The sequence below is a fragment of the Anabrus simplex genome, chromosome 7, assembly GCF_040414725.1.
Source record: "Anabrus simplex isolate iqAnaSimp1 chromosome 7, ASM4041472v1, whole genome shotgun sequence".
Lineage (NCBI taxonomy): Eukaryota > Metazoa > Arthropoda > Insecta > Orthoptera > Tettigoniidae > Anabrus > Anabrus simplex.
Window position 1 is genome coordinate 282,021,165 of NC_090271.1, and position 72,089 is coordinate 282,093,253.

Consider the following 72,089-nt stretch of genomic DNA (forward strand, 5'->3'; position numbering starts at 1 on the left):
ACTGAGTCGCACAGTGACTGTAACACTGACTCCAACAATGAGTCACACAGTGACTGTAACACTGACTTCAACACTGAGTTACACAGTGACTGTAACACTGACTCCAACACTGAGTCACACAGTGACTGTAACACTGACTCCAACACTGAGTCACACAGTGACTGTAACACTGACTCCAACACTGAGTCGCACAGTGACTGTAATAGTGACTCCAACACAGAATCGCACAGTGACTGTAACACTGACTCCACCACGGAGTCCAACACTGACACTAACGCTGACTCCACCACGGAGTCCAACAATGATACTAATACTGACTCCACCACGGACCCAAAACTGACCGACTGCCCGCGGCTAGGTTTCTTTTCTCTTTAGCTTGGGTGATGTGTACCAGAATATTCGCGATGTGTCTAGAGACGGAACTTTCTCGTTGCCTCTCCCAGAAACTCACACACGTCAGTCAGCCGACGAGAACAATACACGGAACGGCCGGCCACGTCCTCCAGGCCCCCTGGGAGATGCCATGTCGGCTGAGTCACTAGCTCCTTCGAAGAAGTACAGAAAAGGGCTACCATGCGGCTGGCACGTAACGATATAACTATGTATGTACTAACTGGATCTTCCTGAATTAAATTATATCGGTAAAATAGGCGGTGTTCTAATCATAACAGTATTTATCGTTGAGCCGGCCCCGTGGTGTAGGGGTAGCGTACCTGCCTCTTACCCGGATGCCTCAGGTTCGATTCCCGGCCAGGTCAGGGATTTTTACCTGGATCTGAGGGCTGGTTCGAGGTCCACTCAGCCTACGTGATTAGAATTGAGGAGCTATCTGACGGTGAGATAGCGGCCCAAGCCTCGAAAACCAAGAATAACTTCCGAGAGGATTCGTCGTGCTGACCACACGACACCTCGTAATCTGCAGGCCTTCGGGCTGAGCAGCGGTCGCTTGGTAGGCCAAGGCCCTTCAAGGGCTGTTGTGCCAAGGGGTTTGGTTTGGTTTTTATTTATCGTTGAATATTGAGATTTGCAGGACTAGCGAAGCGCAAGGGTACCGAATGTCTTGTGAATGAAGCGGAAAGATGTAGAGTGAAAATAGAACCTTTGTGCATCACTTATGTGCTGAAAAAATTAGATAATGCTATCAGCTCAAGTGCAGGGCCTTCCTTTGACACAAAGCTCGTCTGATGCACATACGTGAGGTAAATAGAAGGGATGGCTTAGTTCATATCAACGTATCCGTTTGAATCTTCTAATCCATTCATTTGCCTCACTGAATATTCTTGAATGGGAGTAGAATATCTGGATCTCCAACTGCTGGGGATTAGAAAACTCTACCTCTTCATATCTGTGGACTTCTGCGGCGTCATTGTGGATATAAGGCTAGGGAATCACATCCATCTTCTTCTTAATAGTAAGCCTTGCACTGACGTACATTTGTTTAGGCTGGGGTGAAAACTGTTGGAGTTGTACCGGGAGGTACACCTGAACCCCGCTCATTCAAAAGAAGCACCTTAATGAACTCCTCTATCGATCAAAAGGTGAAACTGCTACTACATAAAGTTGGAACTTTAATCAGAAGATGTCACTACAGAAGTATTAAGTAACTATGTTATTGTGAAGTTTCCTAAACTGATTGGATTTCTTTTGATTTTGTTTTGATGTACATCAAGAAGTTTGGACATTTCTCCACAGATGTCACTACCAAAAAACTAAGGTCACGCACTCTGGTGCGAGGAAGAACTATTTGTTAGTGAAAGAAATTTTGTGTTTATAGCTTTTCCCAAGTAAATTAACTTTCATTTGTTTTTCGGATGTATTTCAAGGTTTCCGCCAGTTTTGAAGTTAGCCGATTGGAATTTTCTGTGATTATTTTTCAGCCTATCACAGGATTCTTTTTGGTTCTTTTGGTGTAACTTTGTGTCTTCCGATAAAATTGTAAGGGTGTGTCCGGATTAGTCCAGAATCCTCTCGAACCTTCCCTGCGCTTATATAAGCTGAGACTTTGCTGGCTACCTCGTCCATTGATCGTCCTCTTTCTGAGTGTGTGTGTTAAGGCTGGAGGCGGGGCGCCTCATTCTTCGGCAAGCAGAACATCAGCCAGGTCTGCTGTCTTGCTGTCTCTGCAAATTTATCCGAGGAGAAGTTCCGAATTTCTAACTATGTAACCGTTTCAATGTACACTTCTCCCTTTTCATGTAAAATTTCATAAAGTCTTTAACTGTAAATCGGGGATAGAGAGTGAGTTACCCTCTCTAGCTTCCCTTTATCTTGGTTTGAGGTGACTACGATTTCGTAACTGTTTTCTTTCCTGTAATGTATTAAATTTATTTTCATTCGAGTCACCTCAGTAGCTTGGGATTAGCCACTGTATCATCGGGCCGAGAGCCCTGTTAGATTTTTAACACGATCAAAGGGTAGGAAGGATCCACCTATTTAATACTTTAAGTTTGTTTTTAAGACAATATACAAACTAAAATTATTGAATAGGTGGACCCTTCCTACCCTTTGATAGTGGTCAATTGTCAATACGGACCATAATGAAATTTATAACTTACGATGTTTTTAACACTTCATTATATCTAGGAGCTCAAGTGTCTGCCTCTATTCAGTTTGTCTTCGGGCCAGTCATTTACCCCGTTCTTGTTTTCACGAAGACCCAGTAGGTTGGGTACTAGATACCCCTGTATAATAACTTCTGTCAACTGTAAATTGTGCCCGGAGAGGCCAGAAATCTTAAAATTTGGTCTAACGTTGCCTTCAGTAGGCTGTAAGAAATTGAGAGCATGTAAGCTCTTTTCTAAGTGTTTTGCTATTGTGAGGTGTGCCTCTGTAAGGCTAAATATTGTAAATTCTGGAGCAAGTACTCTTAAAATTGGGATATTTCCGTCCTTCTCTAAACATTGAGATTTCTCAAGTTTTGTAAACTGGATCCGGTATCTGTGAATTTGTAAACTGATGACTCGTAGCCCAAAATTGTTAAATTCTCTATTCTGGGGTGTTCCCCCTTATAATTGAATTGGCATTGTACATGAGATTTCATTGTTATTTCACCTAGTGAAAATTTGTTAAGCTTATTTTTCTTTTGAAAGAAATATAACCTGTATTTAAAGTTGTAATCCAAATTTTGATATCGTATTTAGACCCATTCAAGCCCGCATCTTCTTTCATCTCTCTGCGATCCACCAAAACACGGTAACAGGAGTAATAATAATTCCGTATAGCTATTTCAAACCTAGTGCAGCCATTGTAAGGCAGACCCTCCGACGAGGGTTAATTCGTCCGGCTCGGGGACTGGGTGTTTGTGTTTCTTCCAGCACTCTACTCTTCATATTCATACAACATACCACAGAAACACGCAATAGTGAATACATCTCTCCACAAAGAGTGGCTTCGAGAAGGGCATCCTGCCATAAAACAGGGCTAAATCCACTTGTTTGACTCAGTTCTCAACGTGACCCACGTGACCCTCTTCCCTCCACGCCCAGGAGTGATAAAAATGTGCCAGAACAGAAGAAGAAGTTACCTAATTAATATCATATTATTCACTTTTAGATGTATGAACATCAGCTCGGTGAAGGAAGCAGAAAAGTACGGAAGTTATCGTTATTAAAGGAATGAAAGTATCAAGAATTAACAATATCTTCGTTTCTTTCTGTCTTACTTTCTTAATCAATTTCCTGTCCAGCGTTGGTTTTCCCTCGGACTCAGCGAGGGATCTCACCTCTACAGCCTACAGGGCAGTATCCTGGAGCGTAATGCTTTGGTTCGGGGATACAAATTGGAGGAGGACCAGTACCTCCCAGGTGGCCTCATCTGCTATGCTGAACAGGGACCCTGTTGGGGGATGGGAAGATTAAAAGGGATAGGCAAAGAAGAGGAACGAAACTCCCACGGCCTTAAGTTAGGTTGGCTGGAGAAGAAATGGGAAAGCACGGAAAACAACTTCGAGGATGGCTGACGTGGGAATCGAATCCTCTCTCCTCAATTCATCTTCCGAGGCTAGTGTAGACCGCGTTCCAGCTCTCGTACCACCCTTCAAATTTCGTGGCAGACCAGGGAATCGAACCCGGGCCTCCGGGGGTGGCAGCTAATTACACTAACCACTACACCACAGAGGCGGAGGAAATGACAGTATACGAGTGAAAATGACGGCCTTTGGCTTGCAATTGATTGTCCGATTGAGATTACGGGAGAAATATCAGGCTTAACGTGTGTGTGTGTTTGTGTTTTTCCTTGTACAATGTGCATTACGTCGTACCGACATAGATAGGTGTTATGACGATGACGGGATAGGAAAGGGCTAGGAGTGGGGAGGAAGTGATTGGCCTAAATTAAGGTACAGCCCCAATATTTAACTCGTGTGAAATTGGAAAACATTCGCAAGGCTGCCGACAGTGGAGTTCGAACCCGCTATCTCCCGAATGCAAGATGATAGGTACGTAACAAGTGTGTGTGTGTGTGTGTGTGTGTGTGTGTGTGTGTACTCTTCTTCGGTCAAGTGAAGGGCGCGGCCGAACAACGGGACAAACGCCAACTTGAGCAAAGTAGAAATTTCAGTGGAACGTCGAGATTGAGGCCTCTTCTATCGTGATTCGTAGTCTGTTTAAGGGGAGATCCACTAGAAAGCCAGGCAGGCTTGATTTAGTTGAACGAGCCGTATTTTATGTGTCGTGGAACAACGGGACACGTGCCAATAAAAGCACACTCGTTATTTGCAGTCGGCGCTAACCAGTGTGGGTTTTCCTTCCTCCCGAGTCGAACACGTTTGTGTTTTCTCAAACTTTATTCAACTCATTAAAATAAATGAAAGGTTTCACAATCTAGCATGTTAGATCTTGCTTCTAGAAACTTGTTTTACCCCGCGATGTAGAATGGAACAACGAAGCACGTCCACAGTCAGTCCTCGGTGGGTGCAGCATGACCTGAAGTGTTTTCAGCTATTTACTTTTGCTCCTCCGGTAGAAAGTGCTCAGTGGCGCTTGCCTCGTTGTTCGGCCGCCCACTTCAACTGTTTATTTCAGGTGGCTGTAAGAATGTTGGAATATTTCCGCTGGTACAACTACAACGCTGTCTTCAAGAACTGGGTTCTGCGTTTTACTTGTAGCATGTTCCGTAAGCTTTCAAATTTTGGTTCACAAATATACGCGTAAAACCCGAAAAATTAAACGTCACAACAACGCCTTTCTTTTCTGTAGGTATGTAACCGAGAGAGACATAACCTCTGTTCTGCGTAAAGAATGTACGTCGGATTGATAAAATACCTGTCGCCGGATATCCAAGTTCGTTCTGGTCGCTAGAATGCGCTTATTTTGGCTTAACTTTAATGTTAGATGTTTACGCTATGAAGGACGTGACTTTATCTAATTGTGTGACATTTTTCTTACAGTTGGCTTTACGTCGCACGGACACAGGTAGGTACTATGGCGACGATAGGACAGGAAAGGGCTAGGAGTGGGAAGGAAGCGGCCGTGGCCTTAATTATGGTACATCCCCAGCATTTCCCTGGTTTGAAAATGAGACACTACAGAAAACCATCTTCAGGGCTGCCGACAGTGGGGTTCGAACCCATTATCTCCCGAATGGAACCTCACAGTTGTGCGTCCCTAAACACACGGCCAACTCGCTCGGTTGGCATGAAGTCTATTGACAAGTGGTGGTGATTATTATATTAAGAGGAAGTACAGCTATAATGGTCATTAGAGGAACAAATGGAAGGGTCTGACACTTCGGAAAATGAAGGTATCGGCCAAAGAAAGATAAAGCCGCAAAGGGCGTGAAAATAGGAGATTCCCTAGGCCTCTCAATCTAATACTGTCGGGGTCGGAAAAGAACAAGTGGGGTCGGATAGGATAGATGAAAGTGAGGAGGCTCGCACAAGAAAGTGGAAGCAATGCCAGGACTCAGGTAATGGTCCTGTGGTTACCAACCCACTCTCCCAAGTTAAAAGCCACTGAGGCTCATTTCAGTCGCCTCTTTTGACAGGCAGGAGAAACGGTGTGTTTTATTCTACCACCTCCACCCACAGAGGGACGTCTATTGACAGACTGTATATTAATAATGAATGGATTAGAAGCGCAGTTCTTATTCGATTTCTCTGTACCAGAGGGGTTTACACCCTCCAATGCCTTGTGCGTTAAAACGGAATGATTATGACTTTTAAAAATGTTACCATGTCATTGTGGTAGATCGTAAGGACGCAGCGTCCAGTGGTTGTCCATGACATCAAACGTGTCCAGGAATATCATTAATATAATGAATTAAACAAAGGGATGTGACACATAGTGGCTGACGCTGAGTGTGGAGGAAGGTACGATAACTTGCAATTCGAAAGACCACAAATAAATTGGTTATCAAACACTAATAAAAATTAAGTGACGCTCCTCACCTTCACCATACCCAAGAACACATCTATAGTTTCGGAACTCTACTTGGGCCGGTGAGCGTTATTGAATCCTGAGAGTTTTAATATCGAGTTATTACATGTGCAACATCAGTGTTCAATAACTCGTTTTAAAGAAAAAGAAAAAATTGCATGTAGAGAGAAGATTCCGATCTCTGTAAACCATGGGGTCATACAATGGTGCTCCCATCTTGATGTACTGAAATGACCGTTCCCTGCGCGGAACAACCATTGTAGCTGTCAATCAATCAATCAATCAATCAATCAATCAATCAATCAATCAATCAATCAATCAATCAATCAATCAATCAATCAATCAATCAATCAATCAATCAATCAATCAATCAATCAATTGATCTGTATTTAGGACTATTGCTCAGCTGCTAGATTCCTTATCATTTCTTTACTTAGATTTTCTTAGATTATTTCAAAGAACATGGAAATTTATCAAACATTTTTCATTGGTAAGTTATTCCATTTACTTATTCCTCTCCCTATGTTATGCAATTGTCTTCAATTATGATGAGAACGACGTGTTGAAATTGTTACGGAAAATACGGCGTCTGAAAGAGTCGAACCTAGAAAGTTATATACATAGAGATTCACACATATGTTTTGAAATAGGTTAGATAATATTTATTTAATCAGACTATAAACGATGCGTATTCCGTAAAGAAGAAGAATAAGTTTTAAAATGAAATTTGAGTCATGAGGTTATAATTCCTTCCTTAAGTTATCATATATTTATTTTTAATAAGTTTACGTCGCACCGACACAGACAGGTCTCACGGCGACGTTGGGTAGGAAAGGATGAGCAGTGTCTGACACATCCTTCTCTGACGACTCTAGTCTCAGGCGTAAAACAAAACACTGATAATTATTAGAGCAGACACCTCAAAAGCCTTACACCTCTTCTGAAATGCTCTAATGATGTTAGGCGGGAAATAATTACGTTGTGGAGGTTTCTGTCCCGTATGCAGTTATCCGAGTGTGCCCCTACAAATAGGCTTCTGATGCAGAGTCGGTGTCATACGTGCGCAGCGTCTCATCTCAGGTGCACACTGGTTTGAACGGAATAGGGACATCCATCAATCCCTAAAGACTGATGAGATTAGAACCAGAATAAAGAAGACGTTCCTGAAATTGTATTCTGGACTATTCCGCAATCCCAATTCCCTCATTACTACTTTGGGCAATTACGATACCCTCTAAATGTGCGTTTTCCAAGGTGCGATTCTAGCCGCAACGGCAATTGTAGCTGCACGGTGACAGCAGTCACCTGCTCCGCGCTCGCGCAGTTTGAATTTGGTCTGCGACTCGCGGCGATTGCGGCTTGAGCCGCCACACTGGTGCAGTGAGCAGTGCTGGCGGCCGCAGTCGCTGCGACAGTTGATATAATTATCTGTTGTGTAGTAGTTAATTATTGACTTTGGGTACGATGTCTAAGCAACGAAAGGTCGAGGGAATGTTCAGTCCCTAGCATGATATAGCTCTTTGCCACTTAGTTTCCGAGCATAAATGTGTGTACGATTTAAAGCAAGTGACTGTTGCTCGACATCTCCTCCGCAAGCATTCTCCTCTGTCAATCAAGGGCCGATAAAAGCCGAGCCGTGCACAGATGTAAACAGTCATGATATCTTGTCAAGATTACTGGGTCATAATTTATAGGAATTAATATAAAGCGTAATTTTATGTACTTTAAAATGAAATGTAAATCCCACTCTGCATTTTAATTTTTATGCGTTTTTATTGATTCCTTCGTTCCCTAGATTGAGTAGTAGTACGCTAGACAGTTTTGCAACTGCATAAATTAAATCCGCTTCCACGAAATTACACCGATGTAATGGCATGTCAGTATGTAAATAATTAACATATTGGTGCAATTAATGTTGTGTCACTCAAGTAAGTTGCGGGTTTGTTAATCTTTGGCCGGCCCCGTGGTGTAGGGTTAGCGTGCCTGCCTCTCGCCCGGAGGCCCCGGGTTCGATTCCCGGCCAGGTTTGGGATTTATATCTCGACCTGAGGGCTGGTTCGAGGTCCACTCAGGCTACATGATTACAATTGAGGAGCTATCTGACGTTGAGATGGCGGCCCCGGTCCTGAAAACAAGAATAACGGCCGAGAGGATGCGTCGTGTTGACCACACGACCCCTCGTAATCTGCAGCCCTTCGGGCTGAGCAGCGGTTGCTGGGCAGGCAAAAGCCCTTTCAGGGGCGTTAAGTGCCGTGGGGTTTGGTTTCTGTTAGGGGCACGCAGCTGTGAGCTTGCATCCGGGAGTTAGTGGGATCGAATCCCACTATCGGGAGCCCTGAAGATTGTTTTCCATTTTTACACCAGGAAAATGCTGGGGCTGTACCTTAATGAGGCCACGCCCGCTTCCTTCTAACTCCTAGACCTATCTGTGTCGGTGCGACATAAATCCACTAGCAAAAAAAGCTTGAAGTCTATTATGACCATTGATTTACCGATCGTTATGTCTTACTGTAAAAACATTTATTCAGCTTAGCTAAACACTGTTAAAATAAAATTAAAATGTCCGTACCTGAGAGTGAGTGCAAGTTCCTCAGCTGGACTGATGGGTTTCTTGTACCGATTGCTCGGGGTTTTGAAAATTTCACTTTTTGTAAGTTCGAGAATATAACTAAACTAATACTCAGTCTGAAATACTTCCTGACCTTTGTCTCATCACTTAAAAGAGCCTGTTAATTACAATGTTATAGCATCCTTCCTCATAGTTCGATGCAAATATACTGTTGACTTTCATTCTTTTCGGGCCGAGATACCACATTAACAATATTTCTTCTTCTTCTCCTTCCATTAAAATGTCAAAGAAAGCCCTGCCACTAACGAAATCGCCCGTGCTCTCATCCATTTCTGACTGACTGGACTGCGCGACTGGCGGCTGGAGTCGTGTCTAAAACACCCCACGTGCCCGTCGCTTGCGGCTGTTGTCGCCAACGTATATGGCGATCCCAGTCGTTGCGGCTCTGGCCGCGGTGGCGTCTACAGTCGCACCTTGGAAAACGCACCTTAAGCGACCCAAGGTCATCATCCTAAGTTAGTAGCTCCCAAATGGGTGCAAGTCACATTCTAATCAGCTCCGATTCCCTTCCAACAGGTCCCCTCACCTTCACATTAATGCAGCCCTAGTTAGATTAAGTTATGAAATAGCACCCAAGACCCTTACAGGTCGGATGGCTAAAATCCTCATCAGAAACGGTACATCCGTATTCTGTTTGAGACTTGAGGCATGGTGACATAATATTATTATTCTGTACAGAACAAACATGGCAAAGCAATCAAAATTTCTGTTCATGATTGTAAACAACAAAATAAAATAAAGTTACAAAACACTTTGCCAAGAGCTCACATGTCCCCTCCCGTCTCCTCCTCCTTCACATCTTTTTATTGACCTCCTTCCTCCATTACATCTCCCCAAACCGCCCCGAATCTCTTGGTCAGAGAGAGATCGTAACTCTCTAGGTGGCCCGCCCGAACCCCTCAGGGTGGGGAATGAAAACTTCATCGTCAGTGTCGGCTTTGGCCACGGCCGGACCGAGGCTCTACAGCTCTGCATTCGGAAGACGGAAACGGCTGGTTTCCACCGTCAATAATAATAATAATAATAATAATAATAATAATTGTTACCGAGTTTTAGTGGTAGGTAGAGGTGAAAGAAGGTGCGGGCGTGAACGGGTCTCAAACTACGGAATCAAAGTTAATGTAAAATTTAACAAGGTTATATTTTCTTTTCAAAAAACAAAGAAATAACAAGCATGGCAGGTACAAAGTAGCAAATCAAAAGGGGAGTTACAATATTTACAGGATTTGGGGCTTCGCGCCCTGACTTTACACTGCTTGGGCAATCAGCTCAGTTTTACCCCAAACACAAGTTTCAACAGAGGGGCAGAAAACCCCATTCATGCCTAGGAGCCCTTGCTCCAAATTACACTGAAAAGCCTCCTCGAGGCATACAACACTCAATTTTCAAAAGAGCCACTCGCTCTCAAATTTAAGCCTCGCCCAGGCCACACCAAACTCCACCTTCAAGTTGTCCTCACTGGACATAGACACAGGGGTAAAATACCCAACCTACTGAGGTCTATTAAATGAAAAGGGGCAATTACATGACCTCTAAAATAACAATTTGAGAGGAGGCGATCTTGCACTCCTAATACCCTTGTTTTTAAAACCTAATCTGCCTCTAGGCCACTAATGCAAGGGCTAATCCCATACTACAGAGGTAACTTTAGAAAAGAGCAATTGGTTTTACATTAACGAAGAATAGGTTGAGAAAATAAGTTCACCTCAAAACAATGTGAGTGGGAGCTCGAGAGGGTTAGCACTCTCTATCCCAATATGCAGCTTAAAAGAGAATAGATGAAAAGATTGGTTACATTTTAGGAAAAGGTTACATGATGGAAACGCTTCGAACCCGCTCCGAGAGTTAAACTGCCAACCTAGCAAGAAAAGAAGTTATTAAGAGGCCATTACCTCGTGTTGAACAGCTGGAGAAGAAAGAGGCGCTTCCCGCCCCCTGCTATGTACTTTACACACTGAAAGATGGAACAGAAGTGGCCCGGAGACCCAAAAATCAGCAGTTTATATCCTCTCGCAGAAGGTTCGAGGCGTTAGGGGAATGAAAACACCCTCCCGCAAATTCTTTATTGGCTAGGGTACAGAAACATATCCAAGTTGGGGGAAGATACATCGGATTGGTCGGAAATAACTCAAAGAAATTCGGGATTGGATACATCTAAAACAAGGGGAAAAAGAGGGGTATACAGCCAACTTAAACAATAACAGAAAGAAATTTAGCAAAGAACAAACATTTGAAATAAAAATTTCTCCAACAAAATAGTTCTTTGACTCCGCACTAGGTTGCACTATTGGTGATCTTCAGTAGTGTCCTCTAGAAGAGAAGGTTCACACTTCTTACTTCAAGCGAAACAAAAACACATCAAAAATGACACAGTTCAAAAACTCAAAGTTTTCCATGTGGTGACATCTTCAGAGAAAGTAGAGAATTAGTAGCGTAGATAAAGTTCAGACTTCCTCCAACAGAGGAGTTTCAACAGGCGCACATTTTAAATTAGCGGAGTGGAGGTGTACCGCCCGGTACAGACCTCCCCCCCCAAAAGTTCCTCCCGGGGTGACACATGAAATGTTTGAAAACAAGGTCCAAGTTTTGATGTAGATATGGAGATTAATTGCCAAAAAAAATTTATAAGATTTTCTTAATTTGGTTTGATTCAGTTTCAAAATTTTGTTGTTGCAGGTGAAGTATAGTCTTTAAGTTTGTAGAAGTAGAATTCTGAAGATAAACTTTTAATACTTAAAAGTGATGAAAAATTTTGCAATGTCCACCAAATATTGCTGTTGAATTCCCAAGTGTAGTCATTGCTTATAGTAACTGTTCATGTAGTTGATGTTGATGAAGTTGGATAGCCAGACCGGCCGTTGCATTTTGCGTCCAAAGGAGGCCGCTCGGACCCCTCAAGTACCCTGAGATACCGCTCGCCCGCACTATGAGGGGAGCAGAGGTGTTGAAACACGCCGCGCCCGCGGTGAACATATACAGGCTGCGGGCAAGTAGCAGGTCGTGCGCCGCGCATCAGCCTTGGCCGGGAGGAGAGCTCCGGCTCGCCGTGCACCTGACGTCCTCGCTGGAGAAGAGGGGGCCCGTCCTCTGCCCCAGTTGCTGCACGGCGCCGCGCGGCTGCGGGGGCACTGAAACATTAAAGCTAGGTGGCAGAATTGTGTTGGACCATCATCTTTTTTGAGGGCACAGGCATGTAGAGAGATTGAGGGGCCAGCAGCGTGCAGATATCCATGGCATTTCAACTAAGCCAGCCACTGTGTGTAGTGGAGCAGGAGACGGGAGCGTGGTAATGGCCGTGGCAAGGACAGGATGGCAGTTTAACAAATCGGGGGAGGTTTCACACAAATGCTTACATATAAAACAAAATCGAAGGAGCAGAATGCCTTAAGAGGGGAAACTCAAAAAAAATATAACCTTCATATTCCTATCAAATTATATGAAGCAAGTTGACACAAAATTTACACCGGTTTCACCTGGGACAGGTGAACCCTAAATATCCTCTCGGTGGCTGGATTGCTTACTAACAACGTAACTGGCGTAAGACAATCGAGAATGATACAAGGCCCATGAAATCTGGGGGCAAGCTTGCCCGCGGGAACAAAGTTCTTGACCATCACCTGGTCACCTACATTCAAAGTGGTGGGTCTCCGTCCACGATCATACCTTTCCCTAACCTTTTCATGAGATACCTTAAGATTGGCTTTAGCCTTCATCCAAAGATCTTTAATGTTATCCGGATCTATTGTCTCGGGTAGAATGTCACTCAGAGACCAGAGGTTAGAGAGCGGCGTGTTGGGAACAAACTTGAACATCAAGGAAGCTGGAGTGAACTTATGAGATTCATGAACCGCCGAATTCAAAGCAAAAGCTAACCAATGCAGGGACGTGACCCACCTAGAATGATCTTCATGATGATAGGCAATAAGTGCGGACCTGAGGTTACGATTAACCCGTTCAGCCAGAGATGGTTGAGGGTAATAAGCAGAAGTAGTTACATGAGAGATGGATAAGTCAAAACAGAATTTACGAAAAAGATTTGATGTGAACGCCTTAGCATTATCAGACACAATATATTGGCACGGACCAAAAGAAGCAAAAATAGAATTTAGGCAAGTAATGGTGGACTGAGCGGTAGCCAGCTTAGTCGGAAATAACCAAGAAAATCTGGTAAAACCATCTACGCATACAAAGATGAACTTGTTAGCATTACCCTTTGACTGGGGGAAGGGTCCTACATAATCAATATACAGGCGTTCCAAGGGGCGCGACGCTTGCTGAGAAGACAAGAGGCCTACCTTGGTGGACATGGTCGGTTTACTAAGCAAACAGGATTTACAAGCCTTTACTAGTTCACGGATTTCACCGTCCATACCTTTCCAGATGAACATTTCACGAATCTTTTCACGAGTTTTAAAGATACCAAGATGCCCTCCTAATGGGGTCTCATGATAATACTTGAAGATCATAGGTACAAGAACCGCTGGAACAACAACTTTCATCATCTTATCATGCCTCGAAGGGCAACATAGAACACCATTCCTCAGAACATAAGGGACAACATGTTCCCCAGAAGAAAGGGTTTCCATTATCGGAGCCAGCGTCGGATCTTCACGTTGGTATTTCTCGATATCCCTAAAGAGCATGGGAGCATCTGTTAGGATGGCGTTAACCTCAGATAGTATGGACTCGGAAGGTGATGAACTGTCGACCGGTTCATGGGTCTCGACGTCGTTAGAAAACATACGGCTGAGTCCATCAGCAACAACATTTTCGGTACCTCTGATATGTCTAACCTCAAACTGGAAGGCAGAAATACGAATGGCCCAGCGGGCTATACGACCAGTACGACGCGGCCTACCTAAGACCCAGCTTAGGGCTTGATTATCTGTCTCCAGGTCGAATTTGACATGTTCTAGATAGAGACGGAACTTCTCTAAGGCGAATAAGACTGCCAAACCTTCGAGCTCATAGTTGGAATACTTGGCTTCTTGAGCCGACAATGTCCTAGACGCATAGGCGATGGGTCGCCTCCCTAGTTCAGTCTCTTGAAGAAGGACTGCAGCTACTGCTGACGACGATGCGTCGGTTTGGACAATGAATTTCTTCGAGAAATCAGGCATAGCAAGGACAGGGGCATTACAAAGAGCTAATTTAAGGTCTTCAAAAGCGGCTTGTTGAGAAGGTCCCCACTCGAATTTGATGCCTTTCCTACGAAGAAGGTTTAAGGGCGCCGCTCTATTAGCGAAGTTAGGAATAAACTTCCTGAAGAAATTCACCATACCAATGAACCTGGCGATACCTTTAATGTCCTTGGGAGGTTTAAAATCACGGATGGCCTGTGTTCTCGAATGATCGACTGCAACACCATCAGGTGACACAATATGCCCTAGGAATGACATAGAGGGCTTAGCAAAGGCAACCTTGGACAACTTAACAGTTAACCCAGCCTTACGAAGGCGATCGAGAACTTCTCGCAGATGATCTAGATGTTCTTCAAAAGTCTCTGAAAATACGACGACATCATCCAAGTAGTGATATAAGTACTCAAACTTGATGTCGGAGAAGACCCTATCTAGTAGCCTAGTGAGTACAGCTGCTCCCGTGGGGAGCCCGAAAGGCACGCGGTTGTATTCGTATAAATTCCAGTCCGTGGCAAACGCTGTAAGATGTTTAGACTCTTCGGCAAGGGAAATTTGATTATAGGCCTGATTCAAGTCCAAGATAGTAAAGAACTTGGCCTTACGAAACCATGAAAAACAAGAATGAAGGTCAGGAAGGGCCACAGATTGCAACACCACCTTCCGATTGAGAGCCCTATAATCAATTACAGGCCTGAAGCCTCCTTGGGGTTTCGGAACTAGAAAAATAGGCGAGGAATACGCCGACTTAGAGGGCCTAATAATACCATCCTTCAACATCTGATCAATGATTTCTTTTAGAGCCTTCATTTTAGGTGGAGATAGCCTATACGGTGGAAAACGGACAGGAATCGAATCCGTGACCTCAATTTTGTATTCGATCAGGTCAGTAAGACCAAGAGTATCAGAGAACACCTCGGGAAACGACTGACACAATTTGCGAATACTATCAGCCTGCTCCTCAGGTAGATGTCTAAGGTCTAACAACATCTCATCCTGGGTAGGCGAAATAGAAGAACATGATGCAGAATTACACTTTAATAGAGGGATATTACAATTAGAGGCAAATTTGAAAGTGCAAGACCTACTCTGAAGATCGAGCACAAGACCAGTGTGAGAAATAAAGTCCGCTCCCAATATAATGGGGCAAGACAAGTGCTTGGCCACAAACAATTTAACTTTCCATGTTAATTTAAAAATACGAATTTTGACATATAAGGAACCGAGAATTTCTAATGGAGAGGAATTAGCCGAAATGTATTGGATCGACGACAAACAATAGTTAGGAAGCTTACAAACAGATTTCAATTTTGAATACCAATCAGCCGAAATAATAGAACAAACACTACCTGAATCTAAGAGAGCTGTTATAGGCTCGTTATTTAACTCAATCTTAAGAAAAGGAACAGGTGCGGGGGAATCCGCCGCAATCCTAAGACACTCTTTGGGACCTTCAAAAGATAAATTTGAAAATTGCTCGTTCCCTGAATTTACAACCTGTTTACCAGGGGCTGAGTCTCGGGAAGATGGATTAGTCGACTCAGCCGAAGCCACTAGTCACTTTTTATTATTGGCATAGGTAGAATTTGCACCAGAAGTTGAGCAGGAGGGGGTGCTATTCGAGTTTGGGCCATTCTTGGCGATATGTGAGAAAGCCCCACATTTAAAACAGCCTTGTGCTGAACCAGCTCCATTATTTGCCCTACTAGTTTTGACCAATGGACATTTATTGCGAAGATGGTCAGGCGACCCGCAAGCATAACATTTACGGGGTGTGACTGGTCGGCGAGGTGGAGGCCGAGTATTACTAAACGAAGGAGGGGGTTCTTTTGCCACACGCAAAGAGTCAGCGTACCTCACTCCTTCCGCTGAGACGGCCAACGCTTCAAGTTCAGAGAAAGTTTGCGGGCACGCCGCGAAACACAAGTATGACCTATAAGATGGTGAAATACCTTCCACAATAGCTTGTACAATTTGATCCTCAGGGAAGTGAAGAGCAAACACCCTAGTATAAAACTTAATGTCTTGTATGAAATCAGCCAAGTTCTCATCCAATCGCTGTACACGATAATAGTACTTCTGAATCAGAGAAGACCTCGCGCGGGCGGGAATAAAATTTGCAAGCAAGTGTGCATGAAAATCTTCAATAGATGACTGTTCGGCTATTGCTCTTACTATTTTGTCAGAAAGAATACCAATTGCATAAGGATAGATGATTTGCAAAATTTGACTTGGAGAAAGAGAAAACACAAGGGCATGATCCTGAAATTCAACCAGAAATCTTAAAAATGAAATTACTTCACTGATGGTAGTAACCGAAAACTTAGAGATACCTCTGAGTAACATTGCCAATGGGTGAGGCAAGCTGCTAAACCCGGGTGACATAGTAGGTAAAGGTTTCAATGGCAAGGAAGTTAATTCCGAACGGATGTTACTCAACGATGCACGGCGTTCAGATTCGTTGTCCAATGGGGCAGAGATAGTTTGAGCGGCGATGGTTTTCCTATTTACTTCTCCCTTAGGAGGTTCTTCCTCACTACCTACATTCACTATGGTGGGTTGATCAGATTTGGGAGGAACTTCCCCAGTTAACAATTGAGTGACCTTACTAGATAATTCGGAAATATTTTCCAGGAGCGTACTAGCTTCCTTCCTCTGAACGTCATTCAGTTTTAGAGACAACAGATCGTTAACCCTATTCGAAAAATGATATAGCCTAGCTTGCACACGCTTAATTTGATTAGGAGAGGGATCATTTTCATCAAAAAAACTAACTACAGAAGCTAGCCCAGTAATATTCTCGACGATCGTGGAAAGAGAGTCGTCAATATCTTTCTCTCCCAATGTGGGGATGGAAATGGGCAGATCAAGGGACTCTCTAAGCTTATTTGTATCTACTGCAACCGTGCCTCCAGATTGCACATTTCTAATAGTCAATTCGTAGATCAACTCCTCCTTGCGCAAATAGTTCAGATGGAGAACATCGCGAGGGCCGGGCATGATGACAGAACAATTTTGAAAAAGTCAAAAAAAAATTCCAGCAACTGAGAAAATTGTTAGAGTTCGGAACAAAACAATGTTTAGCCGTCAAAAGGGGCTAAATTGAGACCCATTCAACCACGCTCTGCTACCACTTGTTACCGAGTTTTAGTGGTAGGTAGAGGTGAAAGAAGGTGCGGGCGTGAACGGGTCTCAAACTACGGAATCAAAGTTAATGTAAAATTTAACAAGGTTATATTTTCTTTTCAAAAAACAAAGAAATAACAAGCATGGCAGGTACAAAGTAGCAAATCAAAAGGGGAGTTACAATATTTACAGGATTTGGGGCTTCGCGCCCTGACTTTACACTGCTTGGGCAATCAGCACAGTTTTACCCCAAACACAAGTTTCAACAGAGGGGCAGAAAACCCCATTCATGCCTAGGAGCCCTTGCTCCAAATTACACTGAAAAGCCTCCTCGAGGCATACAACACTCAATTTTCAAAAGAGCCACTCGCTCTCAAATTTAAGCCTCGCCCAGGCCTTACCAAACTCCACCTTCAAGTTGTCCTCACTGGACATAGACACAGGGGTAAAATACCCAACCTACTGAGGTCTATTAAATGAAAAGGGGCAATTACATGACCTCTAAAATAACAATTTGAGAGGAGGCGATCTTGCACTCCTAATACCCTTGTTTTTAAAACCTAATCTGCCTCTAGGCCACTAATGCAAGGGCTAATCCCATACTACAGAGGTAACTTTAGAAAAGAGCAATAAGTTCACCTCAAAACAATGTGAGTGGGAGCTCGAGAGGGTTAGCACTCTCTATCCCAATATGCAGCTTAAAAGAGAATAGATGAAAAGATTGGTTACATTTTAGGAAAAGGTTTCATGATGGAAACGCTTCGAACCCGCTCCGAGAGTTAAACTGCCAACCTAGCAAGAAAAGAAGTTATTAAGAGGCCATTACCTCGTGTTGAACAGCTGGAGAAGAAAGAGGCGCTTCCCGCCCCCTGCTATGTACTTTACACACTGAAAGATGGAACAGAAGTGGCCCGGAGACCCAAAAATCAGCAGTTTATATCCTCTCGCAGAAGGTTCGAGGCGTTAGGGGAATGAAAACACCCTCCCGCAAATTCTTTATTGGCTAGGGTACAGAAACATATCCAAGTTGGGGGAAGATACATCGGATTGGTCGGAAATAACTCAAAGAAATTCGGGATTGGATACATCTAAAACAAGGGGAAAAAGAGGGGTATACAGCCAACTTAAACAATAACAGAAAGAAATTTAGCAAAGAACAAACATTTGAAATAAAAATTTCTCCAACAAAATAGTTCTTTGACTCCGCACTAGGTTGCACTATTGGTGATCTTCAGTAGTGTCCTCTAGAAGAGAAGGTTCACACTTCTTACTTCAAGCGAAACAAAAACACATCAAAAATGACACAGTTCAAAAACTCAAAGTTTTCCATGTGGTGACATCTTCAGAGAAAGTAGAGAATTAGTAGCGTAGATAAAGTTCAGACTTCCTCCAACAGAGGAGTTTCAACAGGCGCACATTTTAAATTAGCGGAGTGGAGGTGTACCGCCCGGTACAATAATAATAATAATAATAATAATAATAATAATAATAATAATAATAATAATAATAATAATAATAATTCACCCGCATACATACCAGGGTCAGTGGGTAGGGGCTGTCACACCCGTCTCTGGTGACTCCAGTGTCAGGCCTAAGACGAAACGCTACTTCGATAGAGCAAGTTTTCCCTGGGTAGACCAAGCCATCAAAACTACGTTGTGCCGGGATGTCAATCTTGAACCTCACAAACGGAAGGAAAGTAGCCCATTTGTGTCACATCTTCTGGTATGATAAACACAGCTGGTCATATAAGGCGAGATAGGAAGGAAATGAGGACTCAGATGAAGAAGATTGTCGTGTACCTGGAACATCCCACAGTAACTCGACCACCACGGTACGGCAAACCTCATAGGGGAAACGATAAATGAGAAAAATTACTCCTAGATTTTCGCCACCTATCCGTGAAGAGACGGTGCCAGAAACAAAGAAGAAGAAGCGCACATGTGTGTTATACCAACATAGATGAATATGCACCAAAACTATTTAGACTCAAATATTATTTTCTCCTTTATCACATAACTCATATCTGAGTATCGTGATCTTATGGTTGTTTTACTATTCGACGGAGTCCACTAGCAGTCTTCGGCTTTCCTGATTGTCACTCAAAGAGGTGCGTGAGTTGTTTCTTTGATCCGGTCTATCCATCTTCTCGGAGCGTATTGTCGCCATTGATGAGACGAGAGCACGAGTCAACGAGCCTGCATTAAAGCGTCAACCGAATGAATGGCGTCACCCAGGTTCGCCACTTCCACAGAAATTTGAACAGGAACCCAGCCGGGTGAAACTTATGCTGATTGTGGCATACCACTACGACTACTGTCGATTTATGGAGTGACATATGCGATGCATACGCCCATGTTTATTGCGAAACGATCACCCTATCGTATTGCACGACGTTGTCATGTCGCAAACAATGTTATTGCAACTGTGGCATTAAGAGGTCTTGGAACACTCTTCGTACTCACCAGACATGAGTCCTTGTGACTTCGAACTGTTTCCAAAGTTGAAGGAACCACTCTAAGGCCACCGGTTACCTGACGTTGCATCCGTAATCCGCGCAGTAGGGTGCTCCGTCATTATCGTCAACAGAGAACCCCTTGCCAACGGTCCCCAGCGGCTTCGCGATATTTGGCAAAAGGTGACTACAATCAAGGAATTCAATTGTACTAGGTAGCTCTTTAAAGATTGCTGTCTATCAATATTGCCATTACTTTATTTGCAGCCCTCGTATGTTGAACAACCTGGGGCTGGCAGAACGCAACCTTGTCTCACGCCAGGGTTGTTAAGAATGTGATACGAGCCCGCTTGCCAAAATAAAAATTTGGACCCCTCAAATGAAATATAAGACCTACGAATAACTAACATAAATTTAATTGCAGAGTGCTAAGATTGGTTTGGAAATGAACATTAGTAAAACAAAAATACTAAGCCCAGACAGTCAACCACTTAAAATGGGAAACCAGTATATAAAAGCTGTCGATGAGTACATCTATCTTGGAGATAAGATAAAACTTGGAAAAGACAACCAACGTGCAGAAATTCCTCGCAGAATAGGTATGAGTTGGATAACATTCCGAAAACTAAGATTCATCCTGACCGAAAAGGACGTTCCAATTAACCTAAGACCAAGGTTTATAACACGTGCGTGCTGCCAGTTACTACTTACAGTCTGGAAATTATGACTCTGACTAAGGCAAATGCTCGCAAGCTTCAGCGAACACAACGAGCCATGGAGCGACAGAGGTCAGCCTTGGGGATAAGATCCGTTCAGAGGACATCAGCAGAAGAACGAAGGTAACAGACATCCTAGAGAGAGTAGCAAGACTAAAATGGCAATTGGTATGACACGTAGCTCGACAAGACTACAACAGGTGGACCTCTAGGATTGTTCACTGGAAACCATGGGAACACTAGAGAAGTATTGGAAGACCCCAGAAGAGGTGGATCGATGACATAAAGCTGTTGGTTGGATCACGCTGGTTCCAAGTGGCTCAAGAGGGAGAAATGCAGTTAATATACAGTATATTGTCAAGTAATACGAAAAAGGGATTATTCACTATTGTAGGATTATGTATAAAAGTTAATATGTTTCATTGGGTTGCCTACGTGGTTTGAACTACTAAGCTGCAGAACTTTTCACCACTTAGTTGTTCGTACTTAAAATTGGTTTCATTTTACAGTAACTAGGGAACAATACTCTGTAACCGATACCAAAGTCTCAGTTACAATAATTTATTAGATTACAACACAGAAAGATATATATTCTGTACGAACAAAATTAAGTCAAAAACGGTTTCAATAAAGTTTGAAAAATATCAAACAGCACAAATGGTAAGCCTTGGCGCAAAGAGAGCTCGTTTCAAATTCAATTGATTGAGTGTTACTACACCTGATTCTTATTAGAGTTATACACTGTAGTCGAATAAATGTGTGATAAATGTTCAGCGAACTTTGTGCATAATAAGATCTCAGATTCACTACACATCAAGAAAGTATCATTTTCTAACTGAAATGTTATGTTTTGGTATCAATTTTCATTGCTGTAATTATTTTCAAATAATTTGGTGCAGCACTTCTGTCAGGAGGGAGTGTTGCTAGAGACGGAAAGGACAAGCATTGTTTAGAGATGTGCTATAATAACTGCTGGTAGCTGGCAATTCCTCTACGTACAAACTGTAAAACAAACTACAGTAATTAGACTGATTCTACAAAACTGCCATGACCATTCCCGTGGAGAGATGTATATTATTTTTGCGAGGTGTCTGGGGGCCCCTTAAGACCCGGGCCCACCTGCATTGCAGATCCCGCAGTCACTAACGTTACGCCACGGTCTCACTCCTTTTGACACTCGGAAGGCCTCTGGTAAGGCACAGTCCAGCTTGACTTTTACTTTGGCGGTGTTGTTTTCATATAAACTTTCTATCAAAGCAGTGAGATGAGGAGGAACCCACATTTCATGCATTACTTCCAAATGTTTGCACCAACGAACATAATTGTATTATAGAAAACAAATCAACTTTGGTATGATGAATCCATGCATCTTTTTTGGCCGGGCTGATTGGCTCAGACGGTTGAGGCGCTGGCCTTCTGATCCCAACTTGGCAGGTTCGATCCTGGCTCAATCCGGTGGTATTTGAATCTTCTCAAATAAGCCAGCTTCGTGTCGGTAGATTCACTGGCACGTTAAACAAATTACTGCTATACACAATTCCGGCATCTCGGCGTCCCCGGTAAACCATCCAAATTAGTTATTGGAACGTGAAAAATATTAACATTATTTTTTTTCATCCTTTCAGTGAGTTGTCAAGCAACGAGCTTGTTTGCCAAAATAATTCATGAGTAAACAGTTCTCATCCAATATTTCTCAGTGATGATTATGATACAGAATTTCAGGAATGCTTGGAAAGCGTATATGTATCAATTTGAGATAGCTGACCCCAATCTGTAAGCAACTCTTCTGTCCGTTATATGCCAAAGCCTTTTATCGTAGATTTGCAGGTTTGTCAAAGATGCGGGTTCAACATGAATGATCTCTAGACCAATTTATCACATGCTGCTCGACAACGCCTTAATCAGGCGTTGAATGAAACGTGGATAAGACGAGGAAATCCTGTTGAATGGCAGCTACATTGTCCGCTCTTGCCCCACTGACTGATTCTTGAAGAATCATGTGAACAGTTTTGTGTACGAGATATCTTTTTAGGGACTGAGGAGGAGCTGCTGGCAAGAATCCTCTTTGCCTGTGGCATCGTTTAGAACGCCGTCGAAGGTATCCTCCGGATCTGTTCGGCCAGAAATTACCACGCTAAGTTGCCATGCCTGGTTCGAGGTTGTGGGCCGCTATTTGGAATAGCTCTCGCAATTTTAGAGCATTCACATTAACACATCTTTCAATTACAGAGGGATTAATTTTTACATATGAAGCAAAACTGGCTATGTCCATTCAACCCAATTTTACAGGAGAGACTGATTTATTAGATCTCTGTATCTAGAGGAGATACACGCATGGATGTTTTACAACATGTAACACTTCTATTCTTAAACACGTTAAAATGCAGCATAACCTAATTTCTACCACACACTTAGCCACTGACGTTATTGCAATGGGAGCTTGACAGGTTTACAACTTGCAGGTGGGTATTTCCACTTCTGCATCCAACGTTCATAGGAGATCACCTCAATTGCAAGTAAGTAACAGAAAATCATTATCAATTAAGAATTCAATTCATATTAACTCTTTTTAATCACGTAAATAGAACATGTAAACCAAGAAATCATCTGTTTCTACAAAACCAACCTCTCCCTCAACAACCTCTTTCTTATTCTTTGCCACATCATTCCCATTGTTTCCAGCAAATTTGTATAAAACTGGTAGCTGTAAAACGTTTTCCACCGACTGCCGTAATGTTTCTTCGGCATCCGGAAATTTAAAAGTATTAAGACGTCTTTCAGTTATAGTGGGATCAATCATTATTATGTGTTTTGCCAACTTTACAAACACTTTTATCCAGCCCTTTGTCACTCCACTAACACAGTTTCACTGAATTTGTTTTAGCTCTTGTTAGAACAAAACGCTTGGTAACATTGCACTTGAAATGGCAGGCTCCAGTGTCGTAAACAAGCAACTACGTGAAATCTAGCTCATATGTGATAGGCCAACATTTAACTCACAGCTGCAATACATGGAGATTGCCATCATTGCAACTTACCTCAGTGTTTAACGCTTTATTTGAGGAAGATTTTGTCGGTTACGCAACTCAACAATTTTTTCATAGATGGCATTTAACTCGCAGAATAGGCCTACTATCCATACTTGAGGTAACTTCCACCAAACAGAAACGATTGCTTCCAGACCTCTCATATAAGACAAAGTTTCGTAAGTTTATTGTGTCCCACTTCCGTTGGTAATCCAGGACAAGTTTGGCGTATACCCGGAGGACAGGGCCATTTCTGGACCGGGAATACCTATCTCAAATTGATACATGAGTCCTCGAGCATTCTTTAAAGTCTGTGCCATCACCGCGGAAACGCCCTCTAAACAGCGCATTTCTTTGTAATGCTTTACACGAATGGAATATTTCAATAAACACTGATCTTGTGGAATGGTTTCTCTCTTGTTCGTGGTATACGTGATTGTACCACACTGATGAAAACAGACTTTATACTTCCATATTCACTCAAATGATTCGCAAAGAGCCATCTAGAGGGAGGTTCTTTCATTCAAAGGAATAATGGCGCAATTTGTGATCTCCCCTTCATCCGTAATATTCTTTCATTTCCAGGAATTACGAGGTTAAATAATTCTATTCTGGCATGAACTTTTAATGATGTTTTTATTTGACATGAAGGCACGTAATTAAGGGAGAGAATACTTCAGCGTTTGTACAAGAGACGAGATTTTAGCTGTTAAACTCCGATAGTAATACCGTAATTACGTTCCCCAGCATACAATAGCGACAGCAAACTCTGATAAAGGCTTTATGACTCAGATTTATGGTCCACTATAGCGTAAGGAAATAATAAGGCAGAGTGGGCCTCGAAAAGCATAATTTAGGCACTAAAATAAAGTCTAAAGGTAAATAAGTGGTGCTAAAAGAACACCGCACAGGATTATATCGTATATCAATGAATTGTGAGTTATGACATCTAATTTTTTGACCTTTATGATTTATTTCGCCTATCGTTAGAAGGTAATGCTTACCGTTTATTGTCCGTTGTGTGCTATGTGGCCATAAGTAAATACACTGAGAGATCAAAAGTTATGGGAAGACACTGAATGTGATGTTAATAACGAGTTGTTCCTCTGCGAGCCTTCAACATGACAGCAATACGCCGAGGCATCGACTCTATGATGTGTTGGAATCGTTCTGGAGGGATATGGACCCACGCATCTTGCACTGATACCCACATTTGGTCTTGTGTAGCTGGTGCGGAGTTCATTGATCGTACACCAGCATCGACAGCATACTATACATACTCTATTGGATTAAGATCCGGGGATCTGGAAGGCCAATCCATGGTCTAACTTCTCTGGAGTGCTCCCCCAACCACCTGCGTGCCACCATAGAGCGACATGTGGCATTGTCCTGTTGAAATATGGCATGTCCTTCAGAGTATTCTAAGAACAGAAAGGGATGCAGATGGTCTGAAAGAATGTTCATACAACGTGCACCTGTCAGTGCTTCCTGCTGCCGGAAAATGGGGCCTAATTATGAACAATTGAAAGCCACCCACACCAGAAGTGAGCCACCTCCCGCCTGTACACAACCTTGTTGAAACGCAGGATACGTCAAACTCTCATGCGCCCATCAGCTCGGTACAACTGGAAGAGGGATTTATCGGACCATACCACATGCCGCCACAGTTCCATGGCCCATTGCCTATGTTCACGGGCCCGTGGAAGTCGTTAAGCTCTGTGTCGTGGTGTCAGAAAAGGGACACGAGTTGGTCGTCGGCTGGTGAAGCCTATGCGGTGCAGTTGCCTTCTTACAGTTGAAGTGTGTATTTAAGTAGGTTACAGTTGGTTGAAATGGGTTCCTGTCTCCCAACATACAACTGGGCGGTGATCTGACTCACAATAGCCTGTAGAGCGTCCAGTATGGTTCTACGGAGACAACGTGATGTCCGCTCTTTAAACACCTGTGGTCTTCCCGTGCGGCGGTTTACGCGGGTGGTAACATTCTCTCTGCTATATTGAAGACCCTCCCTCGACACTGTTGACCTCGTAAACGCGAATTCGCATGTATTCTCCGCAATACTATGACCCATAAGCCGTGCACCGAAGATCATATCACGTTCAAAGTCGATTAACTCACTACGCGTTGCCTCTTTTAGGACACTGGTGTCTGTAACAGACTGCTCAGCTACGCCGCAGGTAACCGTAACGCTCAGGGGTCATACACGGCACATTTTTAATGGGGGATCACTTCCCGTGACGTTTGGCCACTCAGTGTATACTCAATGTCAAAATAAACCTTCAGTGGATTAGGTGGTGTTCAGTTCATATAGTATGCACCGAAGAGATGGCCAACCAGTCACCAGTGGTAATCTTCCGAATTCGCGAAGAATGCTCCTGCCAGTCGACCTATTGTGGCCTAGGCCATATTTGCTCTGTTGGAAAGGATCTGTGATACTTCTTCCGTCAGAATCACCCATTGTGGCCCAATTCAACGAACATTCAATTATCACGACGTATTGTACTCGAAATAAGTTACTCATCAACGAATGGGTTCAACGTTCTTAATTACTTATTGTTGAATCAGGACTTTCATTCCTAAAATTTTAATTCCTTAAATAAACACTTCGGGTTTAAGAAAAATACTTTTTAAAATTTATTTACTTGTCAAGGCACCAGAGATAAAGCTCACTGTGGTGCAGTGCATTCTAATAATATATATTGGCTACAGAATATTGATAATACATCAATACACTTCTGTAATTTAAGGTTGTAACACCAAATCAATTCAACAGTAATTTCGGTTACATGAATAGATCGAAGTACTATATATTACACATACGTTAGTATTAAAATTTATGAATATATCTTCGTAACATTATTCTATTTTTTCACTGAAGGCCAACTTGTAGGATTCCACCAAGATATGGCAGATATTTTAGATTCAGGAGGTCAAATGGAATGTATAGCGATTAATCTAACCAAGGATTTTGACAGTTAGATCATGGTTGAATACTGAAAAGTATATGTGTGCAATTGAACTAGAAAGAAGACTGACTGAATAGGTGGCTATATTTCTAGATAATAGAACTCGGAGGATTAGAGTAGGTGAAGCATTACCTGGTCTTGTAATCATTAAGAGAGGGATTCTTCAAGGCATTATTATTGGACATTTACGTTTTCTTGATATAAATTATATGAGTAAAGGAATGAAATCAGATATTACGTTTATTGGGGATGATAATAATGAGTAATAAATAAGATACAGGATTATGAGGGACAGCAAAAGGGACACCGAAAGTGTTGTGAGATGGACAGCGACAATGGTTGGTGGTAACTAGGATGCAAAGTTAGGTTGTGAGTTTCACATTGAGTATTCCACTTTTTTCTGCGTAAGTTGATTTTTCATGGTATTGGTGTGCTGTAGGCCTAATCCTTCTTCGCTGTTATCGTAACGTATGGTGTTTCTTGAGCGTAACGTCATTCCTGTTTTACCTTGGGGTTACGTTGCAGTTTATGGTAGCACATCGCGAGTTTCAAACGGAAGTATCTGAAGTTGACATACTTCCGTTCAAGTACAAGCACTCAGAGATGTCGAAAATCCAACGGAAGAAGATCAATCAATCAATCAATCAATCAATCAATCAATCAATCAATCAATCAATCAATCAATCAATCAATCAATCAATCAATCAATCAATCAATCAATCAATCAATCAATCAATCAATCAATCAATCAATCAATCAATCAATCAATCACTCAGTGATCGGCATATAGGGCTGTCGCCCAGGTGGCAGATTCCCTATCAATTTTACCTAGTTTTCCTTAAAAAAATTATCGAACATTTCCCTTGATAATTTATTCCGGTCCCTTACTCCTCGCCCTATAAATGCATATTCACCCCAGTCTGTCTCGAACTTTATCTTCGTATTACGATCTTTCTTACTTTTAAAAGCTTCACTCAAGCTTATTCTTCTGTCATTCCACGCCAGCTCACCACTGACAGCTCGAAACACAGTCGAGCAGCTCGTCTCTTTACTCCCAGGTCTTCCCAGCCCAAAGTTTGCAACATTTTCGCAACACTACTCCTTTGTCGGAAATCACCCAGAACAAAACGTGCTGCTTTCCATCGAACTTTTACAGTTCTCTTATCAAGTAGTCCTTGGGAGGTCCCATACACTGGAGCTATACTCTTACTACGGTCGTAACAGACATCCTTACTACAACCCATAAATACCCTCAGACCCATGTGAAGAGATCTGTAACCTTTCTTAACAACTTCGTTAATATAATTACCCCAATGAAGATAATTCCTGATATTAACATCTAGGTACTTACAGTGATCCCTACAATGAATTCGGCACGCCTCAATCATGCCCAGAGAAGTGTCTACAAGCTGAAGTTAGGTTGGAAAACAATTTTCAAGTGAATTTGTCTGCTGCTGTTGTTGATGCCGTTGCGAGTGAAATCGAGACCACCAAGAGAAGGAACTTAAGTTTACCTAAGCTGCAACTTAAACAGTTTGAAGGGATTGAATTCTGGGGACAGTTTAAAAAATTAACGACGATAGTGATATCGACCCGGTGGACAAATTTCAATACCTTTTGCATGCTACTCTTCGAGATTCCGTGGCCGGGGAGCTGGTTGAGAGTTTCCCTCCGTCCGGAGCAAACAATCAAAAGGCAGATATCATCTAAAATACTAGTGAAGAATTACTCATCTATCTACATAAAGGCATAAAAAATGGAAGTGAGTTAATAAGACACTTTCAGGCATCTCACAAAATTAGCTCTTAGTACCAGAGAAGCTGATGTCTCCAGAATCACTAGAATAATCGAAAATGCTCAAAATTCCCTGAGGGGGGAGGGCGCTGGGAGTTTCATGTTTGGAGCTCAGCAAAAGAACGGATTCGGTACTATATTCCCTACCTATTGCCTTTAGCATATTCCCAGAAATATTATCAATTCCACCTGATTTTCTAGATTTCAACTCTTGTATCATTATTACGTTTACCATCATAATACTAATATTCATTAGTATCGTGCTCTCGTTGTTAAACAAGTTCTGCCCCGTTGCACGTTCATTCCTACAGTCCCACGCGATGGGAACATTACCGTATGCAAATAGCAGGAGCGAGGATGGGATACACAATGTTAATTTCTTTCCGACGCTCTTACTGCAATCTCACCAGTTTACAGGGAATACGTGCCTAGCTTATCTGATGCTGAAATAGCGTCTTAAAGCATCTCAGTGTACTTTGTGGAGTACCAGAACAAATACAGCGAAGATATAAATCGCGAGTTCATGACGTACTCTTTCTAACCTTGTAATTTTTTTTCTCTTATTCAGTAAGTAGAATGGTTCAGTCAGGTGAATAGTTTCCTCTGTGCACATTAATTGTGTCTACAGGGATTGAAGCACAATAAATTGATCTTTGGAAGTAAGTCAATCAGTTCTTTGAGTTCAGAAGATTTGTGGGACAAACACAACTCTTATGTTCATTAAAAAGCTCAACGCAAAAGGGCGGGAGTGGTCATAACTCCGTTGAGTCTGATTAATATTACTGCAAAACTTATAAATTCCCGAAAACACTTTTCTTATTCCGAGAATATCTCTAACAGGATTAGATCCGACGATCCCGTTAATATAACCCGAAAACCGTTCCCTATTAAAATTACCTACACAATGACCATTAATAAAACAACACAAGGTTAAAGCGTTTAAACATTTAGGAGAGTGGCTAGATATGAATAACAATGAAAAACAGATCGAGGAGGCAAAATTAATTAAAATGAAGGCAGCATACTTGAAGACCCTTGAGATATATAATAAGAGAGCATTATCATGGAGAGCTAAGATCCGACACTAACAGACAGTTGTAAAACCAAAAATTTTATGTGTATCAGAAACACTGAACTTGAGAAATAAAACTTCAAAACGAGAACTGGAGAAATTAGAACTAAAAAACCGCATGGCACTACAGCCCTTGAAAGGCCTTGGCCTACCAAGCGACCGTTGCTCAGCTCGAAGGCCTGCAGATTGCGAGGTGTTTTGTGGTCAGCACGACGAATCCTCTCGGCCGTTATTCTTGGCTTTCGAGACTAGGGCCGCTATCTCTCCGTCAGATAGCTCCTGAATTCTATTCACGTAGGCTGAGTGGACCTCGAACCAACACTCAGGTCCAGGTAAAAATCTCTGACCTGGTCGGGAATCGAACCCGGGGTCTCCGGCAGGTCACCCCTGCACCACGGGGCGGGCAATTAGAAAGAACGATAGGGAGAAAGATCTTAGGAACCATTAAGAAGGAAGGAACATGAAAAAATGAAGAACGGCATAACAAGGTTGACAAATTAACGGAGGTCATCAGGAAAAGTAGGCTGATTTCTTCCGACATGTGTTCCGCATGTCTGAAAGCAGACTGACGAAGCAGATCATAACACAAGTTTGGAATCTCAAAGGTAAACCCAGATGGCAGCAAGGAGTGGCTGACGATTTGAGGCTGAGCTGGATAACGGAACAACATGTCCTGGATAGACGCATTTTTAAACAAAACAAAATCAGAATCGAGGTAACTGAAGATAAGATCAAACCAAATGACTTCCCTGGTCAGAGGACAGAAGAAATGCTCACATTAAGAGAATGAAGGACATGTGAGCAAGGATACGTAAACATGGTTGAAAATCTAAATAAACGTGGTCCTATGAGGCCGTAACGATGCTAAAAAAATAAAAGGTCAAGCAGTGCAAAAAGTAGCTTTGTACTTGCCCAATCTTGTGTTCTGACATGGAGTAGAGTATATTTCTAATATTTTTGTGTCTATGTTGGTAAGTGAAAAGCAAACTGTCAAGGAGGAATGTATCATTGGTTCAGATGTTATTCTGAAGCAAGTGCTGTAAACTATTATCTCAAACAACGTTTGAAAGTTTGTCAAAAGTACTGAGTATACCTTTGTGAACTTTATTTCAAGTACGCCTAAATTATAATTGAATATTTTTTGAAAACAAATAAGTGCTAAATGTCAATTGTGTTGTACTTGAATTTAATTTTATATTCTACAAGTAAATTGAATGTAAGATATATACAATTGTTACACAAATAAACACTTCACACTAACATGTTTTACATTTTATGTGGATGTAGGGGATATATTGGGATGAGGGTTCGGTTTTCAGCATGCGTTGCTCTAGTCATATCTTACATTCTTCAGATCTGTACGTTATTAGGTTGGTGAGAACTGGGAAATCTTTCGTTTTCTTGTGTTTCGTGACCCTTCATTTTAGTTTCTCCTACATCTTCAGGTGAGAAGGGTTAAAAAAGAGAATGTCCAAAATAATCGAGATTGTGGATGTTCCAGCATAGTTCTCAACCAAACTCGAACTATTTAGCAATAGCTTATTATTCACCTGTACTGTTTATCGACAACGTACTAAATACTTGTACTATTTAGCAATAAAGTTATTGAATAATTTAACTTGGTGCACATATGACTTACTGCAGGGTTAAGACACCCGTAGTACCCCTAAGGGTAGGGAAGACGAGGGGTGGACATAAAATTATCGGTGCCAGATATTAGCGTCGAATCCATATTTTTCGGGGTCGTTGAGATAAATATTGACACTACGAATGCCGTTCGAGTGCCAGTTCAGCCCCTGTCGGCATGGGGGTTTAGAATGGGTAAAATGGAATGTCCAAAATGACCAGGATTATGGATTTAAGTTTGTATATTCCAGTATAGCTCTCAACCAAACTAGGAGCGCATATGTCTGAAAAAAGAATATAAAATGGCAATCAACAATAAACAACTCTTGAGAAATGACACCGAAAAATGAAATCTGGTAATAATAATAATAATAATAATAATAATAATAATAATAATAATAAAATAAGAATAATGAAAATAATAATAATGAAAATTTATATTCGGGAGGAACACTTAAACTAACAAGAACTAGAGATCTCGAAAAACTAGAAAAGGTTGAAAGAAGAATTTTGAGAAAGTTACTGGGAGCTAAACGAAGTAATAATGCAGAATACAGGTTAAGACCAAACAGAGATCTATATTTGAAAATTGAAAACCTCACTGACTAAATGAGGAAAAGAAGATTACAATTTTTTGGACACGTGTACAGAATGGATGACAACAGACTAACCAAGTGTATCTTCATCCTTCTGAATAGTTAAAAATCTAAACCCACATGGTTAATTGAAATTGAGAAAGACATGAAAAATCTAGAATTTAAAATCAAAAACAAAGCACTTTATAGAGAAGCAGTTCAAAAGGCAGCGTTTCAGGAGCGGAAGAAACCAACAACTAGAAGAATGTGGTCTCAAGAAAAGGAACGACACTCTCGAAGGATGATTGGAAGCAAAGGAAATCAAACACAATGAAAAGGAACCAAAGTTGATTCATTGTACCCTCCAAATAGGTTATTCGAAATAATAATAATAATAATAATAATAATAATAATAATAATAATAATAATAATAATAATAATAATAATAATAATGCCCGATCAATTTGCGTGGGGTTTTGGCACTAAATTAAGTAAGGGATAGACATAACCCTGCATAAACTATTGGAATGGAGAATCTTAATCCTGACATAGCGCATCCCAGTGGTTGAAGAGTAAGTTCCTGTGGCTGTAGGGGGCAGTTGTGAATAAGGACTCTCTAAAGAAACACCCACAGGTTAACTCAGGTAAAAGTAAAACGACCTATTGCTTTCATGGTGGAGGAAAGAGGAAGTTATACAAAGGGGGAGGGGGGGGAAGCGCTCAACCTTCTCGCCCCTCCCCCTCCCCAAGATACGCAACAGCCACGAAGGGCCATGGCCTACCAAGCAACCGCTGTTCAGTCCGAATGCCTGCAGATTGTGAGGCGTCGTGTTGTCAGCACGGAAAATCTTCTCGGCCGTTATTCTTGGCTTTCTAGACCGAAGAGAACGCGCATGGCCGCTGAAAATCCATTCATGTTCTGATACTAACCACTTCAGTGCTACTCAGTGATGGGAAAAGTACAAGAGAATAGTAACTGGGTTGAATTGCCCTCACATGACATATTCCATTACTAATCAATGTGATCAAGTAACCAGTAAAATTACAAGTAGATTTATAATTACTTCACATAACGGCAGTCTTTCGGCCGCCGTGGCTCAGGCGGCAGCGCGCCGGCCTCTCACCGCTGGATACCGTGGTTCAAATCTTGGTCACTCCATGTGAGATTTGTGCTGGACAAAGCGTAGGCGGGACAAGGTTTCCTCCGAGTTTTCCCTGTCATCTTTCATTAAAGCAACACTCTCCACTATCATTTCATTTCATATGCCAGTCATTAATCATTGCCGCAGAGGAGTGCGACAGGCGTCGGCAGCCGGCACAATTCCTATCATCGCCGCAAGTTGGGGGCTTCATTCATCCCATCCCTGACCCGGTCATTGACTGGAAAACAGGTTGTAGGTTTTTTTCTTCAGCGGCGGTCTTAAGAAAATCATTCACATATCTCTTCCCCTCCAGTGCATTACGACTGTATTACATTACGATGTATAGGAATCTGAAGTGTAGATTTTGAGTATCGGTTATGACACAATAAAACATACAAAACACCGAACTCGATAGCTGCAGTCGCTTAAGTGCGGCCAGTATCCGGTAATCGTGAGATAGTGGGTTCGAATCCCACTGTCGGCAGCCCTGAAGATGGTTTTCCGTAGTTTCCCATTTTCACACCAGGCGAATGCTGGGGCTGTACCATAATTAAGGCCACGGCCGCTTCCTTCCCATTCCTAGGCCTTTCCTATCCCATCGTCGCCATAAGACTTATCTGTCGGTGCGACGTAAAGCAAATAGCAAAACATACAAAACGGGGAACCTAAATTCACAAATGGTGAAAGGGCCGATGACCTCGATGTTAGGCCCCTTTAGACAATAAACATCATCATCATCATCATCTTCATCATCATCATCATCATCATCATTATGACCTGACAAAGAGGAGAAACCGAAGGAAACGATCGGAGCAACTTGTAGAAAAAAATGGGGTCGAATTTACCTTTGGAAGAAACATAAATATGAAACTCAAATTGATAACGATATATATTTATTTTTTTTGCAAACTAACGAACCCCTTCCGAGAGACATCTATATTGAATTTGGAGTCCACAAGTGTAGGATTTGGTGCATCGATACGGGGATACTGATTCAGTGTCTATGAAACTACCAGGAATAAAACAATTATTCCTCTGTGTTATGATGAGGTGAGGTCTATTCGGAAAGAGATGCTTCTCTTTGTCTCTCAGTGATGGCAATCCATTAATACTTCACATCAGAGCCTGCACGATTGCTAGGTAACAGCTTTTAAAGATAAAAATTTCATTGTTCCGTATTGAAATTATTGATGTTAAAAATTAAATAACTGGAGGTTCAACCTGTTCAATACTCAAAAGAAAGAAACGTAGCAATCACATTTCTATTTAAATGGGACCGGTTTCGACCTTAGTCTAGGTCATCATCAGCCATAAAAAACATGTAAAATGTTTAAGAATGTTGGAGGTCAGTTTTTCACTGTTAGGCACAAAGACACGACATCACATTCTGTTCTGCACAAAGTCACAACATTAACAATCAAATTGCGAAGATCAAAAAGGCTTGAATTCGCAGACGAAACAGATCTGTAGAAGAAAGCCGCCAGCTCCCGGTGACTACGTGGCACACTCAAGGTCACGCGCTGCGGCCAAACACCAAAGTAGAGTGGAGAAAGTTTCGAAGGTCCAGAACCTGTCACGGCTGCGGGAAGCCAAGTACGTATATAAAAGTATACGATGCCAATTAGTATAACCGAATGAGCACCCGTACTCCAGCTAAGATCTTAGCTGGAGTACGGGTGCTCATTCGGTTATACTAATTGGCATCGTATACTTTTATATACGTACTTGGCTTCCCGCAGCCGTGACAGGTTCTGGACCTTCGAAACTTTCTCCACTCTACTTTGGTGTTTGGCCGCAGCGCGTGACCTTGAGTGTGCCACGTAGTCACCGGGAGCTGGCGGCTTTCTTCTACAGATCTGTTTCGTCTGCGAATTCAAGCCTTTTTGATCTTCGCAATTTGATTGTTAATGTTGTGACTTTGTGCAGAACAGAATGTGATGTCGTGTCTTTGTGCCTAACAGTGAAAAACTGACCTCCAACATTCTTAAACATTTTACATGTTTTTTATGGCTGATGATGACCTAGACTAAGGTCGAAACCGGTCCCATTTAAATAGAAATGTGATTGCTACGTTTCTTTCTTTTGAGTATTGAACAGGTTGAACCTCCAGTTATTTAATTTTTAACATAGGTAACAGCTTGTCACACATTTTGTATCACTATTTTCGTGGCACAAATTTTCAAATGAACCCTAGCCATAAGACATAAAAAAAGGCAAAAGCAACCAACAGCAGAACAATGAAACGAATATGGGCAGGAAGGGAGGTATAAAATCAATCCTCTAAAAATTTGCTTTGTCCTAAATGGGATTACTCGAAAATATAATAATAATAATAATAATAATAATAATAATAATAATAATAATAATAATAATAATAATAATAATAATAATACGCATTACGCGTTTCGGAGATGCCGAGGTGTCTGAAATGTTATACCGTAGGAGTTTCTTTAGTGCCTGAAATCTACCGACGCGAGGTTGGACTCAGTAGGGGTTGAACTCGACACTTTCAGACCCAGAAAGAAGCCAGCAGCCACTCAGCTCGATGTGTGAGGATTAGCTTGAGAAATACAGTGCATCCAGTGAGCCGTTCTGATATTTGTTGTTCCAGTTTTAAGATACAGTCAAACAATTCATAGGGGAGCTGTACTGGTATGGCTGAATACTGGCGCTTGCGTCACCTCAGAAGTGAGTTCTAATGGGATGAGGAATGGCTCACTCGCCAATATTTTTTCTGGATATGTTAACTGGATAAGTGTTGAGCCAAGTGGGCAGTTTGACAAGTGGCAACGAGGACAGCCTCCGCAAAGTAAATTTAGCGTGACATTGATTTTTAAAATATGGGAAAACAAGATGTAAAGTTGTAGCGTTCCAAGTTCATCGTCCAGTCTGGCACAGGTCATGACAGAAACTAGTTATATCTTGATGAGGTGCACCCGTGCCTAGGAGATTCATGAAGTTTTGGAACGTATCAAGTCTCACAGGGGTAAAATTTCATCGTCGGATGGATGTCGGATTCTAAATGGGATAGTAATAATAGATCATTAGGGAGTATCTTCCGAATTCCAAAATTTAACCGCATTTGGAAGGGTAGAAAAAATCCCACTTTGCACGTGTTGACATACGATGCCGGCATTTAAAATTCTGTATTGGCTCGTCGAAATGACTTGAAATTCAAACATCGATCCCCAAATAGTGTAGCACTTTCTCTTTCATCCTAGAGAGTACAACAGAATGTCGAAATTAACAAGCAGGCAGTTAATAATGTAATGTCGTATGGATTTTAGTGCTGGGATATCCCAGGACGGGTTCGGCTCGCCAGGTGCAGGTCTTTCTATTTGACGCCCGTAGGCGAACTGCGCGTCGTGTTTATGATGAAATGATGATGAAGACAACACATAACCCCAGCCCCCGTGCCATTGGAATTAACCAATTAAGGTTAAAATCCCCGACCCGGCCGGGAATCGAACCCGGGACCCTCTGAACCGAAGACCAGTACGCTGACCGTTCAGCCAACGAGTCGGACCAGCAGGCAGTTTAAATGTGGTTACAAAAAATACTAACAGATGGTAATAATAATAATAATAATAATAATAATAATAATAATAATAATATGGCCTCAGCTGCCGTGCACAAGCATGCTGAAAGCCGTGGATGGTGATTTTTTGTTATTATTAATTTTATTATGTCCGGATCCATGGCTGCATTGTTAGTGCGCTGGTCTTTGGTTCAGGAGATTCCGGGTTCGATTTCTGGCTGGGTAAGAGATTTTAACCTTCATTGGTTAATTTCGATGGCTCGGGGGGTGGGTGTATGCCGCCTTCATCATTAGAATTCATTATAGGTAGAGCCCCACCCTCACCGACGCTCAGGTCGTCTATACGGCGTCAACGCAAAAGACCTGCACCAGGGCTCTTCGGAGGCCACACGGCATTACTATTATTATTATTATTATTATTATTATTATTATTATTATTATTATTATTATTATTATTATTATTATTGTTATTATTATGTCCGAGTGCGTCAATCTCGATTACGATTTAACTGTGGTAAAATGGATAGTTTACCATGTTTAGTTGAATTTCTGTTGCATGAAGGCCACTTTTGAAATTTGTTACGTTCTACCGTGGTTAAACGTTTATCGCCGTGAGCGAGCGGTTAAGCAGCTAACCGAGGCCTTAAGGCCTCCGCACGCTACATAACCTTACGAGCACGAGGATCAAAAGTGTCGCGATCAGATTTAAAAATATGGAAGTCCTGAGTGAGCGATATAAACTAACATTGGGTGCATTCAGAGTCCCGTGATCCTATCGTTAAAATAGAATTGGCACCAGGTACGGTATAGGAGGGGTCCTATCTACAATATTTTGAGGATGATGAACAGAGATAAAGAGTCTGTGGCGTCCTTGTTACAATGGATAGGTGACCGACTCGAGTTCCGTACTCGTAGAAGTAATCCTGTTTCGGCAAGGAATAATCTAAGTCAGTGAGCATTTCAGTTCACTTTCAAATGTGGGCTGGTGAGCTAGATGGTAGCCCCCCTTTAAACAACAAGCAGGCAAACAAGTACGAAATGCACTAAAATTTGGCATACTCGTTCGTCCTTCCTTTCCACATCGGCTGATACTGGTAAACTAACCTAGCCTAACGAAACAAAATTAATTAAATTTAGAAATAAGGGGATATATTGGAGGATATGATATAAATTACTACAATGATTCTGACAAAAAGAAAAATGATTACAAACCATTTTAATGCAAATAAAATTGAAAAAATAAATAAAATAGTAACGACCTTGTGTCTGTACATTGACTATTTGTCGAAATTTCCATTCAGGTATCCGTTTCAGGTGTAATAATGACCATCTGAATAATTTTTGGCTTTGGTGTCTGTTTGTTTGTTTGCTTGCTTGTCTGTTTCTTGTCTCTTGTCTGTTTGTCTATGACGTGAAAACTACTGGATACACTTCTACCAAACTTCATATTTAGAATCCACCTGTCTCTGGGTAGGTTTTAAGGCCAATATTGTTTCTAAATCCCCTAACCGACTGGGGGTTTTACACGAAACCGAAACCGTGATTTTGCACTGCCACAAAATATACACAACCAAAGTTAATGGAAATCTACCTGCCTGGATGGAAATCAACTTCTAAAACTTTTTCCACATGTGAATTGTTTCGATACGAGGATTAATAAGGGAGATATCATTAACGGATTGTTTTTCGGTACAAGTTCCACCGGACTGAACTCATGGCGGGTGTGTGTAAAGCTTATTTCTTACAACTTGAAAACTACTGGAGATATTTCAACCCAACTTCTTATTTAGCATCCACTTGTCCAAAGATAAATTTTTAGGTCCATACCATGTCAAATTCCCAGAATGAACTGGGGGTTTATGGGGAGCAGAAAGAGTGATTTTACTCTCCCACAATATATACAAGACCAACCTGACTGGAAATCGACCAGCCTTGGTGGAAATCCAAATCTAAAACGTTTTTCGAGTGAAATTATTCGATAGGAGGATTAATAAAGGATATATCATGAACAGTCTGCTTTGCAGGCTAAGTCCAGCGGACATAGCCCAAAATGTATTGTACGTAGAGCAGATTCTTTATCTATATAAATAATATCGTAACGACCGTGTGTCTGTACATTGAATATTTTGGCGAAATTTTCGCACAGTTATCCGTTTCAAGAGGAATAATGACCATCTGCATGTTTGTTAGCTTTAGTTTCCTGAAAGACCTCATTTTTAACCCCGTACCTCAAAGCAAGATTGAGGCACAATCTGACAGACGAGCTGAAAAGTTGAAATTTTGCAGAATTATGTGTCTTAGCCTGTAAACGACGCAAAGTTTCTAAAATCTTCAAAAATTCCATTTTCACCCCCGAAAAATGTGGGAATATTGAGACAATTTTAATGACGATGCAGACCTTCGTTTCTACGTATTTCCCGGCTAAACTGTAAGTCGTTTCTCAAAAAGGATGGCACAATCTCAATTCAATTTGGAGTGATCTACAACTTCGGTCCTATGACGTTTCGTCTTATCTCCATTCCTTATATGTTAGATTTGTCTGTATTTCTCGATTACACCTACAATTTGCGCTTTGTATACGTATTCTTCGTAGTTTGAATCACTTATACGAAAAGTAGAGTCATATAAATCCACACGAGCATTGGTCCACTCATTATCCGTACGTGAGCCAAATTCCATGTTCTTATCTGTCATATTAGTACCCAAAGTAATGCACTGTGAGAAAACCTTACCCAAATTTCAACCTATTCAACGTTTCTAACTCAATTTTACCCACAAGTACATGAGACAGGAGAAAACATCTTAAGACCAGCCATTTATACCGCTAAATGGGGCGTCTTATGGTACAATCCGTTTGTCGATATGATGTATCGTTTAGCAGCTGTTAATCTATAAATGAAGGTTTGCAATAATGTAAACATGCATATACTTCTTATGTCGATCTATTTACATTCATCGAAGTCGATTTGTAGCGATGTAGAAAGGGTGTGTTTGTCATTATAATTAATATTTTTTGTCGATAGTGACTCTCAGTAGGAGGGCGTCTGCTATTTTAATCATTACTCTCCACATGGAATTTGACTGGCAGTAGAAATGGGATCCTTATCCACCTTCTTTACAACTAGCATTAGTAAGGTAAGACTGCCATTGTAATTATAATTGCCTTCTCAATTTGACTGGCAGAAGTCAAGGGAGCGTACAATTTTGTTCAAAACTTCCCTAACCGAATGTGTTTGGGAGTAGCCAAGTGTACCCTCCATTATAAACAAATTTACCCATCTAAAATGTGACTGGCATTAGGCATAGTGGCCTTGCTATGGTAATGAAAACTCACCAACTCAGTGTGACTGTCATTAAGAAAAGAGGCCTGTCATTATAATGGTAACAGCACAACTAAATAGTGATTGGCAGTATGAAAGATGCCTGCTAGTAAATTAAAAACTCCTCAAATGTAATCTGTCTGGAAGTAGGAAAGGGCATCTGCCGTTGTAACGAAAACTGCCCAAAACGACTGTGACCGCGCAGTAGGTAATGGGGCCTCCCGTTATAATAAAAACTTACCTACTCCATTGTGAATGGCAGTTGGCAAGAGAGCCTGCCGTTATCACCAATACTCCGCAACTCGCACTTTACACTGGAAACAAAGTATTGGAACCTCCCCCTGCTGTTTATGGATAACGCTAAGAACATGCTATTTTAATAATTCTTATTCAGTGCAGCCAACGGCCGTAGCCGTGTTGAAACACCGGATCCCGTGAGATCTCCGAAGTTAAGCAACATTGGGCATGGTCAGGAGTTGGATGGGTTGCCACGCGCTGTTGGTGGGGGGTAAGGGTATGGAGGAGCGGAAAGGAACTGGCCACCCTACCGCACCTAAACTCCGGCTCAGGAACATCTCTGCGGAGGTTCGGACCTGCCTTCGGGCAGAATAACCCTTACCTTACCTTGTTCAGTGCATGTACAGTAATTTACTTCGATATCTGTATACAATGTAGAATAGCGTAGCAAAGCACGGGAACATTCTAGTAATTTAAACAATAGGTCTATTCATCTTAGAAATACAAAACCGAGCTCGATAGCTGCAGTCGCGTAAGTGCTGCCAGTATTCAGTATTCGGGTGATAGTAGGTTCGAACCCCACTGTCGGCAGCCCTGAAAATGGTTTTCCGTGGTTTCCCATTTTCACACCAGGCAAATGCTGGGGCTGTACCTTAATTAAGGCCACGGCCGCTTGCTTCCCACTCCTAGCCCTTTCCTGTCCCTTTGTCGCCATAAGACATATCTGTGTCGGTGCGACGCAAAGCAAAAAAGGAAATAGAAACTTCTATCACTCCATGGCCACTCGTATTACAGACTGTATCTAAGCTAAAGTTGGACCAACTGGATACTAAAACCTCATGGCTGGTGGTTAGAGTTCTGCATTCAAATGATTATTTTATTCTACTGTTGCCAATAATAACGGTCAAGAGGATTCGTCGCACTGACCACACGACACCTCGTAATCTGTAGGCCATCGGGTTGAACAGGGTCCCTCGGAGCCGATAGCACCAGGGGATTCATTTAAGATTTATTGTAATCATTTACGTGCATGAACGTTACAGTCATCCACATAAGCTTTCAAGCGATTCCCACAATATCTTCTCGGTGCGTGTTTTTTCTATCAGCTTATTATTATTATTCAAATGGTGGCAATTAGTTTCAAGAAGGAAAATGTAAAAGTCTAAAAGATCACAAATGTAATCGCGGTTGTCGATTATTTTTAGCAACCGTGAATGAACCAGAAAGCGCAGTTGGCCTTTCACCAGGGCAGATCCAGTGCCAACACATTAGCGAGATACAATCAGCTGTAGGGCACATCAAGAGCGTAGTCAGCGGGTAAACAAATATTCGAATGTCATTTAAATTAAAACCCAGCTTTCTGGGGATGAACATTATAAATCTCGGTGATGGAAGTAGAGGCTTATATTAGTCACATTACATAATCCTCCGATGACATCGACTTCTTTATACCAGTGAGAATTCTTTCTGATCACTGCTTAATATTAATTCGTTAACTGGTAAATCTATTTTTCAATAATAATAATAATAATAATAATAATAATAATAATAATAATAATAATAATAATAATAATAATAATAAACTCTTCATACAAGCTTCTATGGGAACGAAACGTCAATACCGATGTCACGCTCAGCAACAATAGGCCAGATATTGTTCTAATCGATAAATCAAAAAGATCCACATCCCTTAGATTATAGGAATTGCTTGTCCAAACACCTCCAATCTGCAAACAACAACAGTCTCAAATGTATGCACAGAACTGACAATAGAAATACACTGACTTAGCAAATGTCATGGGATAGTCACCTAATAGCGTGTGGGGCCTCCTCTGGCCCTGCGAACTGCAGTGAGACGCTGTGGAAGTGAGTCGACAAGTCACTGGGAATCCTCTGGACGCAGCTGACACCAAATTGTTTGCAGAGCGGCCGCCAGTGCTGGTCTGTTCGTGGGTGCAGGATCCATTGCACGGAGCCTGCGTTCCAGGACATCCCAGATATGCTCGATAGCTTTCATATCGGGGCTCCTTGGTGGCCATGGCAGTCGTTGGACCTCCGCTGCATGTTCCTGGAACCATTCCTGGGTGACGTGGGAGCGATGTGGCGGCGTGTTATCATCTTGAAATACCCCAGAACCGTCAGGGCGCTAGAAGGCCAAAAATGGGTGGAGATGGTCTACGAGCAGCTCAACATACCGCGTACCATTCAAAGTCTCTTCCAGAACAACTAGGGGGCCCATTTCATACCAGGCAAATGTATCCCAGACCATAAGAGAGACACCAGCGCCCTGGACCACACCTTCGAGGCAGGCGGGATCCATCGCTTCATGTGGTCTGCACCATACACGGTGCCTCCCATCGGCACGGTGCAGTTGAAATCGTGATTTGTCCGACTAAATCACGTTACGCCATTGTTCCAGTGTCCACCCCTGGTGACTGGGGACAAATGCGCGTCGTTGTGCCCGATGACGTTGGGTTAACAGCGGCACCCGTGTGCGGCGCCGGCTCCTATACCCCGTAGAACCCATGTTCCTACGGATTGTCTACTGGGTGACGTGTCTAGCACGGCCTGTGTTGAATTTAGCCGTGATTTGTTGCACGGTTGCCCGTCTGTTACCACTGACAATCCGTCTCAGATGTCGCCGGTCAAGATCATCGAGGATGGCTGGACGGTCGGCCGTTGGTCTGTTGTGGACGGTGACACCCTCATTCAACCATTCACGATACACCCTGGACAAGGTTGATCGTGTGAAGTCGAATTCCCCCACCACTTTCAAAATCGCACTTCCCATCCGTCGGGTACCGACCACCACACCCCGTTCGAACGATGTCAGCTCACGACGGCGTTCCATGTTACACCTATCACATGCACAGCCACTGCTCACTAGGTCTCCTATACAACTGCCGTTGGCACAGGGGGCGTGTGGTGCGCAGACAACCCACCTGCGCATCAGTGCTCCGCTATCTTATGATATTTGCTCAGTCAGTGTACAACGCCTATGGAAACTAGAATCAGACTTCACAGTTCCAATAATAACGTCATGTACTGGTATTATTCCGAAAATCGTACAGAGCTTTCCGGCCCTTTTAAACCTGTATCATCACTCCTACGTTGAGCTACAGAAAGCCACCCTCCTGAGCACCTGACATAGTGAGAAAGATTCTAGGAGCGACTTTTCCTCTGAGTTACACAAAGCAGCATGAAGAGTCAGGCAGCAGTTCCGGAATACTGAAGGACAGATTCCAAAATGGGGAGATAAAATGGTGTTTAGGGACATCATCTGTGCACAGTGTTTGTATATAAGCTGTAATTATTTATATTGTAAATGTTTGCAGATATCTGTATAGATTCCTAACCAAAGGCTGACTCCTTGCTTAGGCCGAGTCCATCCATTATGTTCCCGAGACAAGCCGAGCCTTCCTAAATGGATGTAATAATAACAATAATAGTGATAATAATAATAATTATTATATGCTAAGAATGAAATCTACACGATTACCTTTTTTGTTGCTAGTTGCTTTATGTCGCACCGACACAGATAGGTCTTATGGCGACGATGGGATGGGAAAGGCCTAGGAGTTGGAAGGAAGCCGCCGTGGCCTTAATTAAGGTACAGCCCCAGCATTTGCCTGGTGTGAAAATGGGAAACCACGGAAAACCAACTTCAGGGCTGCCGAGAGTGGGGCTCGAACCCACGATCTCCCGGATGCAAGCTCACAGCCGCACGCGTCTACGTGCACGGCCAACTCGCCCGGTGCACGATTACCGAACCAGACCTTTACGTATTTTAAAGATAAGAAGACCATGGTTCAAGGACGTGGAAAGGGACCTACAGGAGATGGCGATCACTTATGAAGATATACGAGGGCGCAACCCTCTCAGGAGGAAACTGAAAAACCACTAGTGTTTTCAAGAAAGGCAAAAGTTGAAGACGGGAAAGACGTGGATGGAGGAGAGAAAAGAGCAACACCAGCAACGAATGAGGGGCACTGGGCCAAGATCAAAACACAGAGAAGACAAATGAAATAGCGTGGCCCTTAGTAGGCCGATGCGGACAAATAATAATAATAATAATAATAATAATAATAATAATAATAATAATAATAATAATAATAATAAAGTTAATACTTCAGAAGGGAAAGTCGCGTTAAAGCTGAGTTGGATGAAGGTCAGTTTAGCTTCTGAACAAGCAAAGGAACAATGAGAAGCAATCCTGACTTCACGCTTGATCTTAGAGTATCGAATTAAGAAGGACACGCTTACATACACTGTATTAGTAAATCAAGAAGAGGAATTCGATGGCGTTCATTAAACGAAACTATATGAGATTCTAAAGGTGTTCAGATACTGAGAAAGAAGGATTAATTACAATGTGTAAAAATAGAGTCAATCAGCAGTGATAATAATCGAGGGCAATGAAAAAGAAGCAGCAATCCGTAAAAGAGTGAGGCAGGGATGCAGCTTTTCCCTTCTCCTTTTCAATATTTATACATGATGGTCGGAAACAACGTGAACCAAGCATATGAAGTTAGAACTGTGGTGAAACCGATGAGTAATATGAAAAAAAAAAAAAAAAACACGTCGATATCTCGTACTGTAGCAATTTTATCAGCTGCTGAAGTTAGCCAATCAGATATCTTCGCGGGCGAATTCAAATGGGCTTTGTGAGACGGTGTTGCTAAATCTGCACGCGCCTTGGTCGGGCTTGAGAGCCATGTCGAGAAATGAGCATCAAACAGTAACACACCGTGTGTTTCAGCCATTGCCACCTAGCGTGCTATCTGTGGGCCGAGCCTATCAAAAGGGAGGTCCTTGTTCAAGTTCCTCCCCTGGAGAAGTTTATTTCTTCTATTGGCGCTCTCAAGTCGGTCATAAACCACGTGCAGATTTAGCAACGCAGCCTCATAAAGCCCATTTGAATTCGCCCGCGAAGATATCTGATTGGCTAAGTTCAGCAGCTGATAAAATGGCAATGGCATGAGATATATAATTATTTTTTCGAACATTTCATTAGTATGACCGACACTCTAACGCTCATATACCCAATTTGTCTTGATTAAGACCACCCTGTATAGAAAACGCAGTAAAGGAAACCAAATAGGAATTTGGAAAAGGAAACACAAACCAAGGAGAGGAGAGGGCTGAAAATTTTTCATTCTCCAATTAAACCATTCTTTTGTACAATTTGTTATACGTCGCACCGACACGGATAGGTCTTATGGCGATGATGGGATAGGAAAGTGCTAAGAGTGGGAAGGAAGCGGCCGCGGCCTTAATTAAGGTACAGCCTGGTGTGAAAATGAGAAACCACGGAAAAAACTTCAGGGCTGCCGATAGTGGGGCTCGAACCCACTATCTCCCGGATGGAAGCTGACAGCTATGCGGCCATATCCGCATGGCTAATTCGCCCGGTAATTAAACCATCAATCACCACCTCACCTCCCGTACTCCTTTTTTTGCTAGCCCTTTTTATTTTGGTTTTACTTGCAGTTTACTGACTGCACGACGCGTTTGAAGTGTGGATGTATAACACAATCTTATAGATCCTGTTGATAAAGGACGTCACGAGTGAGGAGGTAGTCCATAAGCCGAAAAATCACATGAAGCCTTCACTCTCACAAACTGCTAGTTGTGACATGTTTTGGAGAAGATTATTCCGGGCAGGAAACGTTCGAAAGTGGTTCGAATCTGCGATAGGACAACCGTGATACCAAAAAGACGAAACTGGAAAAATGACTATATGGTATTCGCCAAACTTTTTCCAGAAAGTGTCATCAGAAGAAGGAGAAGAAAAAGAAAAGGATGACAGAACTCTTGGAGAATGCTCAGCATACTCAGTGTCTTAACCGTAATTCGAACATCGATGAACGGAACAATGCAGCTTCATGGTCCTTCCATCGGATGTTTCTAAATGCGTCCCGGTTACAAATATGGGTTTACCATTTCTCTAATACTAGTAAATTCCAGAATTAATCATGGATGATGCCAGTAATGATGATCAATAATCCCTTTCCAATTAGCTTTAAAACGAAAGAGTCTTTTTAATCCGTGTGAATGTAACGCAACTTCAATCGCTGTTCTCCCTCTCCCTCATTGCTAGGCATTGACATACCCTACAATAGTACAGTCAACAGCTTAGGGATGATTTTCTAATGAATTTTGCTTTGTCTTAGCACATGATAGCTCTGGTAAAAACAATTTCGTCGATGCGTACCTTGAAGCGTAATATTCATCATATTCCTTTGACCGTTACATTTTGGACGTTAGACGTGATGTAAACATAACACCATATTATGTTCAAAATCAGTACTTAAATCTTCGAGGATGTAGGGATCTCTCCGTTGCACTACTTACACACAAGATGTTGTATTAAGATCCCATGTTATCTCTATAACCTACTCCCAGTAGCGACGATTGGGAATTAGAAGTGTGTGGGGGAGGGAGGGCAATGAATGTAGACAAGAGAAAGTACCGGGGTTTGTGGGATATAGCGGGGTGGGGTATATACATCAAATCTGAAAAACTACACAGTTGTAAGTATTAATGCTATCTGAGCGAATTTCGACAGAGAGGTAAATATTGACAGTTTACCAACTTAAGTGCAGTAAAAATAGATTTTTGTGATTTTGATTCAATACTATACAATCAAATTTTCACCAAACGAACAATTACACATGTATTAAAATTAAATAAAAGTACGGAGTAATTTTAGAATTAAAACTCATTTAATATTCGAGATTAACCTCTATACAGGCTTAATCAAAATTATACCGACAAAAAAATCAGGGATACCCTTCGTGTTTAGTTAAGAAAGTTGGTGTAATCGGATTTGCGTAGAAAATTGTACTTTTCGAGAAAATAATGTTAATTTGTTACTTCCAGGCGCGTCATTCAAATTGACGAACTCACCGTATTTCCTACATCAGAGCTCAAGCCGCTGCCGCTCTTCAGTGAAGGGAAGGGGAGAGAGGGGAAGTAGGGTGTATGATGGTGACAGAGATAACGCTCCGCGCGTATGCACGAGTTTCCTCGATCGATTCGCACAGGATTGTCCTTGCCTCTTACAGGCAACATCGACAGTTAGTTTATTAAACAGCCGTAATTGCACGTACACACTCAGTACAAGGAATGCACCAAATAGTTTCTCCTCTCGCCCGTTGGTCGCAATAATGTTCTTTATTGTTTAATATGCTGAAGATGCAATGCTGCTGCCTCGCGATGGCGTATTACTTCACTCACAACATTGTAAATGGAATGAAATACTGAACGAAGGAAACAATACGCCCTATGGTTTGGTTACCGTAGATGTTCGATATGCCCCCCTCCTATTTTCTAACACAATTCACTACGGTGTAGAAGTGACCTTTAGACTCTGCTCGGGATGTGTGGTGTATTGCGCGTTACCCCGCACCCCACTTCCCACTTCCCCTCCCTTCCCTTCACTCCTCTGACAGACAACAGGCAGCGGCTGGATCTGTGGCATAGGAAATACGGCAAATTCGTCAATTTCAATCGCGCTCCCAGAAGTAACAAATTAACCTCATTTTCTCGAAAAGAAAAATTGTCTCCGCCAATCCGATTCCACCGTCGTTCTTAACATACCACGAAGATAATCCCTGACTTTTTGTCTGTGTAGTTATGAGTAGAGTCTGGATTATTAGGTACTGATAGGTTAGAATGCAAACTTACTTAAGCCACTAACAAGTACACCCTACGCTGTACAACGGTTATGCTGTGAGATTTGCATAGATATTAGGGGTACAGCCTATAGAACTCCTTGAAATTATGCTACACTTCCTACATTGTGGTACAACGGGTTGAATGACATTTCCTACAAACCAAATTACGTTGCGTTCTAACATCCAGTATATTATCCTTATGTAGTTTATGTTATGTTGTTTAAGCAAGTTTTTCAGATTTTAGTTGAATTTTATCCTTTGCATTTTCCTCTGTAATACTGTAATTATAGTTTTGTGCATTTTTTCCATTGTAGATGCACATAAAGGGAATTGTTAGCCTCTGTGGCAAATTCTAACCAGTACATTCAATTCAGTTCCTCTCTCTCTTCCTCTCAGGTATGTCCTGTCCAGTTGAAAATATCCAAAGGCTGTTTTTACCTAGATAAATTACAATATGGGGACATGAAGGAACGTGGAATGTGTGCTTCGTGCAGCAAAAAGAACCGAGATAAATTATCTATGACAACCGATGTAACCTTTTAATCAGTAGTCCTCTATTAGGATGAATCACGCACGTAAAATCCAAATAAAACGGATCTTTTCTGGACCAAATTAAAATTAATTCTTTATAAATGTGTTTGTATGTACACTTTGTACTACGTGCGCAGTGATAAACAGTAAAAAGGAAAGTACCGCCTGGTATCTGAACCAGCCGCCGCTCGTCCTAGTTCCATAAACATACTGCCTTAACTAGGGCGAGGCCCTAGTAGTCTGTAGGAAGAGAATAGAAGACTTTGAAATGTGGTGAAACAGAAGAATGATTAAAAGACGAAGTAAGTAGATCGGTCGACAAACGTGTAGATAATGAATCATATCAGTGAAAGGAGAACGATTTTATAAAATTTGATCAGGGAGGGAGTGGAACTGATACAACACATCTTGAAACTTATTTTCTTTTCCGTCTTCTTCTCCTTTCGTTTTGGCTTACTATGAACCGCTTTAATTCGAATTCACTTCCATCTGTTTCTGGGTTTTAATCTTCGTTCAGTACGTCTACGTCCTTTCACTCAGCAATCTCCTCCTTTCTTCTGTCAATGGCGCTTGGGAACGGGAGCTGACTTGCTCTTGGTGACTTTTGAAACTAATTTTGTTTGTTCAGTTGTTTTTTGACAAATAGATTTGAACTGATTTAGGATGAAATAGTTTAAGTGATTTAGTGTATAATAGGGAGGCATAGACGGCCGCATACTGGACTCTATTGCCTATTGACCAAAACACAAGATTTACATTAAATGCATAGTAGGTTGTATCCGTGTTTAGCACAGAGCTAGTAGGGTAGAATATTACTTAACCAAAAACCTGCTTAAACCAACACAGAACTTCATTTTTATGGCTAGAATTCAGCTTTGCATTGACAACACTACAGGTTTTACGTATTATAATCTACTTCCGAGGTGTCTGGACACGCCAAAATTCCGGATATTTTCCTTCGCAGGAGTTCTTCCTCGTATCAGTAAATCTACTTATAAGACGTAGATGTCAGGCTGGCTGGATTCTGCCTGATTCGGCTCAGAAAGCTGACGATTGATCCACTCGAACCGGCATCATTTCATTGAAATAAACATCCAGTCAGTCAGTCGGAACAGTATCAGTGACACGAGAGTAAGAATTGGTACCTCAGTCCACAGACTATGAAGATGTGTCAATATCTGGTCATAGAAATTACCTGAACAAGTAGAAGTGCCTCTTTCGATCCAGTTTGTACCATGTTAGCTCCGAAATTTACACGACATAACAGCTGGAAACATCTCCATTGCGGACTGGTGCAGGTCTCTCCGGTTGACGCAGCATAGGTGACCTGTGAGGACAGTGCCCTGCCTGAAATTAATTATAACGCCGAGGAAGGCACAAATACCCAGTCCCCAGAACCGGAGGAAATGACCAATGAAAGTTGAAATCCCCGGCCCAGCCGGAAAAGGCACCCGAAACTTCTTGGACCAAAGGCCAGAATGCTAATCATTCAGCCAGGAACCGGACATGAGTAGAAGTGATCGTGCTGATTTCACCTACTTATATACATGAGTGGGTTAATCACTGGTTTCCTACCGAAGAAGCCATAGCTTGACCCCTGGGTTTTATATATGGATTTTGGAGATAAAAATCACATCCTTGTGGTTCGGGTTTCACGTAAAACTGCAGGTGAGTGGATAAAATAATTATATAAACTTCTACATAAGACTACAGTTTTGCTTGCCTACACACTCTAATACAGACACCAGAAAAATTTAAGACCACTGTACCAAAATCTCTTGGTGCTACAGTTCTGATGGGCTTTGGCGTGTCGTCATCGTCGTCGTCATCATCATCATCATCATAATCTCATAACCAGGTTCTCAGGTCATCCATGGGAGTCAAATAGAATGGTCTTCAATAGGTGAGCTGAACATTTTCTCGTACAATTCCAGCCATACGCTAAATAAATAAATAAATAAATAAATAAATAAATAAATAAATAAATAAATAAATAAATAAATAAATAAATAAATAAAATGGCAGCGTTCTACGGCGTTTGAGGGAAATTCGGCGAAAGCGACAGGATCTGTGGTGCGCGAACAATTTAAATCTCGACGACGGCTTTGTACCCTATCACCGAGCACTCCTCGTTACTGAGTTTCTCGCCAGACACATTTCCTCTCCTGCGCTCGCCCTAAACGTCAGATTTAGGTCCTGCCGACTTCTTCATATTCGCGATGATGAAGATGAAGCTGAATGGTCACCGTTTTCACGCCATAGCCGAGATCGACTGTGAATCACAAAAATGCTGTGCATGGTGTCTATTTCGATGAAGTTGAAGTTTAAATTTAAGTGAGTATTGTACTTCTTCTTCAAAAGAGATATTCCTAGAAATGTTTGAAAAGACCTTGTATATTGGATGAATCATATGCTGTTTCAATTTCATGGCATATTTATTTAAATTTCGTTTTCCTAATTGGTGCATTTATACTGTAAAACTCGGTTGACCTTAACGTATGCTTTAATGTATTTTAGTGCTTGTTTGTTACTGATAATGTATTTTTTTTTTCGAATGATACCTGGAGAACAACTTTCTCCGCTGTTTATTTCAATAGATTGACATTTTTTGGACTGGTGGGATGCCTAGAGTTGGGACTGCTAGTTCATTTGTAAAAGCTAGTCAATATATCTCTAATTTTCCTCTCTCTAATATGATTGTTTAATTGTCCAATAGTGGCGGCTGGTTAGTATCTGAAGATGGGTGTTGCACCAACATTTTAAGTGTCACATTTTTATAGCTTACTGAAGTAACATGAAACTCTATCATCGCTAAGTAATGAACTAGATTCCTATTAAAACTGTAATACACCTGGAAATTACAACCCAGGAAATAAGAGGCAGTAACTACAGTAACTCTTAATACTTTACGTCCCACTAACGACTTTTTACGGTTTTTGGAGACGCCGAGGGGCCGGAGTTCTTTCAAATGCCAGTAAATCTACTGACACGAGGCTGACGTATTTGAGCATCTTCAAATACCACCGGACTTGGCCAGGATCGAACCTGCCACGTTTGGGGTCAGAAGGCCAGCGCCTCAAGCGTCTGAGCCATTCAGCCTGGCACAGTTGAATTGAAAATTTGCCGTCCTGTTTTTCATTGAAGCAAGATGTTAGTAATATTGTGGGTAGTCTGGTATGGCGTTGAAAACAAATTACCTTACACGTTGACCGTGCGGTTAGCGTCGCGTGGCTGTGAACTTGCATTCGGGGTATAGTGGGTTCGAACACCTGTTGGAAGTCCTGAAGGTGGTTTTCCGCGGTTTCCCATTTTCACATCAGGCAAATGCTGCAGCTGTGCCATGATCAAAGCTACGGACGCTTCCTTCGAACTCCTATCCTTTTCCTGACTCATCGTTGCCGTAAGACCTATCTGCGTTGGTGCAACGTATAGCGAAATTTGTCAGTTTAAAACATGGAAATGAATTATCTTTGCGAGAGGAGAGAAAGTAGGAATGAATTAATCTCCGCAGAGTGGCGCAATCTAACGGGGACATTTGGAACCGTTTCTCGGTTGGGGACTAGCTAGTCTCGAGCAACTTCCTGAGACCGATACTGGCGATCATGCTACCTGATGCTATACAAGCTTAGGCTCATCCCTGCGTCCCTGCCAAGGTACATTGCGCCGCGCTGTCCGCTAGGGAGTTGCCGTAGGAAAGCAAACTCCCTGAGTTTGATTCGAATCCAGCAGCGCTTATTGGTCCGTTACGAAGTATTAATACAACGAACGTCCGACTCGTTGGCTGAACGGTCGGCGTATTGGCCTTTGGTTCAGAGGGTCCCGGGTTCGATTCCCGGCCCGGTAGGGGATTTTACCCTTAATTGGTTAATTCTAATGTCACGGGGGCTGGGTGTATGTGTTGTCTTCATCATCATTTCATACTCATCACGACGCGCAGGTCGCCTACGAGAGTCAAATAGAAAGACCTGCACCTGGCGAGCCGAACCCGTCCTGGGATATCCCGGCACTAAAAGCCATACGATATTTCATTTCAGTACAACGAACGACCAAAGATGCTTGATTTTAACGTGTTTTCAAATATATGTTAGGTTTATTAAACTAAAACATTAGACGAAAATGCGGCAAGTGAAGTGCAAAATTATTGGGAGTTGTGCAACCCTGCAAAAGTACCTCGTACCACCCCTGATTTCCAAGATCGTTAAAAACTGAGATTGACTATTGTCTCCTTTTATTTATCTTGCCTCTAGCATGCACATAAATTCACCGTAGCATTCTTTTCTAACTCATCCTTTGTCTCTTTACTGATAACCCCCTCCTGCGATTATTCCCACTTGTCTGATGAAACAACAATTTTCGCGAATTTCACATCCTTTTCGGTCGAGAAAGCCAAGAATAACGGCCGAAAGGATTCGTCGTGGTGATCACACGACACCTCGTAATCTGCAGGCCTTCGGGCTGAGCAGCGGTCGCTTGGCAGACCAAGGCCGTTCAAGGGCTGTAGTGCCATGGGGTTTGGTTTGGTTTGGTTCACATTCATTTCATTTAGCTTGTTACTAAGATATCCTGAGTTCATTTTGTTTTCATTCGTGCTCATCAAAGTCGAACTGAAAACAGAGTAAGAATTAATTTGCTTGCAAAATCACCTAACAACTGATTGAAATTGTGATCTCACTACGTCCGATTACACTTACTAAACTACCAGAGTGTCAGTATCCTACTGACATTGTTCTCATTTGTTTTGTACCTGCAATCACTCTCGCCCCTCTCATGCCTGTTAGATGTATACGGAGACTATCTGCAAACGGAACGGATAGTTCCATCTACAAGCTCGCATGCTTCTTACAGAATACCATTGCTTAAATTAGCCAATTCACTGCATTTCCCCTGGCTAAGCATTAGTTCACCATTTAGTTTTCAATATTTCCATAAATTATCAATTTGATATTCCCGCATCCTTAGAACTTCGGAGAGACTGAAATCAGTAATGATGCTGGGTGACCAAGGAAAGAAGAGTTTAAAGCAAAAATAATTAGCACATCAGTCAAATGTCGGAACGAACGCTGCAATGCTTTTCGCCAACAATTTGACCTATTACTAAACGTGGCAGGTCATCCATCAAACAGAGTAGTGATAACGGAACTGGGATAGATGGCTTGTCAGAGAGAGGGTAAAACTGGATAGCATTGAGCATAATCTGATGCATACACTCGCCAGTCGAGAGATCAATGATCGAACATCATTTTCTATGAACAAACACAGTGAGACGTCTTACATTACGCTTTCTGATGTGTTACTCCGTGTTTTGTTCTCCGCCTCCAACTACCCCTTCTCCTCCACCTCATGCTTGCACGCATTGAGCTCTGGAAACATTAATCTACACCACATCTATAAACACCTGACTAATATACGTACATTATCATTATAGACCGTTATGCCTTTTAGCGTTCAGTCTGCAAGCCTCTGTGAATGTACTAAACGTCGCCACAATCCTCTATTTGCAACTAGAACTGTAGCCTCATTTAGTTCTATACCCCTTATCTGTAAATCGTTAGTAACTGAGTCTAAACATTATCGTCTTGGTTTCCCTCTACTCTTCTTATCCACCATAACAGAGTCCATTATTCTCCTAGGTAACCTATCCTCCTCCATTCGCCTCACATGACCCCACCACCGAAGCCGGTTTATGCGTACAGCTTCATCCATTGAGTTAATTCCTAACTTAGCCTTTATCTTCTCGTTCCGAGTACCCTCCAGCCATTGTTCCCACCTGTTTGTACCAGCGATCATTCTCGCTACTTTCATGTCTGTTACTTCTAACTTATGAATAAGATATCCTGAGTCCACCCAGCTTTCACTCCGGTAAAGCAAAGTTGGTTTGAAAACAGACCGATGTAAAGATTGTTTCGCCCGGGAGCTGACGTCCTTCTTACAGAATACTGTTGATCGCAACTGCGAGCTCACTGCATCAGCTTTGCTACACCTTGATTCAATCTCTCTTACTATACTACTATCCTGGGAGAACACACAACCTAAATACTTTAAATGATGGACCTGTTCCAGCTTTGTATCACCAATCTGACATTCAATTCTGTTGACTTACCTACTGACATCAATTTAGTCTTAGAAAGGCTAATTTTCATACCATACTCATTGCACATATTTTCAAGTTCCAAGGTATTAGACTGTAGGCTTTCGACAGAATCTGCCATTAAGACCAAGTCGTCAGCATATGCCAAACTGCTTCATACATTTCCACCTAATTTAATGCCTCCCTGCCACTTTATACATTTCATCAGATTATCCATGTAAACTACAAACAGCAAAGATGAAATATTACAGCCTTGCCAAACACCTGTATGTACCCTGAACCAAGAACTCATTCTACCACCAAATCTCACTGAAGCACAATTGTCAACATAAATGCATTTGATTGATTTTAATAATCTAACCTCAATTCCACTGTCCCCCAGTATGGCAAACATATTTTCCCTCGGAACCCTGTCATATGCTAGGAAACATAAACACATCTGTCTATTCCTCTCGTAACATTTTTCAATTACCTGACGCATAGTGAAAATCTGATCCTGACAACCTTTCCATGGTCTGAAACCACACTGGTTTTCATCGAACTTCCTCTCAACCACTGATCGCACCCTCCCTTCCAAGATGCCAGTGAATACTTTGCCTCGTATACAAATCAATGAGATGCCTCGATAGTTGTTGCAATCCTTCCTGTTCCCTTGCATATAGATAGGTACCTTACCAACACTCCACGCTAATTTTACTACTCTATGAAGCCATTTCATCCCTGCCTTCCCACTATACTTCACCATTTCAGGTCTAATTTCATATATTCCTACTGCTTTATGACGATGGATTTTATTTACCATCCTTTCCACTTCCTCAAGCGTAATTTCACCAACATTATTTTCTTTCTCTCCATGAGCTTGGCTGTTCACAACACCACCAGGATGATTTCCTTTTACGTTGAGTAAATTTTCAAAATATTCCCTCCACCTGCCCATTGATTCCTTGGAATCTACTATGAGTTCACCTGAATTACTCAAAACACTGTTAATTTCCTTTCTCCCTCCCTTCCTAAGATTCTCTATTACTGTCCAGAAAGGTTTCCCTGCTGCTTGACTTAGCCTTTCTAGGTCATTACCAAAATCTCCCCACGACTTCTTTTTGGATTCAGCTATTTGTTTGGCTCTGTTTCTTTCATCTACTTACAATTCCCTGTCTGCATCGGGCCTTGTTTGGAGCCATTTCTGATAAGCCTTCTTTCCACGTTTAAAAACCGCTTTCTCTTAATCATTCCACCAAGATGTTCGCTTTCTCCCGTCTTTACACACAGTCGTTCCTAGGCATTCCCTTCCTGTTTCTACTACAGCATCCCTGTATGCCACCCATTCTCTTTCCATAACCTGAACCTGCTTACTGTCCACTGTTCGGAACTTCTCACTAATCACATCCATGTACTTCTGTCTAATTTCCTCTTAATGGAGATTTTATACCCTTATTCGTTTGCAGACAGATTTCACTTCCTTTATCTTATGCCTACAGATACTTAGTTCACTACATTTCAGAAGTTGGTCTCTGTCATCAAAAAATACCGGAATACCCTCACATTCCTGACAGAGTTCCTGAGTTCAAAGTCTGTTATCATATAATCTTTTATGGATCTGGTGCTCCTACCCTCCCCTGTGTAGCGGTGAATAGCCGTACGCTTGAAGAATGTATTCGTAACTGCTAAACCCATACTAGCACAGAAGTCCAGCAAACGGTTACCATTCCCATTAGTTTCCATATCTTCCCCACATTTACCAATCGCCCTTTCGATTCCTTCAGTTCTATTTCTATCTCTCGCATTGAAATCGCCCATTAACCCTATCCTATCCTTGCCGTTGACCCTGACTACGATGTCACTCAATGCTTCATAAAACTTGTCAACTTCATCCTCACCTGCACCCTCACATGATGAATACACTGAGACATTTGTCGTCCTAATTACTCAACAGCCAAATCTATTCATATCATTCGCTCATTTACGTGCCTAATAGATACTATGTTGCGTGCAATAGTATTCCAGATAAACAGTCCTACCCCATACTCTACCCTTCCCTTTTTAACACCCGTCGAGTACACTCTTTAATCTCCTATCCCTTCCTCGTTATCTCCCCTTACCCGAATATCACTTACACCTAGTACATCCAAATGCATCCCCTTTGCTGACTCAGCCAGTTATACTTTCTTTCTTTCAAAAGCCCCATTAGTATTTATAGTTTCCAATCAAGTTCCATTTTGTTCGCCACGTTGTTTCCAAGGAGTCCCTCACCCTGTCAAATGGGAGTGGGACTCCGTTACTCCCATAGGTCCGAGGCTTTCTTAAAATGTTCTGAGCTCGGTAGATTCATGAGGCAGGATGCTACCCTAGTTACACTCAGTTCAAGTGAGGATCTCTCCTCTAACGGGTTAGGGACCACTGGTGAATTGTATAGTCCTAGCCGCCTGAGCACAAGGAGGCCCATGACTCAGAATATGTCCGAGATGCCCACTCCCATTCCATAGCAACTGGTATCCCGACTCTCAGGACCATTTACTAGGCCACTCAGGCGTTCCCCATGGTTCACCAACTACAGTGACTACAGTAACCCACACCATGAACCATACTTGTCTAATATTATTTACTTTGTCTAAATCTTTTTATATGGCCAGGTACCAGAAAATATAAATTTCATGTTTCCGTATTGAAAGGTAAACTAATCATATTTAAATCACTATTACCGTTATTTATTGTTAAACAGTATCCTTCTTATTCAATACAATAAGTAGAAGGTGAATTTAAAAAAAGACATTTTAAGAGCATGGATTTTTTCTTAATAAGAACATTTTACATTCACAACATAATTCTTGCTTCAATTTTAAATGTTTTAAAATTTGATACGGTATGTATGTGTCAATTTTTAGCAAACAACAAGTAGGATCGAAACATGTATAGATGTGACAAATGTGAAATTTATGTTTTTTAAATTCACATAATACCATAATATAATGAATGAGGAGGATAGTGTTTAATAATAAATCATTGTTACAGTGAATAAAAGATTATTAGTAAGGCCAGGTGTTCAACAGTTTTAGTTAGAAGCAAATACTGTATGTTCCAATATTACATACAAAGACAGGTATATGAATGAACCGGACTTCATAAATACGCTATTTCCAAACGGTTGGAGATATGTAATAAATTCACTGTAGGCGTGCCTTTCCTAAAAGGCGACTAGGCGGGGTGACAATGTAGGGACACTCAACTTATCAGCGTGGACTGGTTCACAGTGAGCCGCGTATTGTACACATTTACTTGAGACAGGGGCAGCGTGCCTGCCTCTTACCCGGAGGCCCCGGGTTCGACTCCCGGCCAGGTCAGGAATTTTTACCCGAACCTGAGGGCTGGTTCGTGGTCCACTCAGCCTACATGATTAGAATTGAGGAGCTATCAGACGGTGAGATAGCGGCCCCGGTTTAGAAAGCCAAGAATAACGGCCGAGTGGATTTGTCATGCTGACCACACGGCACCTCGTAGTCTGCAGGCCTTCGGGCTGAGCAGCGGTCGCTTCGTAGGCCAATGCCCTTCAAGGGCTGTAGAGCCATGGGGTTTTGTTTTGTTTTTGTACTTGAGTCAGAATACCTGCTATTCATTTCACCTGTCCTACCTCGCTTGGACTACTCTTGTTCTCTTCCATCCCCAAGGGTGCTGGGTTTGTGCAACAAAATAAGTCTTTTATCTTCACGCCCTTGACGTTCCTTCTATTTCTTCTCCTAATATTTTCGTGCTTCGAAATATCAAATCTCTTCCTTTCCCTTTTAATTAGTGCAAGGAGGGACCGTAGCCTACTTGTACTTCTCATAAAAATTACTACTATCAGAACCACCGTACTCCTCATTACCAATCTCTTAAACTATCCCATAAGAAACAAGTAAGCAAACTTACGACTGTTGATATCGCAGTCATAACCACGGGACTTCTAACTTACTTGGAATCTAAGTGATGTAGATATGATATACTATTTCATTTTTAAATAACTCATGCATTGCCTGGGAAGCATAATACACTGTCCTGTTTAGAAGCTAATACTAATAATACTAATAAACACACCCTTGAATAATTGTAAACCGATAACATGATATTTTAATTAATAAAGGTAACTTTAACCAAACTCAATAGTTAATTTCATGGGTGAAATATCGGAGCCCTTCGAAGTTAAGGCAGCCGTAAGACAATGAGATGGCGTAATCTCATTGCCGTTCAACTGTGTTCTGGTTAAAATTATCAAAGAATGGGAAAAAAGTACTTGCAGAAGACTTGCAGAAGTACTTAAGCGAAGCCATATTCACTACTCTTTTAACAATTTTAACAAGAAAGGCAACTCATGTGAAGAAGTTTATTAACACCAACGAGGATCTGCAAGAAATCAACATCATGGAACAAGACATCCACTACCATATTGAGAGACAAGATATAAACATTTGAGGGGTTCCAGGAACCAGAAAGAGCGACCTAGAAGATACAAGATTGAACGGATGTAAAGAAAGGAGCTTAAGGCAAGAGAATGAAGGAAAATGGCGCAAAAGGAAACTTAAATCATGTAGAGTTACTTATATGGTCCATAGCTGGAAAAACGAATAATAATAATAATAATAATAATAATAATAATAATAATAATAATAATAATAATAATAATAATAATAATAATCTGGCCATTCGGTTATCACACTCCTTTATCCTGTAACAACCTGACGACATGATCTGCTTCAATACCATTGTTTTATAATGATTCGCTACTGATTAATATTCGTTTTATTATTATTATTATTATTATTATTATTATTATTATTATTATTATTATTATTATTATTATTATTATTATTATTATTATTATTACATTCAATTTAATTTCGTGTGGCTATTTCTAGCCGGGTGCAGCCCTTGTTAGGCAGACCCTCCGATGCGGGTGGGCAGCATCTGCATCTGCATCTGCCACGTGTGGGTAACTACGTGTTATTGTGGTGGAGGATAGTGTTGTGTGTGGTGTGCGAGTTGCAGGGATGTTGAGGACAGCACAAATACCCAGTCCGCGGGCCATTGGAATTAATCAATGAACGTTAAAATCCACGACCAGGCCTGAAATCGAACAAGGGACCCTCTGATCCGAAGGCCAGTACGCTGGCCATTCAGCCAACGAGTTGGACATAATAATAATAATAATAATAATAATAATAATAATAATAATAATAATAATAATAATAATAATAATAATAATAATAATAATAATAATAATAATTGTACCGGGAGGTACACCTCTACGCCGCAAGTTTAAATATTGCGCCAATAAGTACTCCTCTACAGGAGAAACTCTGAACTTTAAAAACTGGATCAACTCATTCTCAGAAGATGTCACTACATTAAATTTTGTGATTACGAAGTTGTCAATACTGTGTGGATTTCAACTTGTTTTGTTTTCAATTGATCAAGAAGTGTGGACATTCTCTTATAGATGTCTCTACTAAAAAACTATGACCATACACCCAGGTGCGAAGTGGAAGAACTTTATTTGAAGAGATTTTGTATTCATAAGTTTTCTCCTTACGAAATTTCGTTCTTTCATTTGTGGGTTGGCAATATTAATCTTTTCTTTCCGCCTGTTTTGAATTGAGCCAATCCAGAATTTCTGTAATTAATTTTTGACCAATCATGTACTGTATTTCTTCTTCGACTTTGAGTGTATTTTCAAGACGGACCAATAAAGAAAGAGGGTGTGGCTTGATTATTCATGAAAGGTCTCGAATCTTCCGCGAGGGTATAATAACTGCTGATTTTCTTGTCTCTGGGCCACTCGAAGAACATCTAGCATAGTGTATGGAAGTGTAGCAGGAGGCAGGAAGCGCCTCCTTCATCCGGCAGCAGCTCTTCAACAGGGTATTGGCCACTTAACATCTTTATTTCTTGCTAGCTCAGCAGTTTAATCCGCGGGGAAGGTCCGAAACTTTGCTATGTAATTAACAGGTAATCTCCCATCGTTTTTGTAAAACTTCAAATATCTTTAACCGTAATTCGTGGATACAGAGTGCTTTACCCTCTCGAGCTCCCTTTCATGCTAGTTTGAGGTGACTACGTTTTGTAACTGGTTTTCTTCCTTTCTGTAATGTCTTAAATGTTTCTTATACGAGTCACCTCCATAGTTTGGGAATAGCCCCTGTTTCTTCGGCCTAGTGCCTCTTAGGTTTTAAAAGGCTTCATGTAGGAGTGCAAGCAACGCCTCCATTCATTTTGGTATTTTGGGCCATTTACTTAATCTGTTCTTTTTCCAATAAGGCCCAGTAGGTTGGGTACGAGATACCCCCGTTTCATTTGATGTAAGCTGTGCCTTGATGGCAATTTAGTGTAATAGTATGGTATTGCCTTTAATAGGCTGGAAAATTGAGAGCGGGTCAGCTCTTTCTAGTATTTGGATATGTGCCTCTATGAGGCCTGACATTGCTAGGTGGGAGCAAGTGCTCCATGTTATTAGGGGTTTTCTGCCCTTTGGTAAATACAATGACTGACAGAGCAAATGCAACACCAAGAAGGAGTGGTCAGAACTTTATGCCAATTGCAGGGTAGACTGACGTCACTGAGGTATGCTCATGATGTGAAATGCGCCGCTGTGCTGCGCACGTAGCGAACGATAAATGGGACACGGCGTTGGCGAATGGCCCACTTCGTACCGTGATTTCTCAGCCGACAGTCATTGTAGAACGTGTTGTCGTGTGCCACAGGACACGTGTATAGCTAAGAATGCCAGGCCGCCGTCAACGGAGGCATTTCCAGCAGACAGACGACTTTACGAGGGGTATGGTGATCGGGCTGAGAAGGGCAGGTTGGTCGCTTCGTCAAATCGCAGCCGATACCCATAGGGATGTGTCCACGGTGCAGCACCTGTGGCGAAGATGGTTGGCGCAGGGACATGTGGCACGTGCGAGGGGTCCAGGCGCAGCCCGAGTGACGTCAGCACGCGAGGATAGGCGCATCCGCCGCCAAGCGGTGGCAGCCCCGCACGCCACGTCAACCGCCATCCTTCAGCATGTGCAAGACACCCTGGCTGTTCCAATATCGACCAGAACAATTTCCCGTCGATTGGTTGAAGGAGGCCTGCACTCCCGGCGTCCGCTCAGAAGACTACCATTGACTCCACAGCATAGACGTGCACGCCTGGCATGGTGCCGGGCTAGAGCGACTTGGATGAGGGAATGGCGGAACGTCGTGTTCTCCGATGAGTCACGCTTCTGTTCTGTCAGTGATAGTCACCGCAGACGAGTGTGGCGTCGGCGTGGAGAAAGGTCAAATCCGGCAGTAACTGTGGAGCGCCCTACCGCTAGACAACGCGGCATCATGGTTTGGGGCGCTATTGCGTATGATTCCACGTCACCTCTAGTGCGTATTCAAGGCACGTTAAATGCCCACCGCTACGTGCAGCATGTGCTGCGGCCGGTGGCACTCCCGTACCTTCAGGGGCTGCCCAATGCTCTGTTTCAGCAGGATAATGCCCGCCCACACACTGCTCGTATCTCCCAACAGGCTCTACGAGGTGTACAGATGCTTCCGTGGCCAGCGTACTCTCCGGATCTCTCACCAATCCAACACGTGTGGGATCTCATTGGACGCCGTTTGCAAACTCTGCCCCAGCCTCGTACGGACGACCAACTGTGGCAAAAGGTTGACAGAGAATGGAGAACCATCCCTCAGGACACCATCCGCACTCTTATTGACTCTGTACCTCGACGTGTTTCTGCGTGCATCGCCGCTCGCGGTGGTCCTACATCCTACTGAGTCGATGCCGTGCGCATTGTGTAACCTGCATATCGGTTTGAAATAAACATCAATTATTCGTCCGTGCCGTCTCTGTTTTTTCCCCAACTTTCATCCCTTTCGAACCACTCCACCTTGGTGTTGCATTGTCACTGTCAGTCAGTGTATTTGGTTGTGAGCGGAGAGCTTAGGAATTGTATAAAGTGGGGCTTGTAGCCCAGTTTGTTAAATTATCTCTATATCTTGGTATTTCCTGGTCTTGTACCTGATTTGTTAACTTGTTGCTATTTGTTAAACTCTGAAATTCTATGTGAAACTTGTTCATTTTTGCTATTTTCGAAATATAACTTTTAATGCAATTTTAATCAATATCTCAGATTTATAGTTAGACCCATTCTAGCCCCCACCTTCTTTCATCTCTGCATTCCACGGAGAGCCCCGTAATAATAATAATAATAATAATAATAATAATAATAATAATAATAATAATAATAATAATAATAATAATAATAATAATAATAATAATAAACTTCGTATCTTAAAACAGATTATTACTCTTCGCTGTGAATGTTATAATTTTTGGTAGAAGTGAATACAGAAATAACTCTTATTACATAACAAGTCGCAAATTCTGTTGTCGTGGATGCATAAAAATCGGAGTGCATTTCGCAAGCCACCAGCTTCCTCTCTCCAGTAGTCGTAGGGTGACTTCGATTAGAAAATATTATATATATGGCACAAAATGGTAGCTTACAAGAGTTTGGAAAACTGGAAGATTATAATTTTATTTAATGTACTAAATATTTTATCAATGAGAAAATTATTATCGTGGTTTAAGTTCATTTGAGTGTTATGATATAGCGATTTAATTGCATTTAGCCTACCATACTTCCATTGAGCCATTATTGGCCATAACTTCTGTCATTCTACATACCATATTATTATTATTATTATTATTATTATTATTATTATTATTATTATTATTATTATTATTATTATTATTATTATTATTATTATTATAAGGGGCTGCCTGGCTGAGGCGGTAAAGGTGATCTTCGTTCACCTGAAAGGCAGCGGGTTCCGCTTCATGTCAGGAACTTGAGATATTTAAGAAACCAGATTTCCAGTTCGGGGGTGCAAATGGTCCTAAGGTGCACTCAACCTACACCAAAAATGAGTATCAGGTTAATTCCTGGGGGCAGAGGCGGACGGGCGTAGAGATAACCGCTCTACTCCATCAAGTGCCGAATTTACGTGTACTAGAAGCCTTTACTTTCCACTCTTTCAAGGGCCTCCATGGCCTGTACGAATATGATTTTGCTTTGATTTATTATTATTATTATTATTATTATTATTATTATTATTATTATTATTATTATTATTATTATTATTATTATTATTCAACTTCTTTTCTTGGCAAGCTCAACACCCTTCTTGTGCTACTTCTCTGACATCCTTCTCGTAAACTTAGCACGTTCTGGCTCACTGCTACCGACGCTAAGAATAACTCAGGCGCGGACAGACAGATTTGTGCTAATTAACTTCTCTTTAAATTTACTACAAAGATTAATAAACGAACAGTGACATTCTACACCTGGCAGAAGGTGAGCCTGGATTTAGCTATGTGGCCTCGTGAACTGTTGAAAAGACGAGTTATCTTGCTTCCAGTGAGATTTTAAAAACTCTCCACCACACGGTCATCGGAATATCTCTCAATGGAATTCCTATTCACTTTGGGGTAGTTTATACAATGTACCCCGTGACTCTGAGATTATTTTCTCTATTGAGGAGCCTCCATGGCTTAGGCGACAGCGCGCCGGCCTCTCACCGCTGGGTTTCGTGGTTCAAATCCCGGTTACTCCATGAGAGGTTTGTGCTGGATAAAGCGGAGGCGGCACAGTTTTTTCTTCAGGTAGACCGGTTGTCTCTGCCATCTTTCATTCCAGCAAAACTCTCCAATTCGTATCATTTAATTTCATCCGTCAGTCACAAAACCATTGCCCCAGCGGAGTGCGACAGGCTTCGGCAGCCGGCAAAATTCCTATAATCTCTGCTAGATGGGCCCTTCATTCAATCCGTTTCTGATCCGGTTGAATGACAACAGGCTGTGGATTCTTTCTATCGACTCACAATTGATAGATATGGGTCCTGTCCGTATATATTTATATTCAGGAGATTATGGGTTCGAACACCACCGTCATCAGCCATGAAGACGAATTTCCGTGCAATCCCCATTTTCACATGATTGCACTGTGCTTTCTTTAAGGTCACGCGTGATAGGTCGTCGGTTGCAGAGTGGGCTTCGGCTGGTCCGACGTCTCTGCCTTCCGACCGACCAACTGAGCAGAGGAGGGGTGGCCATGCCTTTACCATACTCTTCGCCTCTGTATTCGGGAGAAGGCGAGTGTCTGGTCCTCACCGTCACCTGTCCTGAGCATGATTTTCCATTCTCCTACACTTAGTCGAATGCCATAACAGTTCATAGTATAGACCACGGCCGCATTCTCAACACGTCTCCTTCTCCGACACACATCTCCTGGCCTGAGAGACGGCGTCACCGTCTAGGAGGCCCTCCCCCGCCCCTTCAGGGAAGGAATGAAAACATTTTGTAGTTGTAGTAGTGCTACCACTCCCATCCTAGACGGTTCATCTCGGGTATGCTTTAGGGCATCAGTTATCCGTCGCCATTGTAACCAGGGCAACCAATGTTCTTCAAGTAGGTATACCAGGTCACTAGCGTCATCTGCAGTCTGCATCAGTACTATACCGACAAAAGAACGATGGTGCAATCGAATTGGCGTAGATAAGATTTCTTTTCAAGAAAATAAGGTTAAATTGTTCCTTCCGGTCGCGTGATTCAAATTGACGAACACGACGTATTTGCTATGCCAGAGCACAAGCTACTGACGTGCTTCAGGGAAGAGAAGGGGAGGGAGGGGATCTGGGGTGTATGATGAAGACAGAGATAATGCTCCGCGAGCATGCAAAAGTTTCCTCGTTCTACTCGCACAGGATTGTACTTACCTCTTACAGGCAATATCCACAGTTCGTTTATTAAACAGCGGTAACTGCACACGGCTACATGAACACTCTGTAATTAAGACAGTCTTGTCAGTCAAGGAATGGACCAGATCGTTTCTCCTCTCGTCTGCTGGTCGCAGTAACGTGATTTATTATTTAACATGCATGAAGATGCAACGCTGCCGTCCCACGATTATGTATTCCTTCACACACAACGTTGTAAATGGAATGAAATACTCAACGAAGGGAACAATACATCCAATGGTTTGATTACAGTAGATGTTCAATATACCCCCTTCCTACATCGATGCACAGTTCACAACGGCGTAGTAATGATATTTGGACTCTGTTCAGGATGGGTGGTGTGTTGCGAACGACATAGAATGCTACCTGTGTTCTTTGTACAAGTTAGTCTCCTTTTTCTACGGGGATCGAATTGTAGCCAATTTTTGCAGCACAAACCGTACACTGCCTACATGGGCTGGAAGGCGACTATGCGAAACGAACGAGAAACTTCTGCATTCTCACAGAGCAATACCTCTAACTCCCACTTCCCTTCCCTCCTGTGACGCACAGCAACATGCAGCGGCTGGATCTCTGGCATACCAAATATGGCAAGTTTGTCAATTTGAATGGTGCGCCGGGAAGTAACACATGTAACGGTACAAGTGTATGATGCCCATTTATTAGGTTAGGACATTTTCGTAAAATAATTCATAATATTGAAGTCGTGAAAATCATATAATTTTGTTCATTTATAATGTGGAAACATAATATTTTAATAAGAATTTGTAGTAGGGAATTTTGTATCTGTGTAACTTTAATTTGTGTAAGAGTCTGCACATGGCATGGCAGTGTAGGTTGCTCAAGAATTGTGCAACACGGAAAACAGTGGCTATATCGGGAAAGACGGTTGAAGTCAGTTGAAAGTGTTGCGACGAAGTAGCTTGGAAACCCGGGGTGCGGCAGGTAGTACAGGCTAAAGATTGGAGTTGATTAATGTGAATGTAGGCCTACATGAGTGGACGTTCTATGTCACATCAGACGCTCGATAGCCAATTCGAGGGCTTTGTTTTAAGTAAGAATGAGTTGACGAGTGACACGTAAAGAAGTGCCTGTGAGGGCGTTGCTATCAGTAAACTTTTCAGGACGCTATAACCACAAGTAGCAAGCCTATATAAGTATGTACGCGTGTGTGGCAATTCATTCTGATTCTGATTCTGATTGTGATTGTGATTGTGATTGTGATTGTGATTGTGATTCTGATTCTGATTCTGATTCTGATTCTGATAGTGATTGTGATTGTGATTGTGATTCTGATTCTGATTCTGATTCTGATTCTGATTCTGATTCTGTTTCTCATTCGGACCGGAGCGCAGGAGCTACTTTGCATAGTCTCCTATTAGTCTCTATTACGAGTGAGCAGTCTATAATCAGAGATGCTAACGAGTTTCCGGTGGCTATTCTGTAAAAGACGCTACTAATAAGTGTTCGTTTCTAAAATTCTTCTCTGAAATAATGTACAGTGGATGTGAGGGTGCATACTGAATCTACATTCTGGAGTAGCTGTGTGGTTGTGCACAGAGCTAATTCTTGGCAAAGGAAATCGTCGGCCGTGTATGCAGCTTTTCAGTTGGAGAAACTTGAGGCGTGACACTAACCTGTGCGGCAATCGGAAATGACTCAAGACATCAATGAAGAAGAGTGTAAATAAGGTTAGGGATGCTCTTCGTAAAGAAGGGTGCATCCGTAACGTAGAGAAAGTCGTCGTTAAGGATTTTCTTCTGTAGCAGTGGGGAGTGCCGTAAGACTGTTACCTGGAGGTATGTTGTGAAATGTATAAAGTGAAAATAATTTTGTTGGTGATTTTTAGTGGTTTGTATATTTGCCCTTTTGTAAACGGCAAACACGAGTTGGTCTCGTCAACTGATGTTTTTTTTTGTTGGTGGTTTTTAGTTGTCTGTATATTTGTCTTTTGCAAACGGCAAACACGAGTTGGTCTCGTCAATTGATGTTTTTTGTTGGTGGTTTTCAGTTGTCTGTATATTTGCCCTTTTGCAAACGGCAAACACGAGTTGGTCTCGTCAATTGATGTTTTTTGTTCGTAGTTTTTAGTTGTCTGTTTATTTGGCCTTTTGCAAACGGCAAACACGAGTTGGTCTCATCAAGTACTGATTATTGTGGTGTTTGTCATATCTTTTATTATTTTTGGAATAAAGTCATGTAATGAAACGTGCAGTAAATCTTTTATCAATGGAGTAAGTATGAACCTGGCATGCTAGCCAAATTTAATTTAAGGGGTAAATAGCAACAGGTAAGGTTGTAAACTAAGTCTGGAGCTTCCTCATTCTGATGACCGTAGCCTTGGGAGAGGGAGTTGCTCGTTGCTCTACAGAGTTAATAATTCCTGTAATTGTTTTGCAGGTGGCGCCCAATCTTGTTATTTATACTTATCTTAGTCACCATTTATCTATTTAATAATTTCAATAGCTTGAAGATATTACAAACAGTAACCCCATTTTCTTGAAAAGAAACATTTCCTCCTCCAATCTGATTGCACCATTGTTCTTAGCACATCACTAAGAGCATCTCTGATGTTTTTGTCGGTATAGTTCCGATACATCCTGTATTAGTTGGTATAAGAACAAAAGCTCTCAGTTATATGATGGTAATTATTGTTTCAAGAGGAAGTACAACTAGGCAACCATCCTCTGTTAACACTAATCAGAGGTGAAAAATGGAAGGGGTCCGACACTTCGAAAAACGAAAGTATCGACCAAAGAAAGACAAGGGCTACGAAAGGCGTGAACATGTAAACCTCCCTAGGCCTCGATACTTAATACCGTCGGGATCGGAAAAGAACAAGAGTTGACCAAGGGAGGTTGCATAGGATAGGCGAAAGTGAGGAGCCCGGCACGAGTAAATGGAGGGAATGCTAGGAGTCGTCTAAAGTTCCCGTAATCACCAACCCAAGCCCCCAAATTAAGAGCCCTTGGGGCCCCTCTTAGTCGCCTCTTCCGACAGGCAGGGGTTACTGTGGGCGTTATTCTACCACCCCCACCCAAAGGAGGTCATTAATATCAGAACGCAAGCTATTAGTTGGATTCCAGACGATAAGGAATTTTTATGCGAGTTGCTTTTCGCTAAATAACAAACAAACTGTAATGTGGATGGATGAAAAGTATTTAGATCTTGCACAGGGCATGGCTCAGAAACCGAAGAGTTTGAGGTACGGCGAGCAGGCTGAAGAGTTTTCGTTCTCAAGTATCTACGTCGGTGAACCGCGTACATTAATGATCGAGCACGTCTCTCCGTTTATAGTGGCTGCGAGTGAAATTCAGAGCCGAGACAGGCGAGAACTGAAGCCCGTTCATTTCCTCCACATCACAATGAAAATTATGCGTATGCTTTTGACCGAAGGTTTGTTCACCACGTTAAAACCCACGGGTAATACAAAAAAACCTACGTAGAAGACAATAAGTTCATGGAGGACTGCATCCAGCGAAGTCTGTCGTTCCTCGAATCGATTCCCAACTCGATACAGTACTGGATGCTGCGGAGGAAGGAAGTGTTTACGATGATCCGTGAGCTCGGTAAACCCACTGTATTCTTAATTTCGTGCATTTAATTGTGGATAAGTACTTGCTCTCTCCTTCAATAAGCCCAAAAACATATCAGTGATTCTACACTTTTCTATGTAGTGGAGAAAATGTACGAGTGCAAAGTTTTCTTAACTCAGCTGCACCTAAGAAATTCTAGAGGTTTTATATCGTTAAACCGTTACCGATACATTCTTCTGTAATCATCATAACATTGTCATTTCACTGTTAAATAATAATAATAATAATAATAATAATAATAATAATAATAATAATAAACTGGAAGTATTAGAAAGAATAATCATGAGAAAATCTTACGACTAATGGAAAAAACACAACGATGGAAAATTAGAATTAATAAGGAAATACACCAGAACATAGAAAATATAACAGAAACAACAAGAAAAATGGATTGATATTTTTGAACATATCTATAGAATGGATAATAACAGATCGAAGAAAGAGATATTGAAGTAACTTTGGGAGAAAAAGTCAACAACTAGCTGGATACAAGAGGTCAAGAAAGATTTAGATAGAACTAAAATAAGAGAAAGGGAACTGCCGGCTCCATGGCTAAATGGTTAGCGTACTGGCCTTTGGTCACAGGGGTTCCGGGTTCGATTACCGGCAGGGTCGGGGATTTTAACCATAATTGGTTAAATTTCGCTGGCACGGGGACTGAGTGTACGTGTCGTCATCATCATTTCATCCTCATCACCACACGCAGGTCGCCTACGGGTGTCAAATCAAAAGACCTGCATCTGGCGAGCCGAACTCGTCCTCGGACACTCCTGGCACTAAAAGCCATACGCAATTTCGTTTCATTTCATTTCAGAAAGGAAACTACTGAAAAAGACATTTTGGAAGGATTTCAAGAAATAATGAAAAGGAGATCCGGTCCCAAGTGGTCTGAGGAGAGAAGAATAAAGCATAGTGCAATGATGAAGGAATACTGGAAATAACGGAAGAGGAAACAACAAGGAAGGATACATTGAGAAAATTAGCAGGCCTCGTCGTAAAAGGTAATAATAATAAATCAGTTCTCCATGTTTCCACTTCTAGTGTTACGTACATGGTGACAACCAGAAAACAAACTGAAACAGGCATTACCTTTATTTACTCGTACAATCTTCTTCTCAAAGCCACTTTTTCTCTTCAAACTTTCTTGGTGATTTTCTGGAGTTAAAACTACCAATCGGTAGGACCTGATGAGCTAGAGTTTGCTGCTCCTCTGCTGTCGAGTATCAGAAGTCCGTCACTGGCTAGATCCTAACTGTTGTGGACAAGCTATAATACTGGTAACTTAAATACACACACATCTAAATTACGTCCGTCTTGGTGTTTCGGGCTATAGTTACGTTGATATTGTTTACACTTGTTCCAGGTACCCATTTTCAGCGTTCCTATCAGGTCCTGCTTAGTCTATCCTTGCTGTCCTTTCAAGCCTTGAATTGTAGGAAATTTTTCTATTTTTTTCTTTCGTTAAATTAGTGGAGGAATTTATAATTTCTATGTTGTGCTGATCATACAAAAATGCATCGCTGTAAGCGCAATTCCAGGATTGCAATATTTCAGTATTAGATTTTACCTAATACATTACGAATGGATGAAAACACCGGCTTTGTCCCTGGAAAACTAACAAGCAAACAGATCCTTAATATCAACAGTTTATAGAGAAGGTGCGGGAATTTTTCTTCTTCTTAATCTGCTTACCCTCTAGAGTTGGCTTTTCCCTCGGACTCAGCGAGGGATCCCACCTCTACCACCTCAAGGGCAGTGTCCTGGAGCGTGAGACATTGGGTCGGGGGATACAACTGGGGAGGATGACCAGTACTTCGCCCAGGCGGCCTCACATGCTATGCTGAACAGGGGCCTTGGTGGGGGATGGGGAGATTGGAAGGGATAGACAAGGAAGGGAGAAGGAAGCGGCTGTGGCCTTAAATTAGGTACCATCTCGTCATTTGCCCGGAGGAGAAGAGGGAAACCACGGAAAACCACTTCTTGGATGGCTGATGTGGGAATCGAACCCACCTCTACTCAGTTGACCTTTAGAGGCTGAGTGGACCCCGTTCCAGCCCTCGTACGACTTCTCAAATTTCGCGGCAGAGCCGGGAATCGAACCCGGGCCTCCGAGGGGTGGCAGCTAATCACACTAACCACTGCACCACAGGGACGGACTGCGGGCATTCAAGGACGAAATAATGTATATGCTTTGTGGACAATAAGAAAGCATTTGATGAGGTAAGAAGCTCTGGCGGATATTTGCAGAAAAGGAACAGCTGAACAACTGCTGCATCTCGTCCAGCATTTGTACGCGTCAAAAAATGCGGCTGTCGGAGTAAATGACACCAATAATAAGACACTTTTGTGACTGCGGCAGGAGGACGGAAGGGATGTATAATTTCTCCCCTTCCGTTATACTTTCTTTTTCAAATGGCTTTACGTCGCGCCGATACAGATAGGTCTTATGGCGACGATGGGATAGGAAAGGCACAGAAGTGGGAAGGAAGCGGCCGTGTCCTTCATGAAGGTACAACCCCAGCATTTGCCTGCTGTGAAAATGAGAAACCACGGCAAACCATCTTCAGGGATGCCGACAGTGGGGCTCGAACCAACTAGGTATCCCCCTGATGCAAGCTCACGGCTGCGCGCCCCTAACCTCACGGTCCACTCTCCCGGTACCCTTCTATTCAATAAAATGTTCTCGTGGTATATTTGCCAAAGACGAGGAGGAATTGACAACTGTTATAGCAAGGTTAGACATCCAGAATAGGACATACGGCTTGGAAACAAATGACTCGAAAACAAAAGGCTTGATCGTCGACCGCGGCAAGAACTGGACTCCTGTGATTGTTAAAGTGGCTGCATATGACGTTATCAGTCGTTTTGTTTACCTGGGATCAGTCATTTTCAATGCAGGATATTGTGAACCTAAAAGGCGCAGAGACATTGTGATGAGAAGGAGCTCAATGGTTAAACACTAACCCGCACATGGGAAGATACAGCCATTACCATTAACTCCAAAATCAGACTTCTGACGGTAGTAATGGTAATCAGTCATCTATGCGCCACATACACTCCATTCATTAGAATATTCAGTTCACAAAATAAACTGAGGTAGAGGAAAATCTATCGATGTCCTTTTCAAACGGAATCCCCATGGGATTCTGTGCCATGCAGTATATAGTGAACCCACACACATGATCGCTACCTTCACTCCACCACCCGTCACAAAAGAAAGCTGTTTTCAACACATTAATTAATAGGACCACGGAGATGTTTGCCGAAGAACACCTCAGTGGAACACTCAGAAGAAATGAGTAGTCATTTCGTGACTTTCAAAAAATAATATAAAGAAATATAAATAAATAACAATACAAAGGAAAGGCCATCAAGGAAGAGAACGCAGGAGAAGACGAGCCGACACGTGCGAAGAGAGTAATGCAACACAACAAATAAGATTGGGAAGATATCAAGTGAACATGACATCAGGACCATTTACGAGTCACATAGGAGGTTCTTCAGATATCTGCAACGCGCCAAAGACACAACAGAATTAGGGTCTGCTGGAGTATATCACACTGAATGCAGTTGAAGTAATGTAACTGAATCAAAAGAACTAAAAATTTCCATGAAACTTAGAAAACGTATACATATGCATTCGATCGAAGTAAACCAC